The sequence below is a fragment of the Bidens hawaiensis genome, unplaced genomic scaffold (assembly GCF_021521415.1).
Source record: "Bidens hawaiensis isolate Kalapana, Puna unplaced genomic scaffold, B.hawaiensis_p1.1 tig00035875_1, whole genome shotgun sequence".
NCBI lineage: Eukaryota > Viridiplantae > Streptophyta > Magnoliopsida > Asterales > Asteraceae > Bidens > Bidens hawaiensis.
The window spans coordinates 112,336-181,835 of NW_027496236.1; the positions used below are offsets into that span (position 1 = coordinate 112,336).

The window sequence follows — 69,500 nt, forward strand, 5'->3', positions numbered from 1 at the left end:
GGCGGGTAGCCTCATCAAAGTATGATCATACGTTAATTCTGAGTATATATGGTATCCCCATATAGAAAGGTGTCGTCAATGTATTCTTATTGACGATTTCATTATTGTCGTCAATGTATTCTTATTGATGGTCCGTCAATGTATTCTTATTGACGATTTTATTATCTAAATTGTTGCTATTATTTATTGTTTTTATATACTAGTTGCGGATTTCATACTATATACTTATTGTCCAAAACTATGAAAATTGCTCACCAACCTTTGTGTTGACAAACTCTATTTTATTCAATGTTATAGGTTTGATGTTAGCTTGATTGGATTACTTGAAGAAACTTATCATCTTGGCTTTAGGATATTAGAAAATGAAAGAACAAGTTATTTGTTTATCTATCTATTTGGCATTTTGTATGAACAATTGTTGTGTTAATTATGATGATATGGATTTAAATGAGGTGTTTAAATATTGTCACTTTATAGTGTCGTTGTGCAATGAAAAATCATGTCGCGCCTCGACGTTTCCGCCTTCATTGGTTGGGGTGTGACATCGGTATCTGTTGAAAGATGAAGCATCGAGTATTACAACTAATGGAAAGAAGAGAGAGAGAGAGATGCAAGTTCCAGCGAGTATTTACGGGTAGGGGCGCACGTGTTTGCGAGTTCCAACGGGTTCAAAGGGGGTTGGTGGGTTTTCGACGGCCAGTTGGATGCTTGTTTGCGAGTTCCAACGGGTTCAAAGTGTTTATACGATTTTGACAATTTTAATATTAGTTAGAACAACAACATATGCATACTTATTAGATAAGATAAATTATAGCTGTCGGCATTTATGCATTAAGAGAAACACCCTAAACACAATGATGAAGACCAACAATGGTTGTTATGCAAACGAGGAGTTGAGGAGGTTCACATTAGAGCATTAAGTTGCCACCATTGCTAAGGGCGTCTTTAGACGCCGGTAACTGTCTTGTCAGCTGACGCAATATATTCTTGCAAATCCTTAAAGAAAACCCTATTTCACCTCATATCAGACACGCATCCTTACATTTTTCATGTCATTACCCATTTTTTTTACTTAATTTTAATTACTTAACTTACTAAAATGCAATTAAATAATTAATATAAGTAAATAAGCAACATATAAAAAGGTAAACTAGATTTTATAATCATAGATTAAATAATGCGCGGTCCCGTTACGTAAAATTTTGAACTCCTTGAGTTATGTCATAATGCGAGCACAACTCCATGCTAGTAACTTGGGGATCATCTTTGTGATCATCACGTGCCCACTTAGATATGGACATGACCTTTATTCTCCATAACCATATTGTTGTTTATATTGCACACGTATGTCACTAATGTTGTCTAAGCTCCAAGATCTTATTAAACCATAAATAATTGCCCACCTAGCCTAAAGAACACGAAAGGCTCTCTCGACTTCCTTCCTTGCACACTCTTTTCGTTTGGTGAAAACTTCTATTTATTTATGTGTGGATATGAAAAAGTCTTGATAGGTGTCTACCTTTCTAGATGGATTCCATCTTTAAGATAATATCATTGTGTGTATTGTGTCCCATTTGCTATAAAGTTGCATTGTGACGCATCCCCTTCTAAAACTTTGTTGAATGTGGCGATTACCTAATCACATTAAGGTCATTGTTTGAACTTGCCACTCCAAAATTTGCATGCCAAAACCGTAAGTTATTAGAAGCAACCGCTTACATATCTTTCCATGTAGTTGGATGGTTCCTTCAAGTCCAATGCATGCAATCAATGCTTCCAAGCATTCTTGAGAAACCACACACATCTATATTCTTCTTAACTGTTGAACGGCAGCTTCATTTGGCCTTCTAAGCAATGGCGAAGCTTGGATGAAAACACCCGGAGGGGGGGGGGGGTCATGACCGGTGCATATGGATCACTGTTGCTGGAGATAACCAACTAGCCGATGCTCTTACAAGTTACGACTAAAATTCCAACAGTTTATATCACACTCATGACTGTCCTCCTTGAGAGAGCATATCAATAATTTCAAATTAATTTGAAATCTCTCTCCTTCACAATCATCCCTCATATAACATGATTGTACATATCTTCTATTTATAGATAATGTACAGGCTAGGTGTATTGTTGTAGTTTCTATATATACTTGTGTTCTTTAGTTTATATTTATATCACTTGAATTATGTGAATGCTGACTACCATTTGTATCGTTCTCTTACAGGGCCATATATGATTCACAGTCAAAAAATGGTGATTTCTCTGTCACTACGCTTGATGTTTTCTTTAACCTTTTTGGTTGAAACATCTTACTTAAATACGGTTTCAAGCCAAAAAATTGGCATTAGTAACTTGCCTCGGTCATTCTGACCCGCTAACTAACCCGCCTTGGTCATTCTAACCCGCCTTTTCAAGGGGACTTTATGGTTATATCCAATTTTTGATATGTTTTTGAGTTTACAGATACTTATGAAAAAGAAAAAAATGGCCAAGGAATCCTAACGCCTTCGTCGTTTATCTCGCTGGAAACCCGAAAGGATCCAAACCTGTTCTTTTTAGTTTCTTAAACTGGTGCGTTGCGGTGGAGACACCGCGAGAACTTGATCGGCGTTTGTTCAATTCGTTATTGTAGCATGAAAAAAAATATTTTAACCAAAGTTATAGTGTTAGGTTTAAAAGTGAAAGGAAAATAATTTTGTGACCAATTCTTAAAAGTCTAAAATTTTTGCGGCAAAATTTGGAAGGCTAAAAGTTTTATGTAATTTATAAAAGTGGAAAAGTTGACTAAAGTTGAAAAAATAAAATTCTTGTAGTAAATGTCTTTTTATTATTTGACGTATGTTACAATTTTATCATAGACATGACATACGGTATTTTTACCTGCTAAGCCAAGCATGTTAAAATTTAAATGATAAATATATTTAAATTTTTAGAGTCGCTCATAAAAAAGTTATTATCATTATTTGTTGTTATTTAAATATTTAAAATGAGCATAATTTTGATTTGGTGATAACTGATGACTTAAATAAAAACTATCAGGTAAAAGCATATAAGTTTATTTTGTTATTTGGAAGCTTAAAAAAACAGTTATTTAAAGATTAACTAACTAAGCTATAACTAATAATAAGTTTATAGTTGAAACTTATATATATTATATATAAAAAATATTTATTCAATATTATTATTTAATATAAAAGAAACCAATCATACATACATATTATATTTGTTTGTTAGTCAGTTAGATAAAGATTAAAAATACCTCATCCTTGCTCGGCACGCTATTCCACTCAAAACACATGGAAAAAATCACGCGATACGTCATCCAATTAACCTTTTTCAAATATCTAAGTACACATTATATATAAGCTCACCTTCAGCTAAATTCAGAAGCTACTTGGTTTGATATATATATTCTTCCAAAAACTGGAAGAGCTTTCAGTTCATTAATTTCTCTCGGTATCTTCATTTCATACACAACTTATCATGGTTAGCTTCTTCTCTATGGTTTTCTGCTGCTTTGCCCCGTCACGAGTTTTGGAAGAAGATGATATGAAGAGGACCAAACAAGTTGGCTCATCATCGAAACCCAAATCACACGGAGCTCCGATTCCTGTATCTCACTTTCCTGTTGGCTCAAACTTATCACGCTTGTGATCCTTTGAGTTCTTTAGAGGGTATAATATATGTTTGTGTGATAGTGTCTAAGTGGTCATATATCTCGACCAAGTATTGTTATAGTTAGTAAAGGAAAGGATTAAGTTAATTTTAAGGTGATTCTTTGTATTATCCGTTTTGTGCTTTGATTCAAAAAGGGTTACCGCTAAACGCCTAAAAATACACTAACTTTCTCTTTTTGCTTACCATTACAAAATTTGATACGTTTCATATATGCATATATAACATCTGTTGTATACTATAACTAAAATGTTTGAAATAAAAAGCAAAATACTAAAAACTATAGATATAACAATGTTTTCAAAATCGGGCTGGACAACAAATTCGTGTATTTAATTTAATAAAGTATTCACAATGTTGGTTAGTACTGTAGTGATTTCCACCACCATATATTTGTGATTAATAGAGATGAAATTAGGAAAATACGAGGACCACGCACAAGTTATCTTTATTAAGTTATTTTAAAATAATTTAATTATTCATGAAAACGATAACACATCACACATGTATCAAGAGAGGAGGAGAGGAAAGAAAAAATATATTAAATTAATTATGTCATTATCTGCTTGTTGTGTTGTGATTACAGAGAAAATTAAAAGGATCTTTTCTTCTACAAAGCGGTATCATAAGGATACACACCAAAAGTGCTCATTACTAAATGGCTAATAACTTCATGTTCATATATTTAACAATTTCTGATTTATTTGGAGTTTGATAGTGTTTTGAGTACATATGAAAAGTTCGTTCTTATTAACCTTCAAAGGGTGATGCAATGGTAATTGTTTTCACTGATTTTCTATTATATACAATCTCTTGAATGTGATCACATGCCCCGTCTAATTGCAAATTGTCTTATTCCATTAGTTAGAAGGATTTTGACATGTGTAAGTTTCATGTTAATGTGCTCTAGATCTATGATAAAACAAAATCTTTTTTTTTTGTTGAAGCCTTCAATTTCAAATTAACCCCAATTTTTGGTACCAACACGGGACATGCGGTTTTTTCCATTAGTTGGTACTGAATCGCCACCTTAGCCACCCCAATTATTTTTGTTTCAAGTAAAAAAAAATGGTATTAGTGGTACTGATGTCAAGTAAAGAGTCTTTTTTTTTCTTTTTTTGGTATTAATTTTTTTTGCCACTAATGGTTACTGATATCATCATTATAGCAATCATCATTATCATTACTTTAATGGTGATATCAAGTGAAGTAAATTAATATCATTATCATCACTTGAATGGTGATATCAAGTGAAGTAAATTAATATCATTATCATTACTTGAATGATGATATCAAGTGAAGTAAATAAATGTGAACTACTACAGAGTTATTAAGGTTATTGGAATTTGGAAGTATAATTGTAACTTTGAGAGTAATATAAAAAAAGCAGGTTGTAATGGAGGTTTGATTTTTGTTAAATTGTTTTTATATACATTAAGTTTTTATTTTAAGATATCATTTTCATGAGTCATACAAGCCCAAAATTTCAGAGAAAATAATATACAGAAAATATTCCATCCACTCTCAGGAAGACAAAATTCGGTTTAATTTAATGTTTTATTGTGTAAATTATCACATGTATTTTTCGTTAAATAACAAAATGCATATCGTTGTCCACTAGCCTTGGCAAGACCATTCTTGCAGAGCAAGTTCAAAGTACAGGACCCACCCAACCTCTTTCAAATATCATATAATTCTTCATACTTACCCAGTGGACGGATTTTACGTCGAAATTTGAAACTTAAATTTAGAAGGATTAAAACATTTTTATATTTACTTATCACGAGTACATCACATAATCATGTAAGATTAATTTGCAATTCAAAAATATGTAGTGCCAGAGTTTGTTGCTCATTTGCTTTCTATTTGAATGTAAACACTACTTTTTATCAGAAAATTCCAAAAACAGGTATTTTTCAAAAACAAGTTTCAAATTTTAGGTTTCATTTATAAAGAATTTCAGAAATAAATACTCTAAACTAGTCGTGGCGACTGGATTCTTAGTGTCAACTGGTCGGGACGACTAGTAGTTTACAAAACTGGTCGTGACGACTAATAGTTTACAAACATGGTTGGAACGACTATTTTAGGTTAAAAAAATTTCAGGGACGAGTATGTTGAATCACTAAACTTGTCGGGACGACTATTTTAGGTAAAAAATAGTCTGGGCGAGTTTTTATAAAATTTTTTGTACTTTTCTTAATATTATATTATTAAATTCAATTTTACACATAATTAGTTTTTCTTTTATAACTTTTAAAATATTAGGTTTTACTAAAATCCAAATACATTGTTGAGACGTGTTTTTTTTATTTACGTGTCGACGTAAATTTTATTCAAAACCGAGCGGGTAAAAAAACCTCGATATAAATTTGACCCGCTAGGTATTGAATAAATCTTATGTCCGCATGTAGATAAAAAAAACACATCTCAATAATGTATTTGAATTTTAGCAAAATTTTATATTTTAAAAGTTATAAAAAAAACTAATTATGAGTAAAATTAATTATAATAATATAATAAAACTACAAAAGATTTCATAAAAATACTCGTCCCGACAAGTTTAGAGTGATTCAAAATACTCGTCCCACCAAGTTTAAATTTAGGGCTTCAAAATATCTGTTCCTGAAATTTTTTAGCCTAAAATAGCGTCGCGACTAGTTTTGTAAACTACTCGTTATTGACACCAAGAATCTAGTCGTCACGACTAGTTTAAAATACATATTTTTAAAATTCTTTACAAATGATACATAAACTTGTTTTTAAAAATACTTATTTTAGGAATTTTCCCAAAATTTATACTTATGTTTGAAGTAAAATTGCTATATTATAGGTGATTAAACGTAACACAAATCATGGTAGGTCTTCTAAAACACAAGTACAACAATAAATAAAACTTTTGATTAAATCATCAAAACAGTTAAATATTTGTATTAGATTAGATTAAATTATTATAATCATCCTTGCTCTGCACGCTCAATCTCGGCTTACTAGTCCAGTCAAACACTCGAAAAGAATCATGCGTTACGTCATCCTCTATATTATATGTAGGCTCACTCACATGTAATTTCAGAAGCAACACTATATTTGGTTTGATTCTTCCATAAACTAGAAGAGCTTTCAATTCATTTCTCTCTCAATAATCATGGTTAGCTTCTTCTCTACGGTTTTTTGCTGCTTTGTCCCGTCACAAGTATCTGAAGAAGATGATGATACGAAGAAGACAAAACAAGCTGTGTCGAAACCACGCGGAGCTCCAATTCCTGTGTCTTACTTCCCTGTTGGCTCAAACGTATCGCGTTTATGATCCTATTCCTATGATCTAAGTTCTGAGAGTGCCAATGTAGACTCGGTCACGTACTATATATATATTTAGTATGTTTAATTGTGTAACTGTGTCTTAATGTTCATCTCGATCAAGTACTTGGGACTGACCGACAGACCAGAAGTTTGATGGCTTCCTTTTTACTTATTACACTCCTCATTCGACATATATGTCATGTCATTTTCTTGTATTCGGTTCCCAGCCCGAGTTGCCAGTCCTGTCCTATGGTGAAAATCATACTATAGGATAGTATTTAATTAAGAGCAAACTTTTTCTTTTAATTGTTTTGTATTTACCTGATGTTATTGAAGGATAGAAATCACGTGATGCTTCATGCCACTATATGTAAATGAAGTATGGTCTAGGGCTTTAGACCTATGTATAATAAACCAGTTAACCTACATACTCATCAATCTCGATCTTATGATAATAAGATAATTTGTAGGTCGTCTAGATGGATCTCACAACTTGACTCGGATCAATCCGTGTTGTTGGTTAGCGAAAATCACCGACACTCGGATCTCGGATCTTAGTTTTGTTATTTAAAAGAGAGAAAAAGATGAACGTGGAGAGAGACTTTTATTTCCAAAAGTTATCTTAAATTGTGAAATGGTTGGAGTTGGAGAAACGGGTTAAGTGACTCTTTATATAGGGTCCCCATTTCTTCAAAGGTTACATAATAACCTACAAAATAAACGTACCGGGTAGGTAAAACATCGTCTAAAAGCAAACTAAAACGACATATACAATCCTAAAAACAATATATAATATTGGCCCTACAATCTCCCTCTAGGATTGCGTATGTCGAGGAACCTTCGTCAAATTCTTTGCTTCGACTTTATTTCTTTAAACTAGTATTTGTCTTGATCCAGTAGCTTGAACCAGATTGGATCTTGAACAGTTATTTATTTTCTAGTCTTGTAGACTTGAATTTCCATCTTATTTCTGGGAATGATCGCCAACAGCAAATTTTAGAAACATCAGATGCGGGAGGCTCGACACCTAATTTTCTTTTGTTGACTTTCTTGAGCCGACTGGTTTCTTTCCTTGTCTTCAGATACAATCAGTTCATTTTTAAGTTCAACCACCAACTTTCACGTTCTCGTTTTCTTTTAAGCGCTTCAACATCTGCAACTCCAAGCAGACTTGATCTTGATCTACCTGTCCATGTATAGCTGCACAAAACTTAGAACGACAAGATTCGTTCACAGACCCTCTCGAGGGTCAAGAAGAAATCGTTCATAGGCCCTCCCAATTTCAGTCCCTCAACTTGTAAATGATTTGTTTAAGTCCCAGATTTTCAACGAACTTTGCATGAACGACCTTAGCAACAAAACACATGATTTTGAACGAAACAAAGTTTAACAAAATATGTACGAACATAATAAAAATTTAAAATCTTTTTGGCATTTTCATATATTTTAAAAATAACGAAAATATATACATAACATTTTAAAGTTGAAACTAAAATATAACAAAATCAAAATAAACAATAAAAGATAGGAGTAAAGATGAAATTAATATTATATATCAATAATAATTACATAATTTTCTAACGATTTTAATATTTTTGTGAGAAAGATCACAACATGGAATAATATTGATTTGCAAAGCCCTAGATCGCGTTTCCATTTTGATATTATTATGTCACAATTTCATCACCGACTGTGGATATCGTCCATTTGTTTAACCTGACAAGTGTTTTGATGCCAAAGTGATACGTTTAAAGTACAATTAGGCACGGTGCTTATGTGGTCCCCACTTAATCAAAAATGTTACTGATTCCATCATATCTCGGGCTTACTTTGTGTTGACATATCACCTCAACTTGACTTAAACATTTCTTATTTGATCACAGTACTCTTATTAACATACTTGACACTTCATGCTTTATTTTTGCACACTTGACTCAATCTAGAAAGATTAAAAGAAAGCAGAAGATTCAGGGCTTTAACAATCAGGTCTTGTATGACTACAAACAGAGAAAGTCCAAGGCTTGAATCAAAATAAATGAAGAAATAAAGCATAAGTTAAAATCCTAAGATAGACTCTTTTTCGACTCTTTTTCTTGATTTTTCTTTTGTTTTTCTGTTTTTCTTTTTCTTTTCTTGACTCTTTTTCTTTTTCTTTTTTTTTTTGACTCAAAGAAAAATTAAAAATTGACACATATTTCATAAGACAACTGTGATCAGGTAAAAAGAGACTTGGGTATGACATGTATAATTACATTTCTGCCTTCATGAGTATGACTTAACGGAATCATGTAACCGCTTCATAATTGTATATCCACTAGTACCGGCAGAAATTTAGGTTTATATCACCCGACACTTGTTTGTTTGTCAAGCCTATCTACACATCTGTGAGTGATTTTGTAGACTTTTGATCTACTCTTTTCATGCGCTAGGATCATTGCATATCAATGTACTATCATTTTCCAATGGTCGGATCAATTTCTCAAAATTTGAAAATTTTAATTATCCGACTCCCTCTAAGCAGGAGCTCCCTCTAAACGGGACAATTCCTTTTAAAATTTTTGAAATTTTTCTTTAATAGGATTAAAGATGAAATTAATATTAAATATTAAAATAAAATCTTTTTGTTAAGTCAAGTGACTTGATTTTGGTTTCTCTAAAAGTAAAATTAAAATCTTTTTGGTGAGTTAAAGTTAACTCATTTATCCCTCTAAAATTGTGACATATTTAAAAAATATTTACAATTTTAAAACAAAATGATAGATAGGTTGTTTTAATCAAAATTGATCATGCCGAGCGATTCGACCAGAAATTCAAATCGGGCATGATTGATGGCTTTAGTGAAAGGGTCAGCAAAGTTGTTGTCAGATGGACTATCTTAAGCATGCTGGATGAAGAGATTCAAACCGAGATCCAACAGCTGATGCTGGATCCATCACTTGAGAGAAGCAGTTGGACGAAGTTGGTTTGAGAAACGCTCGAAAAGTTGTTGAACCATTTAAACAAGGCTTCCCTTCCTTGAAGTTTGTCCTCCCATATCGCTTATGAAAGACTCGAACACGCCATCGAATGTTTTAGCATCAAATAGCAAGGGTTCGTCTCCCATCATGTGACATTTGAGCCAAAACGAGGTACACCTCAGCTCGTATTTACCGATTAAGCAAATAAACGCCTGTTCGTAACAAACGAACGATTAACCGAACGGGTCGGGTTATAACCCAGATATCTCGGGGGGCCATTTATAAGTGATATACGATCTATACAAGCTAAAATATTAGAAATATGGTCTTAGTTTGATAGCAAACAAGTTAAACGAAAACATGCTCGTTTAACCACCCGCTATAGATTTAAACGCGAAAGATAGTTACCAACCAAGCATTGTATCATCCGTTAAGCCGAAAAAGACTTACCAAACATTTATTTGAAATTTTTTAAGTGATCGGTGAAAATATTTTTGATTTTTACAGACATATAGTATGTTTTTATAATTTTACACAAAACTAGCCGAAAAACACTCGTTTTCGCGCTGTTTAATGCACCCGATAAGTTTTTCGCGCCAAAAACCGAACCCGAACTAAATTTGGACCGGGATTTTCGTAATTGGGCTTGAGAAATCAGAAACTTGAGCCAAAATGGGCCCATAGACCTCCGATCGCAAGTCAGCAGCCCCCCCCCCCCTTTTAGTTCTTTCATATTTAAACTAGATACAAGATATTTTAACCTCATTTTCTTGAAAACTCTGGATACAACTTCTTCTCCAGCCAAAAACAGCAAGAAAACCTAAGGCAAGAGCTTAAATAAGTAGCTTTTGAACTTGTTTAATACCATAAAAACATGTCTTGGTTACTAAAAATCATATTTAACCGTGTAAAAATCCTAAAAATGGTTCATAAACATGTTTTGATCATACACATGGTAAGGAACCTGTTTTGATAGTTTTTTTGGCCATAAACACGGATTAAAGGGTTGAAACGACGTTTTTACGGTTCAAAAGTTCGTTTTTAAGCACTAGCCGAAACCCTAACTTAAGGGCTGTTATGTTGATGAAATATTGCTTGGTTTGTGATATAGGACTTTTACCTAGCTTGCTTAGAAGCACAAGAACCTGAAAACTTGATTAAAAGGTCGGAAACGAGCCAAACCCACTAAGGTATTGCCGAAACACTCGCTTACGGGCTATTTAGGTTAAGGTTGTGATGTGCATATTTTTAGGACTTGAAATTTTTCAGGAACATCAGGGACCATGTCAATGAGTCACTGTTTAAATTTGGTAATTTTTCGACCATCCGAGAATATTTGGCGAATTTATTACCGAATCGGGACGTTTCTTTGGGAAAAATAGCTAAAAAACTTCAAAAATTATGAAATTTTTCTGGGAACTCATATTTGATGTATTCTGATCACAAATGAATTTTGGGATCATTTGGAGAAGTTTAAAGGTGTTTTGTTTATTTGCGTTCGTGTGAATTTTTACAGCCGAAATTGGGCCGAAAAGAATATTGCACGAGCTTTTTACCTTCTGGAATTGATACAGGTTGTTTTGGGACATTATTTGAGTATTCAGAAATTTTTGTGGAATTTTTGGAAATTGTTTGGGTTAAACGGACGATTTTTAGGCAAAATATAGCTGATAAAATGAATTTTTATAAATTAATAAATCAGTAAATAAATTCCAGAAATATTTTTATAAAAATCTAAATATTTTAATTGACAAGTGGTTAAATTTTCATAATTTAATGATTAACGGTTAATTAATTATGCTAATCTGAATATTAAACAAATTCAGTTTTTATAAAAACCGGCAAGTTCGCGACTAGTGAATCTGCAGGAATATTAAAACACCAAGAGTGATCAAAAATCATATTTTTAGACTAATTAAGTAAAAATGAAATTTTCTATGAGAAACCTGGACAATCCGGGTGGATTGTGCGCGTTTCTTCTCAAATCAAACTGTATAAACGGAAACGGGCCCCGTGGCTAATCCGGGACCCCAGTATGTGATCCTTCTTTATAACTTAATCATTTTATTAACCAATACATTTACCGAAGCTTATTTTCCCATAACTGCTTTCTGAAAGCGTAAACGAGCAACTTGGCCCAGCTGGGAAAACGGGAGTCTGAGCCAAGTTCGGTTTTAAGTATTAGACATTGAACAACATCACAACCTAAGCCTATTGCCACTTTCTAGGCGTTCCAGCTACACCCAGATTAGTTATACAGCCCAGTTTAGTATTGGGATTATAATAATATTAAAATATTAATATTATTATAATATTGATTATAGGAACTACTGATAGCGGACCGAACAAACCACGAGCTGATTCAGTACTGAATATCTACTAAACCGTGAGTTTCATGACCCCACTTTTAAACTGTTTTGCGAACTTTTGGGGTGAAAAGCATGTTTGCTTATATCTATATACTTATCTGAAACATGTGATGATGTGGATTATCTAAGTGCTAACACATGAAAGTCCCCACTAACACAGTGATTAACTTCGAGCCGGTGGCTTGTGAATAGTACTATTGGTTTGACAAACCCTGGCGGGGCCAGCACGGTTGCTGAGACATTATCCCGTTTGCACATGTCCATATTTCATTTTTACGAACCAGCTATGTAGTGTTAGACATAGCTACCGGGGCATGTTGTGGGCGGAAAGGGGCCACGGTGGTTGATTGAGCGTGGGAAATGGAGGCACGCAGCACGAACAGTCCAGGCTTCACTGTAGCTTAGCATAATTACATCACATACATCATTTACATACATACATACTTATTTCATGATTACAAGTGTTGACTTGTGAATACTCGTTACTGATCTCTTGAAACTCGTGAAACTCACCAACTCTAGTAGTTGACCCGTTTTAAACTGCTTTTCAGGTGTACCTAAATCGGAATGATTGGGTGATCTGTCACTTGCCTGAAGTGTGTGGTTGATGCTATGTGAATAGAGGCAAGGGAGTTAGTAGTAAGAATGTATAGTTAACGAACTAGTTTTGTTTGTATCACCTAGACTGTAAAACAATGATAGAACGAATAAATGTAATATATTGTAAATTAGTTTGTAATGTTTCTTTATAAACAATGTATTGATATCAGAGGTGTCTGTTACATTCCCGTTTTACGCTTCCGCATTGTGCTAGTCGGGGTGTGACACATCATATGCCGGGTGCAATCACTATCTAAGTACCTAATACTATTGATAGTCCTCCTTGATTGACCCTGCATGCACTAAGCGTTTAAATAGACATGGGTTCCCGGGATACTTTTGTCCCGGGAAGGTCAACCGTAAATCGACCAAACTTGATTTTATTTCCTAAAAACCATTTATTTCTTGTTGGATCCTCACTTGATGAAGAACAGTCCTTAGGAATCCAAGTAAAAACTTGTTCCTTGGTTTTGGAAATTTTGGACTTTTCTTTTCTTGATTTTGAAACTGTTTTTGGTGAATCCTCAGACTTTACAGTCTTAGGATCCTTTTTGATTTTATCCTTTTTGGTTTTCTAAAAAGGTTTCTTTTTGTGTTTTACTTTATTTACTTTGGATCTCACATCCATTTCACTGGGTTTACTATCAGCTTGATCAGTTCTTGAATCAAGGCTACAAAAAGCTCCTTTTGGGGACTGACTAAGCCGCCTTTGAATATCAAGCTGTTGCTTGAACCAGTGCTTGCAATGTCTTGCAAGGTGAGAAGAGTGACCACACACAAAACAACACTTTCTCTTGGGAGTGCCAAAGAACTCATCTGAACTATAATGTGGTTGGTGTGGTGGGAAAGGTGATCCTTGGAAAGGAACATGATTATAAAACACGTTTGTGTAATATGGATCACCAAAATTTTGTTGATAATGACCATAGTAGTTGTTGTCACAGAAGTTGTATGGCTGAGGATTTCTAAATTGATTGGTTGTTTGAGAAAATGATCGTTTATTTGGTGGAACATATTTACACAAAGTATTTGTCTTTTCATTTTCAAAAACTTTGCTTATACTTGAATTATCCTCAGTTTCACAACTTGATATGTTCACCTCAACAGGCCTACTTTCGTTGACACATTTTTCAAAAAAAGTTTCATCACAAACGGTTTCATAATCTAAGTCAGAAGAAGAACATTCATTTTCATTGCAAACGTTTGTACAACTATCATCACTTGAATTTTCACAAAATACATAATTTGACCTTGACTTTAAACTTCCCAACATGGATTCACAAACTTTATTACAAACTGGATTGTTAATAGTTTTGATTAGATCCACACATGATTCAAAACGTGGTTCTAACTTTCTTTTTAGCTTACAACCCAGGTTAACCGTCCCACATTCACCACCATTTACATCACCTGCTACACAAGACACATTGATGTCAGATTTATCAGATGATGGGACCGGAGCAGCAGTTTGAGAGGCAGCAGTTTGAGACACATTGATGCCTCGACACCCTTTTTCTTTTTTCTTCTTTTTATTTTAAACACCCAGACACCTCTACACAAGGGGTGTTTTTTATGATTTTTTTGGCTTGCATGTTTTTGTCATGACGGTGTTCGGGGGAATGGGTTTGTTCAAAGGACCAATTATATATCATAGTTCTTCTTTTTCCAGTTTTTTATAGTTTTAATACTATTTAATTTAATATGTTTCAATCACTATGCATAAATGATACCATAGAAAAAATAGGATTTGCTAGACCAAATCTATATATCCGAAAGGTGCGATAAAGCATCCACTCACCAACGTTGACTTTTGAAGCATTCATTAAAGAGGAAGCAATAAGCACAAAGGTGGGTCATGGACTCATGGTGCCTTTAAAAGGTGGTTTGTGGATTCTTGAACAGCTACCATCGTTCTAAAAAAACAAGGCCACTCAGCTTGATCTTTAATGTTTTTTTCGACTTTTTACTCATTCTTGGCTCATCAACACATTGACTTTCTAGAGTAATGTCTTCAACATCATCAATATTTTAAACATTTGAGTTTTGAAACCTGGTGAGGTGTTTGATAACCTATACTTCTTTTGAGTGTATGGCATGCCCAAGGTGTTCTTGTTTAGAACTTCTAGTTTGCTATGATATTATGGATTGAGAATAATTCGTCATTTCCCTTGGTTTGTTTGTAGAGATTTGTTTTTAACAAAAAATATATTCGCTCTTGTTAGTATCGATCAGTCAATCACAACTAGCTAAATCAATTATGAATCGTTTCATTGAGAAATCAAGTGACTAAATGTAGAGTAATCTAAAGCTAATCAAGATGGGATAAATCATTTATAAATCATATTGCATTCACACATGTAAATTGATTACTATAAAGAATAACAAACGATTTCTTAGCTAAACAAGTTTAGTGAGTTGATGACTTTCTGAATTCAAGGAATTTGCACATTAAAAGTTAACACGTACAAACTCGACTTTGAAACGATTTGATTTGGCAGTTACGTGGATGTCAAAAGGCTCGAGAGATTTCACTAGGGATCCCTTTCGATTTCTAGCCATGTTTAGAGGCACAACACAATCATTATGTTCATGAATTATATTACGTTATACTAAACCATATTACACGATAATGAGTTATGCTTTATGGCACCCCACTTGTTTGACATCACTGACGTAGGCTGTTGCGGTCTACTCAAACAATTAATTTTAAGACTTAAATACCTATAATAAGTACGGGTAAGTAAGGTCGTCTCCTTAGGGACTCAAGGAAAGTGCAAGTTTATTTAATTTATAACTAATTATTTAACCTAAGTGGAGAGACGATGTCAAGCGGTTTTTATAAAAAGATTTAATTAAGACTAATTATTACTTAAAAAGATTTGTAAACAATATTAATTAAAAAACATTCATTCTAGGTTCGGGTTATGTGTTCCATACGTCAATCACAGATTCTCTAGTCTTTGGTTTTACAATAATTGCTAGTCCTATGGTTTGATTTATGATGACAAGCGATACCCTAACCGAATTGTTGACACAAATGAACCCGGACACCACAATTACCAATTCTATGTCTAGGATAATTAACTCAATGATAAGGTTTGATGATTATAGTTCAAGGACACAAGAGCCTAACCCTAAATGTTGATGAACAACCAAACAAATGTTACACAAATCAATAATCACAAACACAACCTTTAATCAACCAAATAACTAATTAAGCAAGACAAATCATATAAATTCAATCAAGCTATAACCATTAAGCATTAGAATCTGATCAAAACAGTACTTCACACAAAATCTTAGCCTAGAACGAACACACACGATTAGCCGGATATCGACATAATTGTTAAAGTACTTATCTTGATGAACATAAGATCTTAGGACAAACAGGAAGCTTTGGAATGATGGAAAATCGCCCTAGAACTCCTCTTTTACCTCTGGAAGTCGTCTATAACCGAATGAGGAGGTTAAAGGGTTTATATAAGGCAAAACCTAAATTTTTGGCTGACTTAAGCATCTTCGCGTATCGCGAAGATGTCCAGGCATGCTTCTTTGCGTATCGCGAAGGACAAAATAGTCGGTTCCAGATTCTGCAACTTCGCGTATCGCGAAGCTGCCCTTCTTTGCATCTTCGCGTATCGCGAAGATGTAAAACTTCATATTTTTCATTTTTCTTTTCTTGAATGCCTCATGATGCGTGCACGTCCAATCTCTCACTTCTCGATCTTCGTTCCAAGCCCGTAAATATCCTCATTAAGCTCCATAGCCTCCAATGTCCTGAAACACGTAAACAATGCTTGAAGTACCAATGTTCATTCGATTATTTAACTAAATATAACTAATTAATATATAAAACTAGCTAACTTTTACCCAACCATCAATCACGTGTAATACAAATCATATATAATATAATCCCAAAAAAATCTTTGTGCCACAATACATTTCCAGTCTCCAGATCTTACAAAGAAATACCGAGTTTTTTTACTAGGGGGGGGGGGTAATTTGATACAGACACAGTGTTATACAAGTCTCTGATTCGATCAAGGGTTTAGATGGCGACAGGTGTATATTCTTGGTGGTTGTTGCCGGTGTTGGAAGCGGGAGAAGATGGCGGGCGATGATCTTGCCGGAGAAGACATGAGACGGTTGTGGTAATAATACATCTTGTTTAATAATTGTTTGAACTCTTTATCAGGTTAACCAATTAATTATTTTTTTAAATAATACATTTTGATATATATTTATATCTATATAATATAATTCAATAAAAAGGTAAATAAAATAATAGAATAAAAAAAATGCCCACGACTTAACAAATGATAACGGATGGTGTTAGTGATTTAGACGAAATTGACAAGATTCATAAAACCTTGATGGTCTATATGCAAAAAAAATTAGTTTTGGATGAAACTCGCAAAAGTGATTAAACTTCAAGGATGAAAATGACGCGTTACTCTAATAAAAAGGGTGGGGGGGGGGGGGGGTAATTTGATACCTAAATCAAATCGCCGGTTGCTAAATGTTTACTTATAGTTTCATATTATTCAGATTCTTATTGTGAAAACTACAAACTATTAGCAATATATAATATACAAAGAAACTATAGAGTTTATGATATGGAGAGAAATAGGAATTGAATAAACTTATTATAGGGAGGTTTCTGAAGCTTAATCTTAAATTATTAATAAAGTGAAGGATTTATTTTATTATATTTTCTTTTAGTTACTTGAATTATAATAGATTTAGGGAAGGATTCCTCATGGTTTCTTTTGGAGAGGAAGTTTAGTAATTGGATTTAAGTTCATTTAATTATATGAAAAGAGTCTATGGTTGTCACCCCAATATCTCGTGTTCGTTTGGTTGATCTGATTGTTTGATCCGTTTGAACCAACAATTGGTATCAGAGCTACGGCTCAGTATCACGAAAAGTTTCGCCTTATCTCTCTTCAGAGTTCAAAGGCTTTGTTCGGTTAAGTCGTTAAGAGATCTCATAAGCTTTGTCACGGATTTCAATAAGAGTAAAAGCTATTAATTTGTTTGTCAATAATTACAATTGGTTTCTTTGTTTTGTCATTGCTTACAACAAAAGAAAACTAGCATATTGCATTTATTTTTAAACCTTGATGTTTTGACATTGGATATTCCTTGGGGCCGCCAATATATTTGTATTGCAATATTGGTTTTAGCGATTAAGTTAGATCTCGGATTTGTGTTGCATTATTGGAACCACCAGTTTTAACATAGGGATTTCTTCAAAGCGTATGGTTTTTGGGATGCTATTGAACACCTACAGCCGGCATAGCTGTAGATGAAAGGAAGATGTACACAGTGTTGGGGTACATATGTCAAACCTTACCGGAAGACATGTTGGTACAAGTTGGCACACTCATGAATGCTAAGGGAGTACGGTGTGCTTTGAATTCAATTTCTTGGAATTGATTATGTACGAAAGGTAGAAGATGAAAAAGCAGCTCAAGAAGCCATTGAGAAAGAAAGATTAGATGAGATCACTGAGAAAGAAAGGTTGGATGCTATTGTTCAACGTTTTGGAAGGACCAACGAGGATGGAGGAGATGCCCCCATCAGGAGGTGTTATGCGAAGACCACTAAATCTTTTGGAAACTGGGTCCACTGGGGCGGGTTCTTTGGTTAGCACACCAAGGCTTCTGGCTGATCTGGTCTCACTGGAGAGTTTTTACTTCGAAGGAGGCGAAAGGCCCAATGAAAGAGTAAGAAAAAGATGTGAACATGAAGACAGAGGGAGTACGGTGTGCTTTGAATTCAATTTCTTGGAATTGATTATGTACGAAAGGTAGAAGATGAAAAAGCAGCTCAAGAAGCAGTTGAGAAAGAAAGATTAGATGAGATCACTGAGAAAGAAAGGTTGGATGCTATTGTTCAACAAGAACAAGCACGTAAGAAGGAAGCCCATGAAGATGCAGAGAAAGAAGAGCTTTGCAAGCTCTTTTAGAAAGTGAAGAGAAAGAAAGATTAAATGAAGAAAAAGAGAGAATTTATTCAGAACAAGAAGAGAAGATGGTGAATCTTCAGGAATGTTCTTCTGACTTAAACAACCTTGAAGATGAGAAAACTGTTAAGATATGTTATCAGAAACAAAGCAAGAAATTTGCTACTGATCATGATGAAGAGAGAAATGATATGGTACCAAATGAAAGGAATGATGCAGTTGGCATGTCTACAAATTTAAAACCTTATGTTAAAGTCAATAATCGAGCATTTGTTGACGAAAAGTTAGAACCGAATGATAGGTTGAGAAGAATTGCCGGAATGAAAGGCCCGATAGAGTCTGACAAAGAAAGAAAGAACCCATATGTAAGTTTTGATAAGGAAAGAATGAAAAGAAAAGTGAGAAAGAAGAACATGGAGAATGAAGTTGTATATGAGATCAATGTGGATAGTTTGAATGATGAGTGTGAAGAACCTGCTAACTAGGTTTGTTACAAACAACTGAAAAGAAAGTGTAAAAAAAACCAATGATTAAATTTGAAGAGTTGAGAGTGCTGTTGGGAATTCAAGACCTTGGCGGCACAAAAATAAGCTGAACAATTCAAGATTAAGGGGGTGAATGAAGGTTAATCTTAAATTATTAATAGAGTGAATGGTTTATTTTGTTATGTTTTATTTTAGTTATTTGAATTATAATCAATGTTTTAAAATCGGTATTTTACGCGTACCAGATTAAGTTCAAAAATGGTAAAACTGGTTGAACCGGGATGTCTCGGGAAGTTCAATTGGGTTGAATAGTTTACCCCGAAATTTCATATAAATGCAACTTCAACTCATATAATAATGCTAAACTACACTAATAAACATCATACAAGAACCAAATATCACGCATAAACAATGATCAAGTCAAATAGAATGTTTGTACTTTGTATATGAAATTAATCAATTACAAAAGATGTAAAGAAACCAACCTTGCATTTGAAGGATACAAAATTGGTTGATTAACAAATCGTAGTTTACAGTGTTTACTCGTTTTAGTTTTATCCACTAGGTTAAAAGTCATTTTTAAAAAATATGGGCCGTCGAAAATATCAAAAATCTCTTAGTTTTAAAACCGGTTTATTGGTTTAAACCAGTATTTTTTAACAACCGGCGGTACGATGTTTTAGCAAACCGGTTGCCTTACTGAAATCCAGTATAACCTGTTTTTAAAACATTGATTATAATAGATTCAAGAAAGGTTTCGTCTTGGAAAGGAAGTTTAGTAATTGGCTTGGAGAGCAAGTTTAGTAAAACTATATATAGGGGTCTAAGTTATTGTTTATTGTGTGCCAAGAAGTCTCTTTCTTTGTATGTTTGTGAAGTTCGTTTGATTATATGAAAAGAGTCGAGGGTAATCACTCCAATATCTCGTGTGTTCGTTTACTTGATCCGTTTGGACCTCGAGTTTGATATCCGAAAGCTTCAAAGATTGGAGCGGTTGAAATCCGTCATATAATTTAAACTTGGGTAATGATGATTAGTGAGCCGAAGCCTTACGGCGTACAAATCCAAACGTTAAAAAAGACAAAAGAAAAGGAAAAAAGAGAGATCAAATTGGCTAGGAATACATGGCTTCTTGTGGGGGCTACGTGTAAAATTAAGGAAGACTGCATAAAAGTCCAGTCAAATTAACTCCTCAAAAAGACTTCAGAAGTTAAATAATTTAATTTGCAGATTTTTCTGCATCCATAATATTAAACAATATTATAGATTCAAGATTTTTGGTTTGAGTCGTTATCAACACAGCGAGGAAAATGGCCTAATTAATGGTGTTTAATTCTTGTTTAGGATGATCATGACTTCTTTTGTGTTGAAAAATGGGTTTGAATTTTGAAAAAAAATAGCATGTTAATAGTCAGTCATTCAACCATGCTTTGATTTGGTCAGTCCTGTCACCTGCAATATGTTGGGAGCTTATTCCCTCACATCCATATATAATCTTTCAATATAAGCAAATTCAAAAGCACACCAAATTCTCATTCTTAATGAAAATGGCTTCCATGCAAATATACATCTATAACCTTCTCTCTCTATTTTGTATCTTCACATTTCAAGTAATCCCAACACACTCTCAAACCATCTCCAGAATCCCCTTAGGCTCAACTCTTCTCGCTTCACCCAACCGCGGTTCTTCATGGAAACCACCCTCGGGTGATTTTGCGATTGGTTTTCATCGTCTTGATAATCAAAAACTCTACTTATTGGCAATTTGGTTTGACAAAATACCAGATAAAACTATAGTATGGTACGCCAATGGAGACAATCTTGCACAAGAAAGATCGAAACTTGAGCTCACCTTCGGTGGACAACTCAAGCTGACAGGCCCTAATGGGGCTACCATTTGGGAGGCCCAGAGTACTAACGCGTCCTACGCTTCATTGCTTGATTCTGGCAACTTTATTCTGGCAGATGGCACTTCCAGTAATAGGTATCCATGGCAGAGTTTTGATCATCCCGCTGATACAATCTTGCCTACTCAAGAGCTCCAGATTAATGGTGTATTGTCTTCAAGAGAAACAAGAACTAATTTTTATATTGGAAGGTATCAGTTGCGTTTAGTTCCAGAAGGTGATCTTGTTCTCGCAGTTGTTTCTAGCCCATCTGGTGTTTCCTACGAGCCATATTATCGTAGTAAGACTGCTGATGATAATAATGTTATGAACTCAGGGAATCGAGTAGTTTTCAATGAAACCAGTGGTTTATATGTTGTTAGAAGGAATGGAGGTTTAATCAATCTTACATCCCATAATATGAAGTCCCCAAGAGATTATTACTTCCGAGCAACACTTGATTTTGACGGGTTGTTCATGCTGTATTCGCACCCAAAGTCTCCACGTGACGGGGTCAACTGGGATGAAGCGTGGCATAGTGTTTGGTATGAGCCACAGAACATATGTGTGGGCTCCACCGGTGATTATGGAAGAGGACCTTGTGGATTTAATAGCATTTGCTCGCTAGATTCTTATGGAAGGCCGTCATGTGTTTGTTTACCAGGGTTTAAGCTTCTTGATTCTAGTAATCCGTATGGGGGATGCAAGCAAGAGATTGCTCAAATTTGTGATGCAAACGATTTGGAAAAGGTTAGGGAAACCTATGAGATGAGGCCAATCAACAATGCATTTTGGCCTTCTTCACAGAATTATGAGCGGTTTCCCTTATCGAGTGAAGACGAGTGTAACCGATCTTGTTTTGGGGATTGCAACTGTATTGTTGCGGTTATAAAAGATGGAATATGCTGGAAGAAAAAGTTGCCACTTTCAAATGGGAGGAACGAGAGGGATACGTACGGGAAGGCTCTTATTAAGATATCAAAAGGTAATAATAACATATCTTGGGACAATGGTTTGGAGAAGGTGAATGGGGATGAGAAGGATCAGTCAAGACTGGTTCTAGTTCTATCAATACTTTTAGGATCTTCTTTGCTTCTAAATTTTGTACTTGTCGGGGCAAGTTCCATTGCTATTTTTCCCTCGTACCAAAAGACCAAGAAGCTGAATACAAGTTCAAGCCTTTTAGAGACTAATTTGCGTGTTTTCACATTTGAAGAGCTAAAAGATGCAACAGATGGCTTTAGGGAAGAGCTAGGAAGAGGCGCATTTGGAACTGTTTACAAGGGTGTTATCACAAACTCATCTTTGGGTTCAAAGTCAATAGTAGCCATCAAGAAACTAGAAAAATTAGTAGAAGGTGATAAGGAGTTCAAAACGGAGGCAAGTGTCATAGCGAAAACACATCACAAGAACTTGGTTAGACTCGTAGGGTTTTGTGAAGAAGGTCCAAACGGGCTCCTTGTTTACGAGTTTATGAGCAATGGGACACTTGCAAGTTTTGTTTTCGGGATATCAAAGCCAGACTGGAACAAGAGGGTACAAATGGCGATTGGGATAGCAAGAGGGATTGCATATTTACATGAAGAATGTACCACACAAATCATCCATTGTGACATCAAGCCACACAATGTACTTCTTGATGAATCTTTTACAGCCAGGATATCCGATTTTGGGTTAGCAAAACTTCTAATGAGTGATCAAACTCAAACAATGATTAGAGGTACAAAAGGATATGTAGCACCAGAATGGTTTAGGAGCAAGCCCGTCACAGTGAAAGTGGATGTTTATAGTTACAGGGTGTTATTACTAGAGATTGTTTGTTGTAGAAAGAACGTCAAGGCGGAAAGTGAGAACGCAGAAGAAATCATTCTAACAGATTGGGCGTATGATTGTTACAAACAACGGAAGCTGGAAAAGTTGATCGAGAATGAGGACGAGGCAAAGAATGACATGCAGAGGGTCGAGAGACTGGTGATGGTGGCGATATGGTGCATCCAAGAGGATCCGTCTCTAAGGCCATCCATGAAGAAGGTGGTTCAAATGCTTGAAGGAGTTATCGAAATTTCATCGCCACCTTGCCCTTCCCCCTTCATTTCAATGTGTTGACAAATGACAATAGTTAAAAGAGAGATCTCATTGTACATTGATTGTGTTCATAATATGGCTATATATACCTCTATAGATAGAGTTTTTAGTTATATGCAGATATCATCTGGTATATATAAGTGATCTGGTATCGATATCCCCTGCAAGTTAAGGATGGGGAATGACGTGTAGCCTAGGTTGTAAGAAAGAAACCTAGGTGTTAGCAATGACTTTCTAAAGAAGTCAACAATTTGGTTATTTGAAAATCAACTTCTACGTGATTTGTCTGTGCAAGAAAGGCATGACTATCTGAAAGGTTGATCGATTGCAGTGACCATATACTGTGTTTTGAGTGGTCGACTAACCAAATTGGGAACTGTCCCAGATACTAACACGAGAGTTCCCACCCACATATTCGATTTCCACATTAATTGTATTTGGGTTGGGTGAGAGTTGCGTCGCTGCGTATTAATTGATGACCAAGTTGCATAGCTAGCTGTTGAGGGATAAAATCTTATACTATTAGGGGGGATAGAGTCACGAATATTTTAACACTAAATACAGTGACGAAGGCTCTATAAAGATTACCCCGAAGAAACTAAGAGAGGCCGCGATTGACTTCATTGACCACGACCGACAGTAGTGGAGAGCAGCAAATTATGCCTCTCAAAGTTGGAAAAATCTAGTGAAGCCAACAGTATTGGCAGTGGCCACAAAAGCACGATGTAGACTGCAACATTGGCAAAAATAGATCGAGAACCACAACAATTTTCCACGTGACAATGTGTAGCGGCGCTTAAGAGGTATGTCGTATAGAGGTGCAGTGGGTTTCGTATAGATCGAAAACCACAGCAATTATCATCAATTGATTGTGTTGCTAACATAGTCACATACATTAGCGGATATGGTCCACCAATGCCTGGCAGCCTGATAATTTTTAAAAAAATTTAAGCCTGGTTTAGAGACTTGAGGGGCACTATTCTTTACAAAAGGGCCATAGCAGGTCTTCAAAACCATAAAGTAGACATAATTTTCTAGCAAATAATTGGTATAACTAATTAATTAATTAATCAACTCCCAATTGTTTTGTTTTTTGCTTAGGAAGTAAGTTTGTCATATGTAAGTTGACAAACTTATCCTTACTTCCCTGTTTGTTCTATCAAAAATGTAAGGCGAATCTGTAAGTTTTTATAAATCCTGTTAAAATGTTATTTAAAGATACAAAGATAGCTATTCTCAAACCTGGAGTTATTTTTTAACAAAAGTTACTCATATATATTTTGAAAATTTGGATCGAATTGCATAACAGTTGGGATGGGAAAATGAAAATATAAGTTAATGAAACTGAAACTTTTTTCATTAATAATGAGCAACAATGTGAATATTCAACATTAATTTACAAGGAACTTTATATGTCAAATATTTCACTTTCCGGGGACAAAGTTTGTAGCATAAGCCCATGCATTGTTGGCAACAGGATCCGCGAGGTGGTCAGCCAAGTTCTCCAACGGTCCCTTTCCGGTCACGATGGCTTGAACAAAGAACCCGAACATAGAGAACATGGCTAGTCTACCATTCTTGAGCTCCTTCACCTTCAACTCAGCAAATGCCTCCGGGTCATCAGCAAGGCCCAACGGGTCAAAGCTACCACCGGGGTATAGCGGGTCAACAACCTCACCCAACGGCCCACCAGCAATTCTGTATCCCTCAACCGCACCCATCAAGATCACTTGGGTGGCCCAAATGGCCAAGATGCTTTGTGCATGGATCAAATTTGGGTTTCCCAAGTAATCAAGCCCACCTTCGCTAAAGATTTGGGACCCGGCCTTGAACCACACGGCCTCACCAAACTTAACACCGTTGCGGGCCAAGAGCTCTGGGAAGACGCACCCAAGAGCCCCGAGCATGGCCCATCTGGAGTGGATGACCTCAAGCTCACGGTTCTTGGCAAATGTCTCTGGGTCAGCAGAAAGCCCAGCAGTGTCCCAACTGTAGTCACCTGGGAATTCACCAGTAAGGTATGATGGAGCTTCACCAGAGAATGGGCCCAAGTACTTGACACGGTCTGGGCCGTACCATGGGCTTCCTGATGGTGCAACCTTCTTGGGTGCTGAGGTTTTCCTCATGGAAACCCGTCCGTTTCCGAAAATTTCAGAACCGGATGGAGCGGTTTTCACGGCTTGGCCGGTGAAAAGAGATGAGAGAGCCATGGATGAAACAGCCATTGAAATGAGAAAATGTGTTATTGAGGGAGGTTAACTGCTTGAGTTTTATGAGTTATTGAAGGTGGTATAAATAGTATTGTTGATTTTAAGTTTTCTTATCACCAATATCTCTTTCTTGATTCTGATTGGCCAGTGATATCTTCAATCGCTAATTTTAAAGAACCAATCCAAACAAGACATGTGTATATTTTTTGTTTCCATAAGAGATTTTCTATCCGGAAAATTAGCTACTTGTATTTTCAATTTTTCATTCAGTTCTAAGAATTATGTGACTATAGAGGTCAAAGGTAGACTGGTTTGAAGGTGTAAACAAGCAAGTTTGCTCATAAGCTACTTCAGATCGCTCGTTAAAAGCTTGAATCAATCAAAATTAAATGTCGAGTCTAAAAAAAAGTTTGCATAATAAACGATCTCGAGTAGACTGCCGAGTATAAACGAGCCTATTATTAATTAATTTTAGTAAACATAAAGTTATAAAATTATAATTACTCAATGTAAAACTCTAATAAATTAACCTAAAAATATATATTTTTTGTTTTTATATATACATTATAATTATAAATATAAATGAAAAATTATAAACACTATATTTATAACTTTATAAATGCATTTTCATTTTTTTTCTTAATAAACTAATAATAAACGAGCTGAAACTTGAAAAACTACTCACAAACCAAGCTTTTCGTAACTGCATGTAACATAAATTTTTACAAAGTTATTGATTCTCATGGGTAATGGTGCATTAGTAAACAAATGTAGCACAAAGCCACAAACTACAAGTTATTGTTGCATGAGAATTATCCACGGCATACACAAAAATGTGACCCAAAACATATGATATTTTATTATTTCCAGCCGTTCAGAAAGTAAAATTTATAATTTCCATGGTTAGCAATTTACCATCAAATTGGTGGAATATTCAGGACTTGTGGACTACAGAGCTGCCAGGTGTAAACGCTTTATAGCCAGATATGTAACAATATAATCTATAATCTACATTTAAAAAAAAGAAATAAAAAAAAAGAAATTATAATTATAAATAATTAGACCTAAAAGATTAATTCCTTGTCATCTGCTCACAATATTGATTATGTTACTTAGAAAATAAAAGAATTAAAATAAGGCAATTTGATTAGAAGAATTTATAGAATAAATTTGTGATTAAAACAAAGAGATATTGTATAACCAATCACAATGGAGATAGAGATATTTCAAGATAACAAAGGCTTACCCCTTTCACCCTATAAATGAACTCCCAAACTGCCTGCATCTTCACAACTCAAAACATCAAACACATCTTCTTACTTCTTACGTACTTCAATGGCTGCTTCATCCATGGCTCTCTCATCTCCTTTCACCGGGAAAGCCGTGAAAACCGCTCCATCCAGTTCTGAAATTTTCGGAAACGGACGGGTTTCCATGAGGAAAACCTCAGCACCCAAGAAGGTTGCACCATCAGGAAGCCCATGGTACGGCCCAGACCGTGTCAAGTACTTGGGCCCATTCTCTGGTGAAGCTCCATCATACCTTACTGGTGAATTCCCAGGTGACTACGGTTGGGACACTGCTGGGCTTTCTGCTGACCCAGAGACATTTGCCAAGAACCGTGAGCTTGAGGTCATCCACTCCAGATGGGCCATGCTCGGGGCTCTTGGGTGCGTCTTCCCAGAGCTCTTGGCCCGCAACGGTGTTAAGTTTGGTGAGGCCGTGTGGTTCAAGGCCGGGTCCCAAATCTTTAGCGAAGGTGGGCTTGATTACTTGGGAAACCCAAATTTGATCCATGCACAAAGCATCTTGGCCATTTGGGCCACCCAAGTGATCTTGATGGGTGCGGTTGAGGGATACAGAATTGCTGGTGGGCCGTTGGGTGAGGTTGTTGACCCGCTATACCCCGGTGGTAGCTTTGACCCGTTGGGCCTTGCTGATGACCCGGAGGCATTTGCTGAGTTGAAGGTGAAGGAGCTCAAGAATGGTAGACTAGCCATGTTCTCTATGTTCGGGTTCTTTGTTCAAGCCATTGTGACCGGAAAGGGACCATTGGAGAACTTGGCTGACCACCTCGCGGATCCTGTTGCCAACAATGCCTGGGCTTATGCTACAAACTTTGTCCCCGGAAAGTAAATGTATCGAAATTTGATCATGTAAAACAATGTGTGAATTAATATATGGTTTTTTGGGCTTTTTAGGGTGTTTTCTTTCTTATGGTCACTTAAGAATTGTTAAAACTCATAAACTGTATACAGAGAAATAAAGTGTCCCGTCTCTAACAGAGCCAAAAACGAGCTCGAGCAGAACCTAAATTGAAGTTCATCTGATAAATGAGCTCAAGCTTGAGTAGGCTAGCAATCCTAAACAAGCCTGAAGCCTGTAATTTACATAATTTTAATTAATATAACTAATATATAACTACACACAAGTAGTATTAACTATTATATATGTTAAATCATAATTATAAAAAAAATAAGTTTATACATATATAATTACTCATGAGCCAGACTCTTTTAGACAAAAGAGTTCAAACTATACCAAGCTCATTTGGGAATTTCCCTTTATTCAAAAATCAAAATGAGCTGGGCTTCGAGTTTGGCACATTTAAACTTACCCTCTAGTATGGCCAATCACAAAGGGGGTTCATTAGCTGGTACATAGTTGAAATAAACATTATTTTATAGGTAAAATAGATACAAAAAAACCAAAGATCTCCTCTTTTGGTAAATTTACAACGGGTTGGGTCATTTTAACATGTATAGTTAAATTATTGTATGCAATTACATTCCTACTCATAACTTTGTATATATAAAAAACGAAAACAGAAACAGAGAGATCAGAGTAGTTCTAATTTCCAGTCAAATTCTAAGTTAATGCAATCAATTGAACCTTTTACTTTCTGCAGTGCTGCATTTCTGTGTTGCAGCAAATGAAGCCCGCTATCGTCCTTCATGTTCCTTTTACGCGTCATTTTACTCGACACACTCTTCCATTTAAACTCAAACTTGCATGCTGCAACACAACAAAACATTATTAAACTAATGTTAGATGTTACTGATCATCAATAAATACACACCACAAGTGTGCATATCTACGCCCTGCTTGCGGTGCGCGCATATAATGTATATATGTGTGAACCCTCGGGTGGGCAAAAGTAAAAGTGCACTAATTTTGACGTTATTTTACTAATCTCGTGAAAATAACGTTAAAAGTGGCGGAAGGTTAATCAGGCATCATGTGGTGGCGTTGATAGCCGAAAGACAAGGGCACATGCACCAATCAGCCGGTGTCCCTGATGATTGAGTGCTATGTGCCTTATGTCCAAGGCTTGATGCAAAACTACTATCGAGCCGGGGGTCTCACCGGAAGCAGCCTCTCTATCCCTATGGGATAGAGGTAAGACTGTCTACATCTTACCCTCCTCAGACCCTACCATAGCATTGCTATTGGTGGGATATACTGAGTACGATGATGATGATGATGATGAAGTGTGCATATCTAATATCAAAAAATGATTTCAACTTTATGTTTAGCTAATCTTTTTTTGCCCGTCTGACCCGTCACACATAATATAATACAAGAAGTCAAATCAACTCATTCATAAGTAAATGAGTTAAAATTCAAACATCTATCTAATGGTTGTGATCATAAACTTGTAAGCAAAAGCACAACAAGACTCGAGTCCATATGTGTGTGCATATATACTTGTAAACTTTTTTGCATAATAATAACAGAAAAGTGTAACGGATTAGATGTTTACCTTCACTTTTACTTTCAAAACCTTGAACGATGCACGCACAAAGCCATGGTCTTCCAGCTTGTGTTGCTTTCGCACCACCGTTTACTTCACCATTATGTTGTTTCAAGCTGCAAAAGAGAAATCAAGTATAAGAAAATCAAGACATCTACATTAAATCATGAACATATCCTTTAATTTGATGCAATAGTGTCTAATACATACATTAGTAATATACTAATAACAAAAATTTGTTATCATTTGAATATGGTGTGGGACCTAATTTTTTTTTATCATTCAACTACAACAAGTTAATGTTTCACATAATATCTTGGTCAAAATGGGTTCAGGTCAAAACCAACCTATATAAAAAAGGTTCAATTTGGTTTGAATCAATCTGGCAACAAGAGCCCGTTTTGACCCGAATCCATTTCAAAATCGGCCCGTGCGACCCGACCATATCCATATTCTAAAAATGGTAAAAACCCTAGAACCTAATTAACAAATCACATGAATTGAATGGACAAACAATTACCGGCGAGAGAAATTGTTGGTGACGCCGAGGTAAGTTTTGATGGGGGGATTGGTTGAGAGGATGAGATATACGGACCAATTAGATTCCGACGATGAAGAATTTGATGATGAAATTGGAAGTGATTTATGGGAATGGGGTTTGAGGGATCTGAAGGCCGTTGATAGTAAGTAACCTCCTCGTCATTCAGGATGTTGTTGATCTCCAAAACTGGAACGCTGTTTGATCCAGGTGGGGGTTAGAGGTAAAATAAAAAACCCGGTAAATCTTATGAACGAGACCTGAACGTTACTTGTGTTTGGGATTGCTTATTTAGGTGTAAAATGACTTTCTTTTTTTCCCCTAAAAATGAGGGTAATGGGTCTTGAGATTTACAGGGGTGTAATAACTAAATCAAATCTATTAACTTAATAAGTTAAATATTTCTAACTTTTTAAAACCCATTTATTTTGTTATTTTCATAAGTTAAAATCCATAAGGCCTTACGGTTTGTCTAGCACCTTATACACCTTATTAAATTTTTAAAAAGTTTATAAGTTATAAGTTAGATGAAAATAAGGAATGTCACACCCCAACCTACGGCGGAATATGCCGGGGCGCAACATAATTGTATCATAGCTCAATAGACATTAAAATAAATCCACGTGTCAATATCTAAATTATTACATTCATATTATTCGAGTACGCAAAAGCACAAACATTGTTTCATAGAAATAAACATAACAATAGTCTTTAATTTATCATGCATCCTAAGGTCCAACTACTCTTTAATCCCTTATTTCTTCATCCAATATAGCTACCTGCGCCATGCGGGAAAATACATAGTTTGTCAACATAAAGTTGAGCAAGTAATCACGGTTCTTTTGAATACATATAATATAAAAATGACAATTCCTTGCGATAATATGAAATACTACAACTAGCATAACAACAATATAACAATAATATAAAAGTTGTCTTTTTACTCGAATCCCATGGATAGCGAGCTATTTCGACGGCGTATGATCATACTAATGAGGATGAGGATGAGATACCAACCACTAAAACATAAAATAAACACATAGTCACATTTGCATGTATAACTAATTGAGCAATATCATATAACGCAAATAGTGAAATTGTAGTGAAAAATGATTTAACACATAACGCCTCCAAAATGTAAAACGGTAAAAAGGGGGATGTAAATTACTTACCTTTAGTGAGTGGATTAGTGAGGATGAGATGATGATATAAGTTAAGATAGACCGTTGTAACGCTCCTCGGAATACGTAAACAAAATCGCCTAATTGTTAATGATAGCGTTAATTAATTATAACGAACTAATTATAAGGATAGTATTAAACGAGGAAAAGAATTAATAACAATTTGAGATTTCATGAGATATTATTAGTTTCAATGCCATTATTGTATTTTAATCGGTTTGAAATATATGGGAGTCGTTTAGGGTTTAGATGCATTATTTATTGTTATTATAATTGTTGTTATTATTATTTGTGTTAATACTATTATTTGGTAATTACCAAAAGTGATATATTTTATTCATATTTATAATTTTTAAGTAAACGAATTTTACTAATAATTAAACAATATATATGTGTTTAGTGAAGCATTAATATTAATTATAAAAATATTCGGATGTACATAAACCATGGGAGAATTTTGTTCGGACCCTTGAACTAGATCGTTTTAGTACTATAAATAATTAATAAATAAATAAACATGAATAAATAAATAAAAAAATAAAATAATATTCATTTTATAGTGTTATAAGCATATATATGTATGTTTATGTGTATATGAGTATACATACTTATGACACAAAGCCATGCCAAAATAACACTTCGAGGTTCAGTTTCGTTAAAACAAAGTTTATTTAATATTATATTATGATTATAATAAAAATAAAACAAAGATTTCAGCAAAATAAAATTAAAATGAAAAACCGGGTCCAGGGGGTTCGAACCCGCGCCTGGACCGGTTCCCGTGACTTATCCTTCACACACCAACCACCATGCCGGTGTGTTAGTTTGTTAGTTTTACCAGTTCTGAAAAATATATGCAGACGCAACCAGCACCCAAATTCAATTACAAACCCTAGATCTTAAATCCGTTGATTCATTCATGGTATAGATCTTAAATCCGTTGATTCATTCATGGTATGTTAAAATTGGCTTAAGTTTTTGTTAATGGATCAAAAACAAACTAAATACATATTTCAATTACCGTTTATGGTTGCGGATTGAGGGTTAACGAGCAACAACAGTTCATGACGGAGCTTGAGTTCGTTGATGGTATTGACGACGCTATCAACTGTAATTGGGTTAGGGTTTTGATTCGTGATGTTGTAGGGATTGTGTGTGCAATTTTAATTGAATTCTAGACGCGTTTATATAGTGTTTCATTACCTAGGTTAGCCGCGGGTTTATAATCGCAATTAGATGTGATTTTGATTCGTTTTTCCATGAATAAAACGTCGGTTGGACGCGTTTTTGATCAACAAAAGATTTGGCAATATCAATTTTGTGATTACGCTCGTAAATTACGGCTCAAGAAACGGAATGGGGGGGGTATTGGCGACGGGTTAGAGAGGAAGAAGGGAAAATAATATTTTATTATTATAATCTGAATACAATTGCAGATTGGTCCTTCATCTTTTGTGGTGGGTGCAACAATGGTGAATTGTTTAGTTTAGGGGTTGATTTGGCAATTCTTAGATAGTTTGAATAAATATAAAAGGAATAATTAAATAAAAGAAATTTTTTTATTATTAATTTTAACAGACTACGATCGAGTCGGGTACAAAACATGAAACAGAAAACCGAAATATTACAAGGAATCCCAAACACCCCCTTTATTTAATCGTATATTTTCTTAAACATATCATATGAGTGAGCATGAAACCCGTTAGGCTTAAATGAGAAAATAAACTGATAAGACCAGACCGATTTAACCAATAACCCGACAATTTAGCTTCAGATTTTTTTGGTTTAGTTTTGGCTATACGTCTTCCAGACCTATTTAATCCAACAGAACCAAACTAGCCATAGTTTATGTTGCCCACTATTTATAGGAACATTAAAGCTTATATCAGCAATAATCATCTTGTCCCAATGGTATTCACTACTAGAAACATTGAAATTTGATCGACAGAAATTTGCACGTCAGAGAAAGTCTGTCGGTATATTAAAGGGAAAATTCCCAAAATAGTTAATTTTAGAGAGAAAGCCCAAAATAGTCTTTTTTACTCAGAATTTTTTAAAATTTGGACTCTCTAGACGCATTGGGAAAATATCCAAATAACTAAAGAAAGTTAGGGAGCAGACCAGATTTGGGGAAATATTGAAGGAAAAGTCCAAATTCTTTTGAAATGTTGGAGGAAAAGTTCAAATTTTTCATAAACTTTTTTTCCTCAAAAAACAGTGTCTCAAGACTGTTTTTTTATGTTTCCTATATTTTCTGTCCATATTTTTAAATTATAGGAAAAAGAGATTTTTAAATCTCGTATTGAGAGACGAGATTCTACCACCACCACCCACCGTTCGCCTTCTACCACCACCACCCACCCACCCACCCTTCGCCAACACCACCATCCACCCCCACCACCCACCCACCCACCGTCCGCCACTACCATCGATCACCACCCACCACCATCCATCACCACCACCACCGTCGATGGATTCTCGTGTTCGGATTACCGGACTTTACATTCAAAGCGTTTTCGAGGTGAGTTAAAGCTTTACCAGCGAGTATACTACGCATTCCTCCGACATCAATCGATAACACACAGACTTTTCCTCTCTGGTTATTCGCCGGAACGCCGTCGTCATCTGCCGGCGCGGGAGAAGTAATCTTCCGGTTTAGGTTTCCAAAGCTTCTGTTGCTTGTAACCGAATAAGAATTTTCTCTCGAGGATTGAAAATATCTCGTAGCTGAGCGTATTGGTGTCGATGCTCGGTAGTGGTGGATGGTGGGTGGTGGAGATGGATGGTGGTGGCGGACGATGGTGGTGGGTGGTGATCGATGGTTGTGGCAGACGGTGTGTGGGTGGTGGGGGTGGATGGTGGTGGTGGCGAACGGTGGGTGGTGGTGGTGGTGGATGGTGGCGGTAGTGGTGGTGGTAGAAGACGAATGGTGGGTGGGTGGTGGTGGTGGTAGAATCTCGTCTCTCAAGACGAGATTTAAAAATCTCTTTTTTCAAGAATATGAAATTATGGACGGAAAATGTAGGAAACAAAACAAAACAGTCTTGGGAGACTGTTTTTTGAGAAAAAAAATTTAGGAAAAATTTGAACTTTCCTCCAACATTTTAAAAAAATTTGGACTTTTCCTTTAATATTTTCCCAAATCTTATCTACTCCCTAATTTTCTTTAGTTATTTGGCTTGCTCCCTCATATTTATTATTTTTTCCCAATTCGTCTGAATAGTCCAAATTCTAAAGAATTATGAGAAAAAAATTGTTATTTTGGGCTTTCTCTCTCTAAAAAGGGTTATTTTGGGAATTTTCCCTATATTAAACTTGGGTAGCGTTCTTAACGATTACTGATGGTTTATTAATGGAACACCGATGCCCTTTCTCCATCTACGTGTCAAGTTTAGGGATGGCAACGGACCAGGTTCGGGTTGGGTATTGGTAATCCCATGCCCATACCCGATTGTAAAATCGTGTCCCATACCTGGCCCATTACCCGTCGAGTATTTGTCGGGTAATTATCCGTCAGGTATCGGGCATATCCACGGGTATCCGGTATACCCCAAGTACATTTTTTATCATTATAATTATTTTATACCTTTTTTTCATATAACAGTTATTATAAATTTAAATATAATACACTCAATACATATAAGCGTGACAATAAATAAATAATATCATTGTATATATATATATGAGGTTTTTACATATCTCCCCTTATTAACCTTCTTAATGACAGATTTACCCAACACTAAAATTAAATAACATATTTCCCCAAATCATTGAAAATGACCCCTTTACCCTCTTCTTTCATTAACCAAACATAAGTTTATATCTCTTCTTCCATCCCTCCATCCCAATAGAAATCCAATAAACACCATCTGGACAACCATGGCAACACCATCTGCACGGCGCACAGCGCACGACGATCGACGCACGGCCACACCACCTGGAGAAGCCAATCACTCGGTGCACGGCGACACCATCTGGAACACCACAGCGCACGACAAGTTTTGTAGTCTTCTAGCACATATAATGTTTCTAGCAATTGGTATGCGTATTTGGAGTCAAAATACGGGTGTTGTGTGCTGTGTAACTATGTAACTATTTGATTTAGTGGTTGGTATTGATTTTTGTTGAAGTTTTTTAGATTTAAGTTACTATAGATCGAGGTGGTTGTTGTTGGTTTTAGTGGATTAGGTTTTAGGATAGAAGTTGAGTCTAGTTTGGTGGTGAATAATATATGTATTTAATGCTATTATGAGAGATATATGTAAATACTTCTTTAGTTAGTTCATTAAGGGTAGAATAGTCATTTAATTAGCTAATTTTAATGAAATTGGTAAATATGTAATATATATGGGTTAGGACGGGGAAATATGTTATAGATTTTAAAGGTTGGACATATATGTAATAAACTAACTTAGGAAGGGGAGATATGTAAATGACCATGTATATATATATATGCTTCGCAACCTATGGAATACAAAGAATTTTTCGGGTATATGGTTCGGGTAAACAGGTATGTGTTTTCGGGTAATCAGGCCAAGTATCATCTAATCCCATACCTAACATGTGCCCGCGGAAATTTTTAAATCCTAATACCATACCCGGCCCATACCCATCAGGTTTCAGGTATACCCGTCCCATTGGTTTCAGGTTTTGGGTATACCCGTCTGACTTTTTTGCCATCCCTAGTCAAGTTCTTCTGCCATACTTACCCCGGCAAATTACTAAGGGATAATTCTTTCTAGTTTAAGTTTCTTTACTGATGAATCCGTTGTTGGTAAGTTGATTTTTAAAGATTAAAAATTACAATTTTTAAAATTTGTCACAATGACTATTAAAAAAAACCCATAAATAAAATTTATTTCCCTGAAATATGTTTACAAGTTCCTAATTTTCAACTTACATGAGAAAACTACAATACAAACTGTAAGGACTTGATTTGTGATATTTGTCAATTTCGGGTTATTTTATACTTGTATTCTTAATGTAAACCTGACCCGTTTTGTATCCCGAACCTTTCGATATTATCAAAATGATGAATTGTATGTTAAATATTTGTTTTATAGTTGTTGGATAAAAAAAACACCCTTTTCGGTTCTTAAAATTCCCCGAAAACGCTCAAAACGAACTCCAGGGACTAAAACTACCAAAATGGAGACTTGAAGAACCCATTTGTAGTTTGTGCTTTCTTGGGTCTATAACCAACCCATTTTCATGAAACACCCTTTATGAAAGACCCATTAAACTTACCCTATATATACACACCCATCTTCTTCATTTGTGCTTGCTCATTTCTTCATCTCTCTCGAATTCTTGAATTCTAAGGTTGTTCTTCATAAGCTAATCTTTCATTTTAACTAACTTCTCAATACTTAAAGCTTGATGTTACAACATATATATAATATACACTCCTTGTTTACCTTCGGTCTTTCATTTCTCTGGTCTCGGTCGGTTGAAATGTCGGACTAGTAAGGCAAGGTTACATGGAGGACTTTGTAGTCCTTGTTTATATATTTAACAAATCTAACCATATAACTTGTTATACTTGCTTAAATTCTACATATTTTAGTTTATTTTTCATATTTGTCAAGTTCCATGGTATTGGGTATGTGGTGACTAGCCTCGGTTTCATCCCGAGTTGAGAACCGAACCAAAAACCGAACTTTTGTTTAAAAGCATTATTGTTAACTTTTTGAATGTAAAACTTGAGTATTATTATTTATAAGTTATTTTACAAGTTCCATGGTAATTGGGTATGTGGTAACCATCCTCGGTCTTATTCTGAGTCAAGGACCGAACCAAAAACCGAACTTTTGTTTAAAAGCTTTATTGTTAACTTTTTGAATGTAAAACTTGAGTATTATTATTTATAAGTTATTTTACAAGTTCCATGGTAATTGGGTATGTGGTAACCATCCTCGGTTTTATTCCGAGTTAAGGACCGAACCAAAAAAACCGAACTAAACCGAGTTCACTCGCTTAAGACACACAAGTGTGTTTTTAGCCACCAAAACTCATATTTTTCTTTAAGATTATATTTTAAATCAATTTTAGTTAATTTATAAACATACTTGGCATGTCGGTAACCAACTTGGTCTTATAACAAGTTCGAACCGATAAGGTCGTATACTCGCTTAACGAACGTTAAGGTTCTTCACAATAGAACTACATACTTGGTTAAGTCTATTTTGATTTTATTGAGTTATCTCATAACATTTATTATTTTGGGAAGTTAACTGTGAGCTTGGTCAATTATCAAGTCTCGAACCGACAAACCCGAACACTCCTTTAAACCTCGTTTTGGTATTCTTATAACCAAAGGTTTTGCAATATCGCATTTTAACCCACATTATTACTTAACATATGTTGAGTAAAAAAAGAAAAAAACTAATGAATAGAATACCGAGACCCGGTTTCGAGTAAACTTATTTTACAAAACTCGTTTCTTTAATTTCTCAAAGATTTACTTTATTTATATACTTTATTTGTCATGTATTTTATTTTAAACCCTTCCAAGACTACCTACTAACATAAGACCCGTTTAATATAGGTCTTGCTCGTTAAACCGATCTCTCCGATTATTCACGACACTACCTTTCAAGTTACTTGTTAATGTGAGTACTTTTTCATCCCCCGTTTTCCATCTTTCGTTTTGGGGGTGGCATTGCATACTTATTCAAATTCAAATGATTTATACTTGAGTCTTAAACCACAACACGTATTGTATATGTTTACTTAAATAAATGCTCGATTTGGTGTTATATGCTTTACATGATTATGTGCAAATTCTTGAATGCTAAGGCGGGTAGCCTCTTGAATGCTAAGGCGGGTAGCCTCATCAAAGTATGATCATACGTAAATTCCGAGTATATATGGTATCCCCATATAGAAAGGTGTCGTCAATGTATTCTTATTGATGATTTCATTATTGTCGTCAATGTATTCTTATTGACGGTTTTATTATCTAAATTGTTTCTATTATTTATTGTTTTCATATACTAGTTGTGGATTTCATACTATATACTTATTGTCCAAAATTATGAAAATTGCGCACCAACCTTCGTGTTGACAAACTCTATTTTATGCAATGTTACAGGTTTGATGTTAGCTTGATTGGATTACTTGAAGAAACTTATTATCTTGGCTTTAGGATATTAGAAAATAAAAGAACATAGTTATTTGTTTATCTATCTATTTGGCATTTTGTATGAACAATTGTTGTGTTATTTATGATGATATGGATTTAAATGAGTTGTTTAAATATTGTAACTTTATAGTGTCATTGTGCAATGAGCAATCATGACGCGCCTCGACGTTGCAGCCTTCATTGGTTGGGGTGTGACATGATTGATTGCTCGGAAATCAAAATCGTATTTGAAAAAGTCATTTAATGCGAGAACTTATCAATGTGCGAGAACTTCTCAAGTAATAGAAGCTAATGTGAAATTTGGGTCTGGTGCAAACAACTCATGTGTTACGAAAACCTAAGTTTAGTATAAATAGTCGTTTGTTTTTCATTTGTGAGGTTAGCTATTGATGATATTATCTCTATAATTGTCACACCTTTGTACTCACTTTGATATCAAAAGAAACAACTTTATATTTGCTTACCTTGTTCTACACCTCATTCCATGTTCATATCACTTGATGTTTTATTGATTCCGCCTTTTTCATATCTCAGTCAGTCAATCTTGTGGTATCAAAACTTAGAACTCAATTAAGATAGCTTCGGATTGACTTTTACATATTTTTGAACATAGATGGAAGCTAGAGTGCTTATAGATTGATGTTCTTAGTTGTATTTGTTGAAAATTTATGTTAAATGAATAGATATTTTATTTAGTGAAATATTAATGAAATTCTTAATATGGTGAATTAAAAATAAACTCTTGGGTAGAGTTTTATTTATGTCACTTAATGATATTTATTAGTGTCACACCCTGACCAAAAGCGGCGGAACATGCCGAGGTGTAACGATTGTCCATAAGTACATGACACTAATTAAAGTGACATTATTTAATAAACTCATTTCATTTCACAACATCAAAAATGTCACATAAAAATTATCCATAAAATATCCATAAACAAGATATCACAAAATATGGCAAATTTGATATTGTTCATTTTTACTAATATCCTAAGGTTTTTGATGTCATTTTTTTCACAATCATAAATCAACCAAGATGCAAACCTGCAACATTTCATAAAATAAAGTTTGTCAACACAAAGATTGGTGAGCAATTCATAAGTTTCCATCTCACAACAAGTTCATAGATGGTTTCCACATGTCCAAACACAAAAGAACTTGTATAATAATGTACAAATAAAAATACTTTAAGTTTTACAACCAAAAGTTAACAATAAAGTCTTTAAACAAAAGTTCGGTTTTTGGTTCGGATCATGTTTCGGGTTAAGACCGAGGTACGATTCTACAAACCCATAACCATAGAATTTGTAAAAATGATTTTAGAAATTTAGATCTAACAATAAGTATGTTTAAACAATTATTTAACAAAACTAGTAACAAAGTTCGGTTTACGGTTTAGAGCTATTTACGGTTAAACCGAAGCATAGACTCTTAAAAACCCATAACCATGGAACTTGTAAACATGACCAACAAACTAAAATAAGCAAGATTAATATGTATGAACAAGTTATATAGATGTATATATATCAAGGACACGAAGTCCTCCATGAAGCCTTGCCTTATGAGGTCCGAAACCTCACCGACCGGAATCGGAGAAGTAACTACCAAAGGTAAACAACGGGTGTATATTATATATATGTTGCACAACCATAAACAAGTATTAATAAGGCTACATAAACTAATTAAGATGAAAGACTAAAAACCTTCAAGAACACTTAAGAAGATAACCTTAAATCTTTAATGTTTGAGAGAGGTTTTTTTTTTGGAGTTGTAGCAAGGGAAAATGAAGAGGAAAGGTGTGTATATAAAGGGTAATGTTGGTGGTCAAATATGGGTGTGAGACACAAGAGTTTTCATGCAAAATGGATCAAGACAAAAACACAAAACAACAAAAAAAAAATAAATAAATAATAAATAAATAAAAATAAGATGTTTTCAAGACCCAACAAGTGTGAAACAATATTGTACCATAAATCCATCATTTTGATTATAACATAAGCTTCGGTTTACAAATCGAGTCGGTTTACATAATAAACAAATACAAAAACGAATACAAACATGACCCGAAATTGACGAATGTCACAGTATCCCCTACTTTTGGAAATTTCGTACTGAAATTAAGACGAAGACGATGCTGCGAACAAATGTGGATATTTCTCTTTCATTTTGTCTTCTCGTTCCCAAGTGAATTCCGCGCCGCGCCGTGATTCCCATCGAACTTTGACTAACCGAATACGGCTGTTGCGATCCATGATCTCAACGGGTCGTTCAACCTAGACCATCGACTCATCGACATGTACTTCGTCGAGAGGTATATGGAGATTACCCTCGGCTAAGCACTTTTTAAGTTTTGAAACATGAAATGTCGGATGAACACCGGTAAGTTCTTCCGGTAGTTCGAGTCGATAAGCTACTTTTCCAACACGCTCAAGGATTTTAAAAGGACCAACGAAACGAGGAGCTAGTTTACCCTTCTTTCCGAAACGGGCTACCCCCTTCCAAGGAGATACTTTTAGAATGACAAGATCGCCAACATTAAATTCGATCGGTTTTCGCCGTTTGTCGGCGTAACTCTTTTGACGACTTCTAGCTGCTAGGAGGTTCTTACGGATTCGATCAATAACGTCGGTGGCTTCTTGAACCATTTCGGGTCCCATGATTTGAGTTTCACCGACTTCGTTCCAACTAATCTGAGAACAACATTTACGACCGTAAAGAGCTTCGAAAGGAGCCATCTCAATGCTCGAATGGTAGCTATTGTTATAAGAAAACTCAATGAACGGAATGTGAGATTTCTTGAGAGTTTGTATTGTACGTTCGGATTGACCGTCCGTTTGAGGATGATAAGCGGTGCTAAGATCGAGACGTGTTCCCAAAACTTCTTGAAGTGAACGCCAAAAATAAGAGGTATAACGAGCATCACGGTCAGAGATAATAGTCAATGGTAAACCGTGTCGGCACACGATTTCTCGAACATAGATTTGAGCAAGCTGCTTGACAGAATACTTCTCGCGGATCGGAATGAAATGAGCAGATTTGGTCAAACGATCGATGATCACCCAAATGCTATCGTTGCGCTTTTGGGTGTTGGGTAATTTAGTGATAAAGTCCATAGCAATGTCTTCCCATTTCCAAACGAGAATCGGTGGTTGCTCAAGTAGACCAAAGGTCTTTAATGTTCGGCTTTAACTTTTGAGCAAGTAAGACATTTAGATACGAATAACGTTACGTCCTTTTTCATACCCGGCCACCAAAAGGTAGCACGAAGATCGAAATACATCTTATCCGCACCGGGATAAACGGAATACCTCAAATTGTGAGCTTCGTCGAGTATACAAGTACGAAGGTTATCGTGATTTGGAACCCACAAACGATTGAGAAAGTACAAAAGACCATCGGGTTTGTTTTCGAGTTGAAGTTCTGCTCCACATGACATTTCGTCGTACATGTTACCTTCTTCAACGGAGGTACATTGAGCTTGGAAGATTCGAATGTGAAGATCGGTTTGAATGACAACGCTTAGAAGCAGAACGGATTTAACATTAACCTTTCGACTTAGGGCGTTGGCGACAATATTCGCTTTACCGGGATGGTAACGAATTTCGCAATCGTAATCACTAAGTAATTCGGCCCATCCTCGTTGTCTCATATTGAGATCTTTTTGGTCAAAAATGTGTTGAAGGCTTTTATGATTGGTAAAAACCACACATTTCGTACCATAAAGTTAATGTCTCCAGATTTTGAGAGCGAAAACAACAGCACCAAGTTCGAGATCATGAGTCGTGTAGTTATTCTCGTTGACCTTAAGTTGCCTTGATGCGTAAGCGATGACTTGACCTCGTTGCATGAGGACACAACCAAGACCTTGATGAGAGGCATCACAAACTATCACGAAATCGTCGTTTCCATTGGGAAGGGTTAAAATGGGAGCATTGCAAAGCATGTCCTTGAGAGTACAAAAGGCTTTTTCTTGCTTCGAACCCCAATCAAATGGTTTTCCTTTATGAGTGAGGGAGGTAAGAGGCAAAGAGATCTTGGAAAAGTTTCGAATGAAACGTCGATAATATCCGGCTAAACCGAGGAAGGATCGAATTTCCGTGGGAGTTGTTGGAGTTTTCCAATCCTTAACGGCCTCAATTTTAGCGGGATCAACATGAATACCTTTGTTGTTTACGATATGTCCCAAAAATTGAACTTGCTCGAGCCAAAATTCGCATTTGGAGAACTTGGCATAAAGTTGTTCGTTTCTAAGAAGTTCGAGAATGGAACGCAAATGATGCTCATGTTCGGCTTTGGATTTGGAAAAGATGATAATGTCATAAATAAAGACAATAACGAATTTATCGAGGAATGGTTTGCAAACGCGGTTCATGAGGTCCATAAACACCGCGGGTGAATTTGTTAACCCGAAGGGCATAACCAAAAATTCGAAATGTCCATATCGAGTACGGAAAGCGGTTTTTGAAATGTCTTCTTCGCGAACACGCAATTGATGATAACCTGATCGAAGATCGATTTTGGAGAATCAAGTTGCGCCTTGAAGTTGGTCGAATAGGTCGTCGATTCGTGGCAAGGAATAACGATTTTTAATGGTGAGTTTTTTAAGTTCCCTATAATCGATGCACATACGAAACGAACCATCCTTCTTTTTCACGAAGAGAACAGGAGCGCCCCAAGGAGAAGAGCTAGGACGAATGAAACCCTTATTGGAAAGTTCTTCGAGTTGGTTCGATAATTCTTGCATTTCTGACGAGGCTAAACAGTAAGGAGCCTTGGCCACGGGCATCACGTCGGGCACAAGATCGATTCGAAATTCAATCGGACGAACGGGTGGAAGACCGGTGACATCGTCAGGAAAGACATCGAGGAAATCACGAACAATAGAAATATCTTGGATTTTCCTTTCCTTTTTGTCTTTTGTCGCCAAGAGAGCTAGGAGCGGAGCATACTTTTGGCGTAAGTATTTTTGCGATTGAGAGCACGACATGAGATTAAGCCTTCTCGAAGTAGCTTTTCCGAAGACCTTAAGGATTTTACTGTTGACAAGCGGAATGCGAATGAATTTATCGAAGCAAACAACTTCGGCACGGTGCAAAGATAACCAATCCATGCCTACTATGACATCGAAACTTCCCATTTGCATCGGGATGAGATCGATGGAGAATTTATGGTTAGCAGGAACGAGATTACAATCGCGGACGACAGAATTTATGGTGATGGAGTTCCCATTGGCGACTTCAACAGAAAACGATCGGGAAAGCTTGGTTCGAGACACGGAAATTTTCGACTCAAATTTCAAAGAACTGAAACTTCTATCGGCACCCGTATCAAATAAAATGGAAGCCAAATGTTGGTTCACTAAAAACATACCGTTCACAACCTCGTTTGCCGCTTGAGCTTGATTAAAATTCATCATGAAAGCTCATCCTTGATTGCCTTGGTTGACTTGAGGTGCTTGTGGTGGTGGAGGAGGTGGTGCTTGTATGGTTTGGATGGGTTGGATGAGTGGTGCATTGAGTTGGGAAAGTTGAGGTTGGTAGGTTTGAACTTGGTAAGCTTGAGTTTGGTAGTAAGGTGCGGTCATGGTTTGGTTAGTAAGGATGAGGCGAGGACAATTGTTGCGGAAATGGTTAGGGTCACCGCAATTGTAGCAAGCTCGGGGTTGTTGAGGTTGGTTTGGTGGGTAGGGTGCATATCGGTGTTGAGTATTTTGGGGAAAAGTTCTTGGTTTATTTGGTTGGGTTCGTTGTGCGGATCGGCATGTGGTGTTGAGATGACCAAGTCGGTTACAAATGGTACAATGGCGACAAGGCATGTTTGGTGGGTGATGGAGTTGGCAAATGTTGCATAGTGGGGCGGTACCGGTATAGGGTTTTAGGGTTTGGGTGGAATTTGGGTTTGTTGTTGAGGTTGGGGTTGGGTAACGGCATAGTTTCGGTAGTTGGTTTTGGGTTTGTTGTTGTTGTTGTTGTGACGGGAAGAGTTGGAGTAGTTAATGGCTTGTGGTACGGGTTCAACTTTGGCTTGTGGTGCGGGCTCGGGTTTGGCTTTTTCGTTTGGTTTCTTGAGGGTTAGGGTACCCGCTTTCACATGATTCTCCGATAGCGCACCGGCTAGAATAATGGCATCCTCAAGATTCACGGGTTTGCTACTCATGACTGAGTCTCGGCTTTGCATAGGTAAACCCCCAATGTATTTGTCAAGCTCACGCTCAGCCGGGGTAACCAAATGAGGTACGAGAATGCTCAACTCGTGGAAACGGAGTGAGTAAGCGGCGTTATCACCACTATCTTGCTTGAGGTTCCAAAATTCCTCCTCAAGCTTTTGAAGTTCGTGTTTGGGACAAAACTTCTTCATCATGAGTGCCTTGAGGTCGGACCATGGAAAAGCCATAGCCGTTTTCGACCCTTGGAGATGCATGACACTACCCCACCATGTTATAGCGGTTTTTCTAAACATGCTTGAAGAGAAATTTGTCTTCTTCGCTTCGGGGCACTCGCTATATCTAAACACATTCTCCATAGACTCGAACCATTGCAACAAGGTAATCGCACAGTTCGTACCCCAGAATTCGGTTGGGTTGGCAATAGTAAATTGCTTATATGGGTAGGATACGGGTTTGGGTTCAACGGGTGCAACAACGGGTGGAGGAGGTTGGGTAGCTTGGATTTGAGTTACAAGTTCGGGAATCACAGCGGCCATTTGCTTGACGATAAAAGCAGCCATATGTCGGTTGGTGTTCTTGCGCGGTCTTAGTGGAGCATGCTAAAAGATTATAAAGAAATGAAATAAGTTTTAGGTAAAAATAAACGGATATGAGAGTGTATAAAATAAGAATAAGGTGAAGTTAAATTTTCTTTTTGATTGTGAATCCTAGAGTTAGTAAGGAGTAGATGTTAGTGTTAGATAAAATATAAATCTTTGTATTAAACAACAAACCGAAAACAATCGTAAATGATTTTGAGATTTTGAGGGGTTAAAGCTTAAAATTTTGAGATTTTGAGGTTTATAGAGTCGGAAAATCGTACATGAACCACCATGATTTGATATTCCAACTCAAAAAAAAATTTATAAAACACAACATTGGAGTCTAAACATGTGCATGAATCATCGCAACTTTTTCATGTTTTCGACTCAAATAACGATAATAACACCATAAATCGGGATACAACGTCATGTTAAAGCACTAGTCCACGAATCACCGTAGTTCTATTGTTTTGACACCGAAAAATTAGGATGGCGACCGGAACGCTCGCATTCGACTACTTAAAGTATTGACATGTATAACACGGTTTGTGGTCTAGAAAACGAGCATTATAATCCCACCATTCCAGGTAAGTAAATCACTTTCGATTCTTGGAATCTTTTTGTCAAATGGTCGTTTTATAATGTCTCGCTTCCTATGAGGGCTACGAACCCGGTATAAATACAACCTTTAAGGGATTATAAACAACGGGATTCAAGTTAATCTTGTAATCCATAAAACACAATGAAAATATACTTTTTGCTTTTTAAGGTAAGGATACCTTGGAAATACTATGAAAGTGTTTGTATGTGAAAATTTGGGATATTGGTGAATTTTAAACAAGTTTATAAATAATATGCGATATGAACAATCAAAATAGAGTAAACACGTATGAGCATACGTATAGGACCCTGAGCATAACAATACTAGGTCGTTACGTCTAACCACCTATCCTATTGTCAGGGCTCTGATACCAATCTGTCACACCCCGACCAAAGGCGGCGGAACATGCCGAGGTGTAACGATTGTGCATAAGCACATGACACTAATTAAAGTGACAGTATTTAATAAACTCATGTCATTTCACAACATCGAAAATGTCACATAACAATTATCCATAAAATAACCATAAACAAGATATCACAAAATATGACAAATTTGATATTGTTCATTTTTACTAATATCCTAAGGTCTTTGATGTCGTTTTCTTCACAATCATAAATCAACCAAGATAACCTGCAACATTTCATAAAATAAAGTTTGTCAACACAAAGGTTGGTGAGCAATTCATAAGTTTAATCATATTAGTATATAATAAAGATAGCCACAAAACTTGCATACGAAACGATAAATAAAAGTGGTAATTGGATAAATAGATATCGCTAAACACATTAGCGACACTTAGCTATAAGGGGATGCCAAATAGTCTAGGATTTTATAGTTATCGTTAATTGCATTACGTTAATGACACCTTGCTATAAGGGGATGCCAAATAGTCTAGGATTTTATAGGTCCACCAACCAAAAGCGATAAACACATAGGCATAGAAGCATAGAACATCAAATCGAGCAATTTTTTAGGTAAAGTATACAACTACGTTTGTAGTTTAAGATTCAAATATAAAGCATTTTGTTGAATAAATATGAAATGTCACCCCCAAAATAAAAGATGGAAAATGGGGTATGAAGTACTCACCTTCAAGTAGTAAACTTGAAAGATGATAATTTGGAGATTTGTCGGAACGACGAGTTTAACGCACAATGCCTAAAAAGAAAAGAAGTCTTGAATTTAGAAAGGTTGTCTTAAAGGTCTTCAAACAAAACAAATGTTGAGAAATGTAAATAATTAAAGTTCAAGGTTTAAATTGTAACTATTTAAGAATTTATAATAATAACCTTTAAAAATGTAAGTTTGCTCGAAACCGGGTTAAAGTATCTAATCTTAATATTTACTCAACCTATGTTAAGTAATAAGGTGGGTAAAATGCAAGAATGCAAATCCCTTTGGAATAAAGATACTAAAACGGTTTTTTTATCGAGTGTTCGGGTTGTCGGTTCGGGTCTTGATAATTGGTCAAACCCAAAGTCAACTTCCAAAATATAGAATGTTATGAGATAACTCAATAAAATTTAATAAGACTTAACCAAGTATGTAGTTCCATTGTTTTAGAACTAACAACGCACGTTAAGCGAGTGTTCGGTTTTGTCGGTCCAAACTTTGTTATGAGATCAAGTTGGATCCAACATTTCCAAGTACTTAAGAAAATATTTAAAAATCAATTTGTAACTATTTTTAAAGAAATATACAAATCTTGATGGCTAAAAAAAAACACACTTGTGTGTCTTAAGCGAGTAAGAATCGGTTTGATTCGGTTTCCATCTCACAACAAGTTCATAGATGGTTTCCACATGTCCAAACACTAAAGAATTTGTATAATAATGTACAAATAAAAATACTTTAAGTTTTACAATCAAAAGTTAACAATAAAGTCTTTAAACAAAAGTTCGGTTTTCGGTTCGGATCTTGTTTCGGGTTAAGACCGAGGTAAGATTCTACAAACCCATAACCATAGAATTTGTAAAAATGATTTTAGAAACTTAGATCTAACAATAAGTATGTTTAAACAATTATTTAACAAAACTAGTAACAAAGTTCGGTTTACGGTTTAGAGCTATTTACGGTTAAACCGAAGCATAGACTCTTAAAAACCCATAACCATGGAACTTGTAAACATGACCAATAAACTAAAATAAGCAAGATTAATATGTATGAGCAAGTTATATAGATGTATATATATCAAGGACACGAAGTCCTCCATGAAGCCTTGCCTTATGAGGTCCGAAATCTCACCGACCGGAATCGGAGAAGTAACTACCAAAGGTAAACAACGGGTGTATATTATATATATGTTGCACAACCATAAACAAGTATTAATAAGGCTACATAAACTAATTAAGATGAAAGACTAAAAACCTTCAAGAACACTTAAGAAGATAACCTTAAATCTTTGATGTTTGAGAGAGTTTTTTTTTTTTGGAGTTGTAGTAAGGGAAAATGAAGAGGAAAGGTGGTGTATATATAGGGTAATGTTGGTGGTCAAATATGGGTGTGAGACACAAGAGTTTTCATGCAAAATGGATCAAGACAAAACACAAAACAACAAAAAAAAATAAATAAATAATAAATAAATAAAAATAAAAAAAATATGATGTTTTCAAGACCCAACAAGTGTGAAACAATACTGTAACATAAATCCATCATTTTGATTATAATATAAGCTTCGGTTTACAAATCGGGTCGGTTTACATAATAAACAAATACAAAAATGAATACAAACAAGACCCGAAATTGATGAATGTCACAATTAGAGTTTATTTCTCAAATTAAGTGAGACATTTCACTCATCCATGTTTATTGCATAAACTAGGATAGTGGTACGTGTTACACACGGGTGAAAAAAAATTCAAACGTCATATATATATATATATATAGGGTTTGGATCAAATACAAATAAAATTAACATGCTAAACATGAGAATCAAGTAGAGTAATTATATATACAAGTAGAGTAATTATGTAATTACATCATAGAGTAATTACGTAATTACTCTATGATGTAATTACATAATTACTCTACTTGTATATATAATTACTCTACTTGATTCTCACGTTTAGCACGTTAATTTCATTTGTACGTTATATATATATATTTATATATATATATATATATATATTTATATATATATATATATAGTTATCATAAGAATTATTTACATTGTTTTCTGCAGAACCACAAGATGTAAGAAAAATATGTATAAATGGTGTGAATGAGAAACTGTATAAATATACAAATAATTGAATTGCTAAAGTAATAGTCATACTAAAAAAGGTAACAAAAATTAGTTATAAATAATTAATTGTAGGCAAAATCGTTTTTAAATCATTTGAAAGGAAATAGTTGGTTATGATTCTTGAAAAGATTAACTAGTGAGGTTATGATTCTAGAAAATATTAATTAGTGAATTATGTGGCAATTCTAGAGATGAAAACCTTGTAAGCTTATGTGGACACCTATTTGAAGGCCATGTGGATATCTTGTTTTACTTTAATAGTATAGTAAGAAGATTAGCATTAGGATTAAAATTAATTGATTAATTATGTGGAAATTATAAGCATGGAAAGTGGATGACATGGAACATTAGGTGGACACCCTAGGAGAAGGACAAGTTGACAAATTGGTTTTGCTTTAGTATATTAGTTAGAAGTTAAATTAGATTAGATTGTAATAAAATCAAAATAAATGTTAAGTTATGAATTCAAAACTTTAAATGTTAAATTTGATCAATGCTTATGTTATATATTGGTTTAAATGTTAGTTAGTATTAGGATTAAAATTAATTGATTAATTATGTGGAAATTATAAGCATGGAAAGTGGATGACATGGAACATTAGGTGGACACCCCAGGAGAAGGATTAGTGAACAAATTGGTTTTGCTTTAATATATTAGTTAGATTTGCCTAAAGAAAGAGAAGAGAAGTCTTTGAACAAAAAGGACGATCATAAAAAACAAACCATATATACTTCTATTTCCATAGAATATTGTAGAGAAGAACTCTCTAAACTTCATCTTCATATTATCAAGTTCTAACACACTAAAGTATCAAATGTAGCCTCGGGCGCGTAGCCTTCCCCGGCAGTACATACTGCTTCGGCCGTTGTACCCTAGGAGACAGACGTGTTATCTAAGTAGAGGCGCGAAATCTGTTTTAAGGGACCCCTTGTGTTGAACACGAATCCTCAGCCACAACCGCCAATATTTTATTTGTTTTTTTTATGATAGTCTAGGTGCTTAGTCAAAGACCAAATATGATGAAGACACAAGACGAAGCTATTACACGAAGTACTCGATGAAGGCACCATATCCTATCAATTTTGAATATATAAACTTGTATATTATATTTTTTTATTCGATTTTGTAACCGATATTGTACTCGTATATTTCCCATTACTAACGAGAGTATCGTTAGTGTTTATTATTTTATTTTTTAAATGAAAAGGTGACCCATATTCCTACGGTATTTAGCTATATTTGATAAGAAGTGCACTCATTTTCGATCCATAGAAATCATGTTTTTGCAAGGTTCAAAGTTTGCATATTGGTTTTAGAGAGTTTTACCGATTATTACTGATTTGGCGATCGTCGAAGTTTATGAACAGATCAAAGAAGACTCGTCTATTTAAAATGTATATTTTGGTGAACTCTGTCAATGATCTGTCAGTAACTTTATGACGTCTCTTCAAGATGATCATTTGTTCGTGGGTGATACTCTATTTTCTTGTAGTGTCAACACCTTAAAAACTATCCTTCCTTCTTTTTTATATACACCAAAATCCTCCTATCTTAACCTGAGTGGGCCTTAATATTACTACAATTCCAACTCCATTTTTGAGCATTTGAATTTAATTGGAATTTGATTCGAAATTCAAATTTGAACCATGCATATAATTTGTAGTTTTATTTTTACATTTAAAGTTTTAATAACATGTCACTTTCATGTTGAGCCACATATTTGTTATTAAGTGAAATCGAATCTACCCAAATTCGAAATGAAATTCAAATTAGATTTGAGTTTCAAGTTTGAATTGTAATTAATTTTTTCTAATACAAACTCAACTTCAAAATGTTAAATTGTGAGTAAATGATTCAATTAACTTGAAATTTAGTCTCTTAAACACACCATAATCCTCATTGTCGTGGATAAGCTTATTTTCCTATAAGGTGGTGTAGAACTTATATCGTGAAGGCTTCATCGATGGGTTGTTTAATAAGAGAAGAAGACTAAGCTATTTCCCTTGCGGCTGGTTGGTTATCAATAATTTCGTCTTGACCAAAAACTATGGAGGTTGCATGCCTTAACAAGAAATAGCCACCTTGGCGTTACTTTTCGATTTCTTGAGCTTGATCTATATGAATAGTTTCTTGTGCTTGGTCACCATCTTCGTCATTATGCATGTTGATAGGTCAAGGATAAGATTTTTAAAAAGCGGTGGTGAACCCAAGAAATTTTATTACATGAGTTGGAATTTTTTTTAAGTTGATTATCACTACACATGGGTCAGGATTATGCTATAATATTATTAGTAGTACTGTAAAAAATAATTTCCTAGAGGACGTTCGCCTGCCACCTGTACCACAAGGGTTGATCCGCCCTTGCTAAAAAGTCATAACTCATAAGTCGAATAACTAAACCAGAAGCATCGATCTGTGAATAAATAAAAGGATAATATGCCGTTGAATGGGAGCTGCTCAATTTTGGTCCAGCCACTTCATTGTAGATCTTTTGAGTATCATATATGAGTGTACAAAAAAGTGATCAAAGTGCCAAAAGAAACCGAAACATTTTACAAGATATCGAATTAAAAGTACTGAATGAACAGAATCGATCCGGTAAATTAATAACAAAAAATGAAATAGATTTTAGTCGAACAAAACCATATATATAATTTGAATGAAACCCGTATTTATTTCCTATTTCTAACATCCGAAGCCAATCATTTGGTCATAAATATTTCAATGCAACTAAACTGACATGATGCTTTATATATTTCCGTTGGGAAAAATTAATGAACACATTTATGAATAATAGGCAAATTAATGAAGATGCAACATGCCATATGATATTCAATTATACGATTGAATACAAAATTTATTAATACAACCTTTAATTTGTCATAAACATGTTAGCTATTGCATGTTTATAAAAGAAACAATAAAATTAATGAGGCGTTAAGGTCTAAAATAATAAGCTACGAAAGAGGTACTTTATTTAAAACCATGTATTCATATTTTTATGCACTAACTTATGTGATCATATACGTGGTTGTCTAAATTATGAATATCATTTCTTGACAAAACTATTTAAAGATGTTATCTACTAGATGCTTTTAACCTCAGTCTATCATCCAAGCAATATACTTCGAATCAATTGAGTGTCGTTCCACTGCCTAAAAATCATGCTAATTTACAAAAAGAATTTGAATCAATGTATCTAAGTTGGATATTATGTTGGGTCTGGTTTCACTGTTGTATGCATGTACTTCAAATTACTCCGTACAACTTTAAATCAAATCTACGAATTACGAGGTGTGCGTAACCGAATGACGATAATCATTCTGAAGCTGGCATTGTTATGCCCTTGAAGAGTTGAAGTCTAGGTAGATTTAGATAATAAACTTTTTTAACTTATAATTGGAGTACAAAGCTTCTACTAATAAAGTGTTTATGGTATGTGCACCCTCGAATAAATGTGTTATTAATTATTTTATAATAACTTGTAAGCTTGTGTACGGTGAGTTAAAGACATAACTCATTTAGCAACGCTGACTTTATATCAGGTATTCAGGTTAAAGGTTAACCGGTTAGAATAAGTATCTAGCTGGCACTAAGACGGGTTATCCGGCTGAAAAATGGCATCCAACAATGTTGAAGTTTCTATTCTATCTGGTTATGTTTACAAACTATTTAATTCTCATCATGATATATATGGCACCTCCGGATACGAAGATGTTAAGTTTCTGCTACTTATGAAATGACTTGGTATAAAAACTTTGTTGCATGTGTAAACCCCAACTCTAAAAAACACTAGATTTAGGATGTTTCACATGAAGCTAAACGAGCTAGTTGGGGACTTGTCGCAGCCGACCCTAGAGCCCTGCCTAGCTAGATAGTGTTTTATTCTATTAGTAATGCCTTGCCGTTTTTAACTCCATGTCCCTTTAACCCTATGAGTCTTACGAAATAATAAACATGGGCTTTGGTTTAACAACCAACCCGTTATGAGTGTTAGACCCAATATAATACATAAATTAATAAAATATCTTGACCCATTAAACTTAACATAAAATAAGAGATTTTGTAGGCCTAAAAAATGGATTAACATAGGGATTCTTATTTCAATACCGGAGAAATGTCTTCAGTCTCTTATTGCACCAACTATCCTCGTTTTCGGTCCTCTCTCACATAGGTAGATTATCTGCTCTCGTTTCTTCACTTCTGGTAATTCCATGCTAGAGCGCGGTCCTTCTTTAACATTACCTCTTTCTTTTCCAATGGTGCATATATTACCATTCCAATAAATCCAAAGAACTTACATAAACAAGCATTAGGTTAACTCATGTAAGCAGTCTCAGACCATTAAGCATTTTATAACCACCACCTTAATTTCACAAAATTACAACTTCAATTCCATTTGGTAATTTGGTGGAAATTCCTTGTCATTTGGTTGTTTGATAAAGTCATTAAAAAACCGTTTACATGTCTTACAAGATCCATCGTAAGTGTTGCGAATGTGTAACAAATTTCATAATTCTTCTATTTTCTTATGTGTGTATATGGGTGTACGCATATATTAAACATGCATATTACAGAAAGTTCAAAAATTATGTGATTGAGAAATTACTTTAGCTTACAATTATATCACTATCTATCATTTCACATTTAAAAAAAACAGTAAAATATTTTATTTTATATTGTTTATTACAAGTCCTTTTTCTCTAGCTATCTAATATATAAATTACCTTCTTTTAGCAAAACAGACTAGATTATGTACAGATCAATGTAACGATTGGAATATTCCTATTATGGAAATTTTAACCATAACATGTAGACATAAGTAGGAGTATTAGAAGAATATGGTTTGTATATAGATGGATGCACTAGCTAAAAGTACTATAATTACATATATTTAAGCAATGAAGCAAAAACAACATCCTACTACACATGCATAAATTAAAATGGCCGGTGAAAGTCAACAAAAGGTCAGAGGTTCTATTGGGGGAGGTAGGGGTCGAATTCAGGGTTCTTGTTTAAAACTCATGGATGGGACCATATCTTGTAAAAGCCCATAATCAGGAATCTGAAGCTGCTGATGAGTTGGAGTTAGGCTGGTTTGCTGGTGGTAAATAGAACCGCCGCCGCCGCCGCCGGAACTACCAGCGTTGTAGAAACTATGAGGTATTAGAAACTCATGAGGAAAGCTTGATCCGCCAGCACTTGCCATGGTCACACCTTGTGCCGCCATAATAGACGGCGGATACAGCATTCCACCACCAACATTTCCTCGCAGTGTGGCCGGCAAGTGATGGTTATGTTGCCCTTCATACGTGGTGATCACAGTCGATGGATCTTGATATGATCGTTCCACACGCTTCTTCACGGTGCACTTTTGAGTTGTGCACCGATAGTAGCTTCTGTAACAAAGATCAAGACTTGTTCTTACAATAATTCCTGATTAATTAAAAAAGACACTTGTTTTTTTTTTTTTGCAAACGCTCAAATGGGAAACAAAGTTTCATTTTCACATTTCTGTTTCCATAAGAAGTTGATCAAGAATGTGAAAACCCAAAACTGGTAGCTGCATAGAATATAGGATTCATTTTATTTTAAAATTATATGATGAACCCTTTCAAGGTTTAGTCTTCAACCAGAATCCAAGAAAACAACTACTAATAAGACTTTGTGATCATTCAAGTTCACACACATATATAATATGTATATATTGGAATGTATTATCAGACTAGAAAACCTAACTGAGCCCGTGGCTCATACTAATAAACTCTAGTTTGATAATACGGTCCAGTAGTATATATACGCACGCATGTACCTCGGATAAGGGCTATTCTTGACAGCTTTCTGTCCATATTTCCTCCATCGATATCCATCTTCAAGATGATCAATATCACTCTTTGTCATAAAGGCAAACCGTGGCTCTCTTTTCTTCTTTTCATCTTTCTTGTTATGCTTAATCCTATTAATTAGTTGGCAATAATTGAGTAAAAATGAATATACGGATAGGAGATAAACCCTAATACAGTATGCCTCATACAAACTTACACTTTCTTTGAGCCGTCTCCTCCATTTTTGAGTACGTCTTTTGATTGATTCTGATCTTTCTTGCCTTCTTTAAATTCATGTTCGTCATCAGCAGCCTCGGTAGATGATGAACGAATAGAAGAAGAGTTGGGTGTAACAGGAATAGTCTCAATCACACCAAGCATGTTTCCAGTATCCATAACCAGCTTTTGATCATCTTGAAAAGCAAAAAGTTGTTGTGATGATGAAGATGAGTAACCAAAACTGGTTGCGGGTGTGTTATAATCAGCGGATCCGGTGAAAAAGGGAGTTGCTGAACCCATGTAATTATCAGGAAATCTTTGATGATTTGTTGGTGAAGAGTCATCAGCTCTAAGGGTGGAATTAGGGCCAAAGAATGAAAAAAGAGTGTCACTCGTTCTTTGATCATCATGAAATGGATTATTATTGTTGTAGTAGAGATCTCTTTGGTCTTCAGACATGGCTGAAGATTGAGATTTAACAAGTAGAAATACACAAAGAAAATGAGGGAGCTTTGACAAGTAATAGGTGAGGAGTCTTTATTTATGCTTTGACAATGTTTGTGTGTTTATTGGAGAGAGAGGAGATTTGTATGAGGGTTGCTAACCCCACTAACTAAAAGAAATATTTGACAAAGATGATCAGCATTGCTACTTGTTAGATCCTAAGACTTTGTCTTGTCACTTTCTTTTTAAATACTCACAACATATAATATATATATATATATATATATATATATATATATATATATATATATATATACGCATGTTAGGAAAGCTAATTATGAGTTACTATATAACAAGAGGAAAATATTTCAAAAATCAATAAAAGTTGTCTCAGTGTTTAGAGACAAAGTCTTTTAAACATCTATAAATGGGTTTAAGTTCTAGGAAGTAAAAAGAAATTCACGTTCAAAAAAATCAATAAAAGTTATTAAGTTAAATAATTGGAAAGAATGATTTGTCTCAACGCACTTACTATAGAAAACGAAAGATAAAACCTAACATAATATAGTCATAATATGTCCATCAATATGTGTTTGATTCATTGGTTTTTTATTGACTTTTAGGTAGATAAACAAAAGAAAAAAAAGAACAAAATTTTCTTTGTATTTTCAGTTAGCTAGACTAATAAAAGAAAAAAAAGTAAGGCATTTAAACCACAAAAACGAATCCTCTAGCCTCGAACCTGGAAATGCCTGTTAGTGAGGTGTGCCCAAACCATCAGGGTACGCAACTTGTGATGTAAAAGCGATTTACTTATGATGACACATGTATTGTTCTTATCGATCATCATTTAATTAGACATGCAACATATTATGATATAAAATATGGCAATATCTATTTAGCAATTGATACATTTAATTGGCTTCAAATTATTAAATAATAAATTAATACAAACTACCTAATTATGAGTTAATATATTGATCATAAAATATAAGAAATATGATTTTCAGAACCTATATGTAGTTACTTTATTATTATTTATTCAACACACTATATTGAACATTTGCACCGTATCTTTTTGCTAGTATAGCTAAATTTGTGCTTTAGCTAAGAAATAACTGTACATCACATAAATAATAATAAAAAAATCTTATAACGTTGTAAAAACTTAAAATCAGAACGTTTCCTAGTGTGGATGATTCGTTGATCGGTGTTCGTCCTTTAATTTAAGGGGAAAAAAAGTGTAGTTTAATATTTACGTTGTTAAAAGTTCGCTTTTAGTTTGTTTAAGGGGGTCGACTGTTGTTTTCTTTTTCCAAATCAATTGTTATGTTGAAGTTGAACTTTTCAAATTTGGACCATCTATAAAGATACCAATCATGTCTTTTTCATAAGCAAATGGATGGAAGTTGAATGCTAGAACCTAGCGGTCCATTTTGGGAAGATATATATATTAGATCGACCACACATATCACATATATATACCTTTTATTGGGGTCGTCCATTTTCGAACTTTATATACATCTTTTTCTTCTTTTTCCATAATAAGTTTATACTTTATAGATACTCATATAACCCAAAGCATGACTCCACTCCTAGTGCTCGATCTGGTGAGACAAACCTACCTGATCAACCTTATATACTTGTCGCAAAAACAAAGTTGCGGCTGAGCTAATTGCCCTACGGAGATCACAAAAAACATATAAGATATTTTGAATAATAATGAGAGTACGTAAGTTACAAAAGGTATAAAATGTTTTCCGCGTCGAATGCCATCCCATACATGATAAATCATAGACCTTATATACTTGTCGCAAAAACCGGTTTATCCCAAGGAAGCTTAACATTCTTTTAATGGGTAGGATTCCTACTCGAGTAAATATGGATGAAAAAAGGTTTAGATTTGAATTCGGTTGTATGTTCTTTTTGCATGTGGAGCAGACATGGAAACAAGAAGTCATATTCTTTGAGATTGTGCTATTGCTGCTAATATATGGAAGGCTATTAGGCTAATTCAAATTGGTTGAAGGTTTCATTTCATGTTTCAAAGCAAATGAAGCTCCTTATAAACCGGTCGAACATGGAAAGACTTAGGAAGGTTAAAAGCTATCATCTTAACTTCTTGGTGTGTTTTGTGCACGTATTTATGGACAAAGTTGAAATCTTATCATAAGTATCAACAAAGATTATTAGTGTGTAATCCATCGATCATGTAGCATCGATGATCTTTAAAAGTTTGTCTTTGATAATCTCAATTTTTTGTGGGCTAAGATATGTGTTGGTGATTGCTGATGGATATAGCTGTTGATTTGTAGTATTTTTACACACAATGATTCATTTATTAAGGAAATCTCATTTTAATATGGGATACCTTTTAAGCAATTCTTTTGTTAATGACGAACACCGGCTAAACTTCTTGAAAGCTCTGGGTTCGATCAATGTCATGAGGCCTAATCCACCTAGTGGTGCTTCGCCTAGGCTTAAACCGGATAATTTGACACTTGAGTGATGAGATTCAAACCCACAACGTCAAGCAGAAGATTCCCTTAGAATATAAGGCTTCCAAGATCCTTTTAAAACATTTTCAAAGTCACCCATTGATTCATCTTAGCTACAACTAATCTGTAATAAAGCAATCTCATAGTATTGTTTTTATTATCCGCTGTATTTATTAAAAAGTATAATTAACCTCTAATAAGATGCAAGAGAAAACAATACCAAAGTAACAACCAAGTAATCCAATCTCGAGTTTCAAAACTACAACATACCATTGATTCCAGTCTAGAGTTTGAAGCTTTGTACATGTTAGAAAATCCACTGACTTAGGGGGTGTTTGGGTGAGCTTCTGAAAACTGTTTATTTACTTTCTAAAAGACAAAAAAGGTTTGAAAAAGCTTTATTTTAAAACTTTTTAATACAATATTAATTCTTGTTTACTAAACAACTTTTACTTTTTAAAAAACAAATAAGCACTTTTCATAAGCTCATACAAATACCCCTTTAATGTCTTTCAAAAGCCAACCAATCAAGCTCTATTTGTTGGAGAATAAAAGATCGTTTTTCGTTCTCGTGGTATTTACTTCAACAAATGATTTCCCATGATGGCACGATAACTTAAACTGGTAAAAAAATACTAAATTATATTTCACATAATATTTCCTTTTTCGTTAACTATTAACATCAAGAGAAATAGCTAGGACGGCTATTCTACTCGTAATTTCATAATAATAATTCAAGTAATTGATGACGTAATGCCGTAATTAGCTTAAAATAATTGGTACTTTTTATTTTTTATTTTGTTAATTGGCTTTAGGCTATTAGGTATGATAGATGTATAAATCATCATAGTTTGTAACAAGTATATATTATTAAATGGGTCAACAACCAACAAAACATCAAAATAAACTATCAAACATTTATCATGCATACTCTAAATGCTTAAAAAATTTAATCACGCACCAGCTAAGTTTGTCATATGCAAATATATTATAGATTAATCAAAAGAAAAAAAAATGCGATAAAGTCAATCAACTATTAATGCCAGAAGCATATTTTATTACGAGTCTCGATCTCACACATAAACAAATTTTTACACATTTAATAAAAGGGCTATGGATTATTTCTGTTCGTCAATAACATGATTTTTATGCCACTTTAGCTAGCCACATGTAACCAGTTTAAAAATATAGTTTAATTCCGTTTTTCAGACGTTCAATTATGAAAACATACCGAATCAATCAAAACAAACACTTTATAAGTAACACTAAACAGATGTAGCGGGAATGAAAAATATAAACATTTTACATATGGCATAACCACTTATAAATCACAATTAAAATTATATGTTTGTAGAGTTATTCTAAATTTTCACTTACAACTAGTTCGGTACTGAAAATCTCTGTTGGGTCTGAAATTTGAGAATGATATTATCAATTAAACAATCCGGTCATTTCACATAGTGGAGTGACACTTCTTCTAGTGTCGCCCCGGCTTTTATGACACTTCATAAATACTGGCGACACTAGAAGTGTCGCTAAGACAAGTTCCGACGCTTTCTTGTGTTGTTGAGCTGGATGGTAATGTTAGCGGGTTCTTTAGTAAAAGGCGGCTTGGCGTAGAAAACAAAACTCAAGGGAATTTAAATCATTGACACATTCCTTAAAATAGTACGTATACCGTTAAATTACATTGTGACATAGAGGTAAAACAAATATTGGTTCTTAAATAATTATTGGTTCTCGGAAGTATGAATGTTTGTATATATATTTTATTTATATAGAGTAGCATAGAAGAGATCAATATGATTTATATATTGAATTTTTTATTGATACTTTTGACTTTAATAGTTAGACTTTTAAAGAATATGTCAACGATTGCAGCAGTCAAAGGTATACGAAAATGTTAAGATAAACGATTTGATGATGAGGCACGTGTCCCCTGTTGGCACCGGCAATTGACCGTTCATGCTACGTGTAGACACCCTTTATTATAGCAAATTAGTGAAATTTCTAAGAGCACTCTCAGCATGTTCTTAATATTATTACGAGTGAATTCTCTATATTATATAGAGTAGTTGTAAGTGATTGTGAGCGCAAAAGTTAGAGAAATTTTTGTTAACAAATAAATTTGAAGAAATACTGTTTGTGTTCTATAATTTTTTGATGTTTTTTGAAAATAATAGTGTGTGAAGAAGAGAGAAGATATAATAATAAAAGTATAAAAAATTATTACTTAATTAAAAATGTGAAAGAATATATAATATTTTTTAATATAATTATAGATATGCTACTATAAATGCTTTAAGAAAACATCAATGACTAGTTTTGAGGTGTCATAAGGAGGGACTCATATGTTCTAATCAGGCATATCTATGTGAGTGAACAAAATCGTAGGCAACTACTAACCTACGCCATATTGAGCCGGAACAAAAAAGGAGAATAAATCTTTATTGTTGGAGTGGTTGAGTCCCTTGCATTTAAAAAGAGGGGGTGCTAATTCAAACCCCATCTAGCGTGAGTGTGAGTTTGCCCATCTTCGCCCTTTTATTTTGTCTTTAATTAAAAAGAAAACACAAAAATTAACTATAAACGTTTTGCACTATTTTATTTTACGTTTTTCAATCAGTAGGTAACCTATGGTTATGCTTCTTATTAACTACCCCCCCCCCCCCTCCCCCAAATAATAAATATAAAATAATAAAAATTAAAATACCGAGTTTTCCGGCAAAATTGTCGCAATTGTTGCAAGCTTTGCGACAATTAGATATTGTTTATGTAGGTTAAAGTTAAAATATAAAGGGATACGAAAATGAGAAGTGCGAGAATAATTTTTGTCCACACAAAAAACCCTTAAAAATAAAAAAAAATCATAACTCAAAATATAAATAAAAAACGAAAAATTTTTAAAAACCAAAATGTTTCCCCTGTCATTCCCGTTAAAAAAACGACGAAAAGACAAAATGCTGAGAAAAAAGGCACAATGTTAAAAATTAACAAAAGACACAATTATAAATAAAAAAGACATAATGGATCCCAAAATATAGCACAATACCGAACAAAATAAAACACAATAATAATAAAAAGACACAATGTCAAGGACAAAAGACACAATCAATGACGAAAATAAACAAAAAATAAATTGATAAACAAAAAGACACAATGATCTTTTTTCTCAACATTGTGCCTTTTTTTTAACGAGAAAGACGGGATAAACATTATTGTTTTTTTTACTTTTTTTATTTCTTTTTGAATTTTGAGTTATGATTATATTAGTAATTTTTTTATCAATTTTTTTAAGGGCATTCTTTTTGCGGCCACAAATCCTTCTCATTTTTGTTCCCCTTTGTTGAATAACCTGACCCTGTTTATTTATTAGTTTATTTTAATTTTGTTAATGATAGTAAATTAAATAATAAATATATAAGTAAAAACCGAGTTTTGTGGTGTCACAGCCCCCGACATCTATATCCCGGGAAGGGAGTCGTGAACGCTGAGTGGTGGTATCGGTATTTATTAAAATAATTTGCAACGGAATATTTCATCAGAACCGTAGTTTGGAAATATGATCAGAGTTATAAAAACACCATAATTCTTATTTCATAAGCTGTGATTAAACCCGCTTTTATACAAATATAGGTTTTATAGGGATAACCCTAATTTACAAAATATGTTTCTTTATTCTGATGACAAGCCACTTATTTAAGCTGGAAGCCCGCATTCATTATTCCTTTGTCTTTAACAAGTCACCTGAACATGTTTAAAAATATTTGATCAGCAGGAAATAGTGGTGAGTACATTCATTTATAAATGACACATTTTACAGTTACAACATTAAGATGTTTTTACATCTGTCTGCTTACAAATTACCGAAAGGTACTTGTCATTCGACCGTATCTGTAACTGTGGTCATATTACTTATTGGCTAAGACTTGTCCAATAAGTAACGTGTAATAGCTCAGTAGGCAAGCCTTGTATACAAAACCCCACAATATTAGTAGTAACCATCTCATAAGTCTACAGAGACTTAATCACTGTAATGTAGTTTAAATTCTTTGAAAATATATTTGAAAATATTTGGACTATCTGTGATGAGTTTGGCGGGTTTAGAAAAGCATCATGACAGTATTGAAAATCAATTGTCTCACCCAAATGTGAGTTATGCAAAAACTCGAATGTCTCACCTTGCAAGTTTATATTTAACAAGCTTTCTGATGTTAAGCACCTAGATTAAACACAATGTAGTATATCTATATTAGTATAACCCATAATCATAATAATAATAATCACGAGACATGAAACTTTACAAGATGACACAATGTCTTACCTTATTAAGGTAGAGCTTTTAGATTGGTGTATAAGTTCCTTTCGATTGGAGAGGTACCGTTACAACTACTCGGGTATAATATCAACCTTATATATAAGAAAACAAGAGAGAATTTCTGATTTTGGGACGAGTTTGTGAAGTCCAGAATTCATCCCTATTTATACTTGAAATTGGGCATCTTCGCGTCACGCAAAGTTGATGTAGGGTTGTCGAATCAGCCTAGCTATGCCACATGGCACGACACGTGTCAGGTAAGGTCACTGTTGCGTGACTTCCACTTCGCGTCACGCGTAAAACATCTTCGCGTCGCGTGAAGGACAAAGGACTTTCTGGATAACTACTGCTAGTTCAAGTAGCGCGAAGTGCAAAGTGCGCCATCAAAGCGCCACATTGCGCCCATCGCACTTCGCCTGAGCCTGTGCCCGAGCCCGAACCCATGCACGTGCGCGTCGGGTGCTTCGCACTCTCCGCTAGAACTACTGGGTGTGATTTGGCACATGAGAATATTATCATGTGAACTCTCTTCCTTATAAAGAGCTTACAAGTTTTGTAATCTAGCGATGAAGAACAAGAATTAGAAATCTTATTTATACAATGGTAGAAGCTTTTCATTTTCTTTCCTCCACTAATGTAGGATGGAATTTTTCTTTCTTTACATTCTTCATTCTTCCTTTGTTTTTTTTCTCTCTTTTTCTTTTAATTTCTTCACCACTTTTTTTAATTATTTTATTTATTTTTGGATTGTTTTATGGTTTGTTATGTGGTAAAACTCGTAGTGGTTGCAAAGTTTGCTACGACTTTTCAACAACTACATATCATTTATTTATTAATTTATACTGATTGTTAATGAGAATATATAAACTGGAAAAACTGAGTTTTGTAGCAAAATTGTCACAATGGTTGCAAAGGTTGCTACAAATTGCGACTACTACATATTATTCATTTATTAGTTTATATTAACTGTTAATGTTTGTAAATTAAAGACCAAGCTAGGATTCTGCCCCGCCGCAACAACCCACTCGCTACGGCAGGGGCCGAACCGTGACAAAACCCACTCGGATGTGTTGATAACATATGTAACTTTACATAATATAAACAAAGCATTAACGCCGTTAATAGCATTTAAAAACCTCTCAAACCCATACGTTACGATGCCGACATTGGTTAATGTATAAAGCCATTCAAAAACAAATATAATAAGAAAAAAGAAATCAAATTAAAATTAACAAATTATGAAATACCCCACTATCGTTACCAAAACCCCTCATGCACCACCTTTATACCTTCACGTGTTGTAACCAAATGCATCATATAACTAACAAAGCAGAAGTTACATCACTGTAAAGCTTAAAAACAAAGGAACAGTACCTTTATGAGTAAAGCTAAACTTCATAATTATTATTATATATATATATATATATATATATATATATATATATATATATATATATATATATATATATAAAGAAAAAACCGAGTTTCGTGGCAAAATTGTGGCAATGGTTGGACAGTCTGCTACAACTTTTTGACAACTACATATTACTTAATTATTAGTTTATATTAATTGCTGATATTAACAATTTAAAGGAAAAAAGTTAAATAAGAAAAACTGAGTTTTGTGGCAAAATTGTCCCAATCGTTGCACACGTTGCTACAACTTTGCGTCAAAAACATATATATATATATATATATATATATATATATATAATATAATATTTGTTACAATTGGTAAATTAAAAGATAAATAAATTGAAAAAACACAGTTTTGTTGCAATGGCTGAAATATTTGCTACAAACTATGTGTTTTTTTTTAATATTTAGATTAGGTTAATTGTTAATATAAGTACCTAGAAATGAATACTTGTAACATTAATGTTGCAAGTATTCGTTTTTACGTGGTGTCTATCATTAACACATGTGAGAATGAAATTTGTATTTGTATGTGTGTATGTGTTTGTATGTACTTGTGTAAGTGTGTACATGTAATTTTTATGTAATGTTGCAAAAGTCGCAAGCCGGATCCTAGGCAACTGGCTGGGGGAGTTAGTTGTACTCGGAGTACTTGGAAATAGTAAATATAAAGAAAATTATTTTTTGAATATTATATATACGGGTGAGTTTTGGGGAACTCTAAAAAGGTATGGAACTCGGACCTTAATCTTACATCATTCATCTAATTGGTGCACCTTTTGTGTTTTTTGATCATTTATATCTCACGTGACTTTGTCAAACTAAAAAACCCTAAAAAACTAAATCCCCCATCCCACCCCCACCTAGGTAAGAAAGCCTCCCCCCCAGCTAAAAAAAACCGTAACTCCCTCACTGAGGTTGAGCACCTTTGATCGATTCTTGTAATTAGTCAGAGAGGTTACTCGGGGAATGCTCCGCCTTGTAGACCTATTTTCACAACGATGTTTCTATGTGTTTGCGTAGGAATGCATTGTGTATGCATATGTGCACGCTAGAGTACGTGAATGTGTACGTGTTATGTATGTATTTATGTTTGTATGTGTGTGTATGTATGTATGTATGTATGTGCGTACGTACGTACGACGTATGTATGTGTGTGTTTGTATGTACGCGATGACTTTTTTGGGTTTTTTTCGGTTATAGCATATGCTAGTACAATACGGGTATCGTAATGAACTTTAGAACCAAACCAAACTGAACTGATATGGATTCAATTCACATCGCAGCAACGTGCTACTGGTAATTTCCATGGCAAAGCTTGGAGGTCCTTCACCTAAGCCAAGAAAGGAACGTCTCAACTCTCAAGTATGTGTAAAAAAGCTAGAATAAGCAATACTGTTTAAAAACATTGTTGTGCGGTGACCTAAGCCAAATCTCACTTGGTTTTTTTACGTTCTTTTGTTATGTTCTACTTGCAATTTGGTTGTAAGAAATGTCCTGATACAAATATCATCAACAAGTTTTTGCCGTAATTGTTGTGTTAATAGAAGAACTTCATAGTTAAGTGTGCTTGATGAAAGAAAGTAAACCTATAGAATAGGTGACCTCCCAAGAAATATTCATATAGAAAATCCAAGAAGTAATAACCTTTATTAGGGTTTTTGGTAAACCATATGCTGTAAGTTCACTTGTCTAAATCGCTTAGGTCTTGCAAAAAGGGATACCAAGTTGCAAGCCAGGACTCCTTTACAAAAAGTCTTGACATTTGATGTAACACCGCTTGAGCAAAAAAGAGTGGTAGATGATCGAGATAGGTGGCGATGCACTTATCTTTTGATCAAATCATATATTATGGAACCCTTGACGTTTGACCAAGTTGAAGGACATATTAAACAATTATTGGATTCATATGAGAAACAAGTGAAGCAAGAAATAATACCCTTGCATGACATGTAGGGGTAAAAGTTTGGAGCCTACAATTCATCGATAGAAAGGCCTTGACGACATGCATGTTCTGACTTCTGACAAAGTGGAGGTGATGATTAAACTAATGTACAGAATTGTTAGTTAAGCAAGCATTTTGGGTTTGAATTCTTGTAATATCACTTCTATTATGATTTAACCAGACTAGTTAGGTTTCCCCGCAAGATACAGCGGGAATTCAGTCGGTGTTAGTTCGGTTCTTGATATGGCCAAAGGTTTTGACATGCATTTTACATCAATCAAAAATCACATAAACAAATACTTGTAATGATTCCAATAACATCAGCACTGGTATGGTACCAGCACACGGATAACTTACGATACCAACAAAATACTCTATTGTGAATACGACACTTTTTTTCATCAAAAATTTATATCTAAATGCCGAGAAAAAAAATTAACGCAGTTGAGAAAACCATAAAAACGAATGCCGGGTACCAATTTATAATGCCGCTACAAGTACCAACATTGTTCCATCAAAAACGGTTTGGTTTATTCCGATATGGTACAGGAACTCGTATGGCTTAGGATACCAAAAAATATGTTGAGAGGTGGTCGAACTATATATGCTGCCGGGAAAATGTGGCCAGGAGGATGACTCGTTTCCAAATATTTTCTTTATCCCCCTTAAACTTTAAACCATTTACCATCTAGTCCCAAAGCTTATTTCAAGAAATGACACTATGGTCACTATGCACGTAACTAACGAAAAAAGTGGATGGAGTTAGAGGCTTGGAGTTAATTACAGCGGGAATGAAACTCTAGAGACAGAAAAAGACAAATTTTAAACTTTTGAACGAGTAGCATATTAGAACAAATCACATTAAGAAACATTATTTCATATTCTTATATTATGAAAATATTGAAAAGTCTTTTATATGTTGTAATTTATAAAAGTTTGATTAGCAAAAACAGCGGAATGAAAAGTACATATGGCAAGCTTATGCTTCCCACTACGAACACATCGAAAAGAAGTTGATAAAGTGCAACTGCAAGTAAGACCCTACCCACTGTTCCAATAACACGCATATCATCTATTCTTTCGTTTATTTTATTTCTAAAATATTTATTTGGTTTTTGCATTCCTTTCAGTGACAATATTGAAGATTTTCCGACTTTTAACTTCGTTTAAGTTTCTGATTTTTTAAATAATAGCGTAGAAATTGGAAAGATTTTCTTTTCAAGTAAAATTCACTCCAATTATAAATATGGTGTTTGTGTGCATATTCCAACATAGCCACATGCATGTCAGTTAGTATCTTAAGCACAAAAAAGAATAAATTTAGGAAACACGTCCCAGATAGTGACATCTTAAAATTAAGTCAGCTGATTCTTAGATTTTGTTATGCATCGTGTATGTTCTTTTGTGAACTTTTGTGGCGTGGTCATCGTAAATGTAAAGTTCAGTAATTTTATTAGCAAAAACAAATAAAGAGTGTACGTCTAAGAGTTCTCCTTGGGAGTAAGAAACTTTTTGCTATAAGCCTATATAAGTCTTTTTTCAGATTGGATCGTGTATGGTCAGACCACATAATAAAAAAAATCAAACCAAACAAATATTTCAAGAACATAACTAAAATACGTTAATCATCATCGTCGTACTCAGTAAATCCTACCGATAACAAAGCTATGGTAGGGTCTGAGGAGGGTAAGATGTAGACAGTCTTACCTCTACCCCGAAGGAATAAAGAGGCTGCTTCCGGTGAGACCCTCGGCTCGATTAACTAAAATACGTTAATCGTCATTAAAAATTAATGATTAATTAGGATGACTTAGAACAGTAGATAAGCGAGTGACGATGGTGTTGTGGCAAGAGCCACAGTGGTAACAGGATGGTCGATGATTAGGGCCCAAGGGCGGAAGGCGACAAAGGACTTTGGGTTCAAGTTGGAGAGCAAGCGACTATTGGGTTCAAGTGGCAAATCAGATCTATTTAAACATTAGTTCTTTGCCGCATGCCATTTATGGGACAAATTAAACAAATTTAAGATTTGAAAAAATATAAAAAAATCTTTAAGACAATTAGTTTTATTAAAAAGGAAAATTGAAAAATAAAAAATTCCACCTTTTGTGTATTGGCCAATAATAATCTCATCTTTAAAAATCACTAGCAATGGTCCCACCTTTTAACTATTTTTATCTCACTGGTCCTCCGTTAAAATATACTTAACGTCGTTATGTTTTTTTCTTAGTTTCAAACCGATGTTTTAGGGCTTTTGATCAGAAGAACGATACGAGTCGACCGATGTAAAACTTATCTCGAAATGGTAATCCAAACGACGAAACAATTTTTAATTCGGGTGCTTGAATTTCCAGTTAACAAAAATCAAGCCATTTGAATCACCGTTTTGAAATAAGTTTTACGTCAGTCGACTCATATCGTTCTTCCGATCAAATGCCCTAAAACATCGGTTTGAAACTAGGGAAAAAACATAACGACGTTAAGTATTTTTAACGGAGGACCATTGAGACAAAAATAGTTAAAAGGTGGGACCATTGCTAGTGATTTTTAAAGGTGGGCTTATTATTGGCCAATACACAAAAAGGTGAGATTATTTATTTCCAATTTTCCTATTAAAAATTATAGAACAAGCCTTTTTTTCAACAACTTTCATAAAAATGCAAACGAGAAAGGCACTAGGGTCAAGAAAACAAACAAGCAACTTAAAAAAAAATACACCAATATTTCCGGTTAAGGCATTTAAATGAAGACCTATTTTTAATTCAAAGGAACCCCAAAGACTTAATATCTTTAGATACCATAAAGGCGTTACTTTCAAATATGTTTTCATTTCTCGCCTTCCAAATGCATCAAGACACCTTCAATAAAATACAATGTAGAGCTTTTTGCTTCTTCTTGCATAAAGGAGCTATCTTGTGGAATGTGGATTCCAAACAAGCAGATTCTGGACCAAAAAGGCAAAAATGGGTGGAATATGACACCATACACTAAAAAGCTCCAAACTTCGTTGGCGATATGCCAAGAGGTGAGTAAAGGATACTTCGTTTCTTGTGGATCCTCACAAACCCACACTCGATCGAGTCCACCTGCATATTTCGTTGGACTAGGCCTACACTTGTTGGAAGTCTTTCTTTCTCCGCTTTCCAAACAAACACATTGACTTTCTTTGGGACTCAATTGTTTCACTCCATAACAAAAGAGGCATTTGACCCTCTCGCGTTGAAAATAACCCGTTTCATTGAAGCTACCAAGATTTCTCCAGAGTTATCCTCGATTCAAACCCACTTATTATGCCCACACTTGTTGGAGCATACTTGTGAGATCTTCTAATTCTCGTGGTTCAATTACATTCAAAGGCCCGGGCTTCACTTCCAAGACCAATTTTGAGACTAAATTTTAAAAGTATATGATATCAAACCTTTTTTTTTTTGGTCATATTTGCAAAAAGATTCGGGAACACATCTTTAATTGGCTGTGTGATGAGCCAACAATCTATCCAGAAGCGAATATTATTACCCTTACCAACTTTCCCTTTAATCATGTTGCCAATGTTGAGGTTATAAACGAAAACTTGGTTCTCTAATTTTGCAACGGAATTCAAAACACCGTTTTTTTTTTGTTTTCATGAGGTAAAATAGGCAAAGTTTTTATCGTTGGGAATAGAACAAACTTAATTTTTATATTTTAAGATAATAAACAAACATACGATGATTTTGTTTCTTTGCTTATCTTAAAATATAAAAATTAATTGGCTCGCTTGAACTATTAAATTGACACGAGTAATGCTTGTCATCCAAAGGACGTTGTAAAAAATTATTGGTTTATACTATAAATCACTTAAAATTAATTCTTGTCTAAAATAGGAAATATATATTTTTATTAAATCACTTTATTTTCGAATAAATTTTAAATACAAGTTAAGAGTTAACTACCCATGTAGCTAGGTCTGTTCAAAGGGTAAAAGACCCTACCCTTTTACCTAATACTTTACCCGAACTCTTAACCCTTTTAGAAAGAAATGTGAACCCGAGACCCTACCCTATAAACAATAAAAGGGTCGGGTATAAATAAGGGTTTCAAGGGTCCAACC

General features: G+C 34.7%; 5 protein-coding genes across 5 annotated transcripts; 2 read left to right on the forward strand and 3 right to left on the reverse strand.

Moving 5' to 3' along the window:
* The first annotated feature begins 20,898 nt into the window (after positions 1-20,898).
* Positions 20,899-23,343, forward strand: LOC143587790 (G-type lectin S-receptor-like serine/threonine-protein kinase LECRK3). The gene has a single exon (XM_077068977.1). The coding sequence runs from the start codon at positions 20,899-20,901 to the stop codon at positions 23,341-23,343; it is 2,445 nt and encodes an 814-aa protein (XP_076925092.1).
* A 1,314-nt stretch (positions 23,344-24,657) lies between these two features.
* Positions 24,658-25,598, reverse strand: LOC143587775 (chlorophyll a-b binding protein 3C, chloroplastic-like). The gene has a single exon (XM_077068961.1). It carries the CDS (start codon positions 25,545-25,547, stop codon positions 24,747-24,749), a length of 801 nt encoding a protein of 266 aa, XP_076925076.1. The 5' UTR covers positions 25,548-25,598; the 3' UTR covers positions 24,658-24,746.
* Positions 25,599-26,867: 1,269 nt separating this feature from the next.
* On the forward strand, positions 26,868-27,668 carry LOC143587776 (chlorophyll a-b binding protein 16, chloroplastic-like). Its single transcript, XM_077068962.1, has one exon. The coding sequence runs from the start codon at positions 26,868-26,870 to the stop codon at positions 27,666-27,668; it is 801 nt and encodes a 266-aa protein (XP_076925077.1).
* Positions 27,669-28,371: 703 nt separating this feature from the next.
* On the reverse strand, positions 28,372-30,779 carry LOC143587791 (uncharacterized). Its single transcript, XM_077068978.1, has 4 exons — positions 30,769-30,779; positions 29,807-29,953; positions 29,296-29,402; positions 28,372-28,547 (listed from the first exon to the last, which is right to left on the reverse strand). Exons 1-4 carry the CDS (start codon positions 30,777-30,779, stop codon positions 28,372-28,374), a joined length of 441 nt encoding a protein of 146 aa, XP_076925093.1.
* Positions 30,780-53,718: 22,939 nt separating this feature from the next.
* LOC143587786 (WRKY transcription factor 71-like) lies at positions 53,719-55,456 on the reverse strand. Its single transcript, XM_077068973.1, has 3 exons — positions 54,788-55,456; positions 54,558-54,701; positions 53,719-54,144 (listed from the first exon to the last, which is right to left on the reverse strand). The coding sequence occupies exons 1-3, from the start codon at positions 55,246-55,248 to the stop codon at positions 53,748-53,750; spliced, it is 1,002 nt and encodes a 333-aa protein (XP_076925088.1). The 5' UTR covers positions 55,249-55,456; the 3' UTR covers positions 53,719-53,747.
* Between the last annotated feature and the right edge of the window lie 14,044 nt (positions 55,457-69,500).

What these genes read in the sequence shown, in the direction of transcription:
- LOC143587790 (XM_077068977.1), top strand. Translation starts at nt 20,899, where the DNA reads ATGGCTTCCATGCAAATATACATCTATAACCTTCTCTCTCTATTTTGT.
- LOC143587791 (XM_077068978.1), bottom strand. An exon ending in ACCAACAATTTCTCTCGCCG is followed by an intron (nt 29,403 to 29,806) that starts GTAATTGTTTGT and finishes TCTCTTTTGCAG; the next exon opens with CTTGAAACAACATAATGGTG. An exon ending in TTTTGAAAGTAAAAGTGAAG is followed by an intron (nt 28,548 to 29,295) that starts GTAAACATCTAA and finishes GTTGTGTTGCAG; the next exon opens with CATGCAAGTTTGAGTTTAAA.
- LOC143587775 (XM_077068961.1), bottom strand. Translation starts at nt 25,547, where the DNA reads ATGGCTGTTTCATCCATGGCTCTCTCATCTCTTTTCACCGGCCAAGCC.
- LOC143587786 (XM_077068973.1), bottom strand. Translation starts at nt 55,248, where the DNA reads ATGTCTGAAGACCAAAGAGATCTCTACTACAACAATAATAATCCATTT. An exon ending in GGAGACGGCTCAAAGAAAGT is followed by an intron (nt 54,702 to 54,787) that starts GTAAGTTTGTAT and finishes ACTAATTAATAG; the next exon opens with GATTAAGCATAACAAGAAAG. An exon ending in AAGAATAGCCCTTATCCGAG is followed by an intron (nt 54,145 to 54,557) that starts GTACATGCGTGC and finishes TCTTTGTTACAG; the next exon opens with AAGCTACTATCGGTGCACAA.
- LOC143587776 (XM_077068962.1), top strand. Translation starts at nt 26,868, where the DNA reads ATGGCTGCTTCATCCATGGCTCTCTCATCTCCTTTCACCGGGAAAGCC.